This window comes from Cebidichthys violaceus, unplaced genomic scaffold (assembly GCF_023349555.1).
Source record: "Cebidichthys violaceus isolate CVI_PGR_0920_01 unplaced genomic scaffold, fCebVio1.0.p SCAF_22, whole genome shotgun sequence".
NCBI classification, from domain to species: Eukaryota; Metazoa; Chordata; class Actinopteri; order Perciformes; family Stichaeidae; genus Cebidichthys; species Cebidichthys violaceus.
Window position 1 is genome coordinate 11,484,161 of NW_027176395.1, and position 62,294 is coordinate 11,546,454.

General features: G+C 41.0%; 4 protein-coding genes across 9 annotated transcripts in view; 3 read left to right on the forward strand and 1 right to left on the reverse strand.

Annotated features, from left to right (window-relative positions):
• Positions 1-1,625, forward strand: part of LOC137877803 (transformer-2 protein homolog alpha-like) — a 5,622-nt gene extending 3,997 nt beyond the window's left edge. For both annotated transcript variants that reach the window (XM_068717937.1, XM_068717938.1), the window contains 4 exons: positions 22-137; positions 249-440; positions 538-608; positions 811-1,625. In XM_068717937.1, the coding sequence (XP_068574038.1) occupies positions 22-137; positions 249-440; positions 538-608; positions 811-821 (390 nt within the window). In that variant the 3' untranslated portion in view covers positions 822-1,625. The remainder of the gene's footprint in view (positions 1-21; positions 138-248; positions 441-537; positions 609-810) is intronic.
• A 966-nt stretch (positions 1,626-2,591) lies between these two features.
• Positions 2,592-10,045, forward strand: LOC137877805 (obg-like ATPase 1). The gene is made up of 11 exons (XM_068717944.1): positions 2,592-2,684; positions 3,052-3,149; positions 3,277-3,420; positions 3,520-3,647; positions 6,356-6,531; positions 6,643-6,723; positions 7,149-7,246; positions 7,347-7,487; positions 7,784-7,880; positions 8,357-8,479; positions 8,593-10,045. The coding sequence occupies exons 2-11, from the start codon at positions 3,052-3,054 to the stop codon at positions 8,695-8,697; spliced, it is 1,191 nt and encodes a 396-aa protein (XP_068574045.1). The 5' UTR covers positions 2,592-2,684; the 3' UTR covers positions 8,698-10,045.
• A 900-nt stretch (positions 10,046-10,945) lies between these two features.
• LOC137877804 (transcription factor Sp3-like) lies at positions 10,946-17,040 on the forward strand. 4 transcript variants are annotated; one of them, XM_068717940.1, is made up of 9 exons: positions 10,946-11,339; positions 11,628-11,727; positions 12,349-12,579; positions 12,660-13,238; positions 13,950-14,150; positions 14,302-14,506; positions 14,615-14,804; positions 15,396-15,592; positions 16,468-17,040. In XM_068717940.1, the coding sequence occupies exons 2-9, from the start codon at positions 11,659-11,661 to the stop codon at positions 16,716-16,718; spliced, it is 1,923 nt and encodes a 640-aa protein (XP_068574041.1). In that variant the 5' UTR covers positions 10,946-11,339; positions 11,628-11,658; the 3' UTR covers positions 16,719-17,040. The 4 variants fall into 4 exon arrangements, with proteins under 4 accessions (XP_068574041.1, XP_068574044.1, XP_068574042.1 ...); XM_068717943.1 differs by lacking the exon at positions 11,628-11,727 and having other exon boundaries at positions 10,946-11,299; XM_068717941.1 differs by having other exon boundaries at positions 10,947-11,727; positions 13,953-14,150.
• Positions 17,041-31,627: 14,587 nt separating this feature from the next.
• uggt1 (UDP-glucose glycoprotein glucosyltransferase 1) lies at positions 31,628-59,588 on the reverse strand. Of its 2 annotated transcripts, XM_068717945.1 has the most exons (41): positions 59,542-59,588; positions 57,534-57,672; positions 57,200-57,279; positions 56,735-56,865; positions 56,519-56,631; positions 56,257-56,431; positions 54,928-55,024; positions 54,687-54,765; positions 54,278-54,378; positions 51,752-51,851; positions 51,586-51,646; positions 50,128-50,219; positions 49,397-49,547; positions 48,117-48,236; positions 47,837-47,922; positions 47,267-47,402; positions 46,954-47,085; positions 46,209-46,373; positions 45,394-45,514; positions 45,069-45,167; positions 44,835-44,858; positions 44,218-44,312; positions 42,939-43,145; positions 42,614-42,745; positions 42,344-42,474; positions 42,143-42,238; positions 41,719-41,821; positions 41,519-41,598; positions 40,594-40,783; positions 39,735-39,893; positions 39,499-39,584; positions 39,287-39,371; positions 38,395-38,483; positions 37,246-37,350; positions 37,029-37,113; positions 35,678-35,860; positions 35,298-35,458; positions 34,774-34,888; positions 34,096-34,212; positions 33,047-33,191; positions 31,628-32,933 (listed from the first exon to the last, which is right to left on the reverse strand). In XM_068717945.1, exons 1-41 carry the CDS (start codon positions 59,570-59,572, stop codon positions 32,914-32,916), a joined length of 4,617 nt encoding a protein of 1,538 aa, XP_068574046.1. In that variant the 5' UTR covers positions 59,573-59,588; the 3' UTR covers positions 31,628-32,913. The 2 variants fall into 2 exon arrangements, with proteins under 2 accessions (XP_068574046.1, XP_068574047.1); XM_068717946.1 differs by lacking the exon at positions 44,835-44,858.
• Between the last annotated feature and the right edge of the window lie 2,706 nt (positions 59,589-62,294).

A 62,294-nucleotide genomic window follows, 5' to 3' on the forward strand; every position in this document is an offset into this window, starting at 1 on the left:
CTGTGTTGTTGTGGGTTTTAGGCCAAGGAGCGTGCTAATGGGATGGAGCTTGATGGGCGCAGGATCCGAGTGGATTTCTCCATCACAAAACGAGCCCATACACCCACTCCTGGAATCTACATGGGACGTCCCACATAGTGAGTGTTTCTTAACCCACGCAGCTTTGTTTTTAGGGAGATTTTCTAGAGGCTTGTGTGTCTGTGGTATTTTACAAGGTGTCACCAACATTTATTCTGTGTGTTTTACAGCGGCGGCGGCGGCGGCGGCGGTGGTGGTGGTGGGGGCGGCGGCGGCGGTGGTAGTGGCAGTGGTGGAAGCAGTAGTGGTAGTTCATCACGACGGGCCTCGAGAGACTGTGACCGGGGCTACGACAGAGGGTATGACCGGAGTTATGATCGTGACTATGATCGCTATGAAGACAGAGAGTACAGATCATACAGGTGAGTTGGTTTCCCTGTAGCCTGTTTGTCATAATAGTCTATGATTAAGGTTAACAGTCTAAAGGAAAGTGTTGCGGTTTTGTTTTCCCCCCTACAGACGCAGATCTCCGTCACCTTACTACAGCAGGGGGTACCGCTCACGATCCCGGTCCCGGTCCTACTCGCCACGTATGCTTAAACCATTTTTCTATCATTACACTGCTGGGCTATATTGACATATTTATAGTTTATATGAAATTCAGATATTTATGTAACCTTCACAAATACTTTGTCTCCAGAACAGTTCAGATTATCCACAAAAAAAAAAAAATTATGCTTGTATTCTTTTTGAGTCTGGCACTTAATCTCTTCCCTTGTCCTTTTTTCACAGGTCACTACTGAGCAGTTGGAGAAGAAGGCAACAGTTTCAGTGTTATTGTTCAGATGCTTTCTTTTTCCTGACTTTTTATGTTTTGTTTTGTTTTGTTTGCTTTGTTTTTAGATAATGTTTGTTATATGAATTCTGGATTTGTTTATGTATTGAAGGTCTAAAAAAAAAAATGATGCAATCTGTCACAAACTCAGTGGTGGATTTATCGTAACCAAATTTGTAGGCAAATTCGTGGAAAAACTAAAACCTAAAATTTCAGAAAATGGGTTCAAGTGAAAATGAGCAACGCTTCGGAATCTGCACCAAAAAAATCTGTGACATCATTTTTGGGTATCCTATCAGCTAAAACAGAAAAGTTTTGCGTTGCTAATTACACGAAGGGTTGGGTTGTTTATGCTCAGCTCAGACTTGTTTTTATTCAATAGGATTTTCTTTGGCAGTTATATTATAGTTTCTAACTTTGCTGTTTGTATGTAGCTGTCAAGATCCCAGTTTGCACGTATGTAATGTTTTAAATACCATCTCTTCTATTTATTTTTGTGTTTTTCCGATGGAAAGTTCTTTTTTTGGGGTGTTGTACATACGCGAAAAGATACTTTGGTCAGTTGTTCTGTTATCTAGTGACAGTTTGTAGTATACTGTGATGGCCGCATTGCCCCGTGGTTTTAGATGCAGGTATTGTACCATGAAGTCCCATCAAACAGTTTATTTGGTGTGTTTTTTTTCTTGACAGAAATAAAAAATATTCTGCTTAGACATTACGCATGCACCTTGATTCGAGTGATCTTCCATAATAAAGCCCTGTTTTGTCACAATTTGAGTTTTCTACAGAATTGGGTATTTTATCATTTTATGAAATGTATATTCAGGCTATCCTAAATACATAAAACAATATTGTTACATTACAAATACATTTTATTTTTTGTTAATATAGATACTGCATAAATCAGATGGTTCAATGACTACCTTCAGGCTGCCCATGTACCGTCTTTAATGCCCCAGAGGACATTTGCTTTCTGTTTTGGCTGCAGTGAGACAGTTTGAATTTTAGTTTTTTGCGACAGACTTAAATCAAATATAAAAAATGTGAGGCAATTATACGAAAGATCATTTACACTACACTCAATTGCAAATTGGCATAGTACTACAATATCAATGGAACTTGTGGGGAGAAACTTAAATTCTTAAAACATAGGCGAGAGGTTTGTAAAGTGCTCAGAGAACAAATATCCACGATAGCTGGTCAAGTACAGAAAAAGACATGTGAAACGATGAAAAGCTCCAGCGCAGCTTCATGGAATTTACAATATTTTGTCATAGACTGTTTCCAATATCAAGAATATACTTTCGTTCTGAAATGTTTATTTGTCTGAACACTAGCATATTATGTATTGGTTGTGTATGCATGTCCTCTAACATCTCCGTCACCACAGAAAGACCGGCAGAGAAGTAAACTGGAAAGATATAAACCTGACGATTCGCAAATGTGCGTAAGAACAGTACGATTTTACATATGTAATATGTTGTTTTTTTAAAGTTAAATATTTAGTATAAAAATTACGAACTTTTTTTTGTTGACAAGATGTAATTTAAATACTTGCATATAAAATATCTTTAAGGTTAAAAGAATAAACATAACTGGGGGCTTCAAAATAGCGAAATTTCAGGTCTGTCCAACGTAACTTTATGCAGTCTGTCAGCGCACTTCTCTTCTGACGTTGCATTCCAGCTCTTTCTCCGACCAATCACAGAGCACTTCCGTTTAAACACTTCCGGTTTGCTCCACCTCTTGCCTTTCCACCCAAGCGGCTGGTGTGTGCAGATATCAGAAGAGTGAATACCACGTAGACCACTGGCTAAAAATACACATTAAGGTACTAAAAGAGTAGTTTTTCCGCTAATTAGCTTTTAGTGCTATTTGTAAATACTGGAAAATGCAAACTGTAGTGTTTGTTTAGTCTAATATTCTGGCTAACAAGTAGCTAGGAGTGGTCTCAGGTAACCACTAGCTTACGTTAGCATGCTGTGTTTGAATGAGCATATGACTGGAGCCAGTCTGTGACTGGAGCCGCCTCAACACGCTTTAAGTGGAGCTAGTTGAACAGGAATGAGCGACTTGGTGATACATGTCCATACGTAACTTTTAGCAGTAGCGAGCTGTTGTTACGTTACAAATAAACCTGGCTTTAGTGAAGTATTTTGACATGAGGTAATGCTGTATCCAACTTGTGACTTTTGCAGATGCCACCAAAAAAGGCAGAAGCCCCCAAAGAGCCTACATTGATTGGACGATTTGGAACCTCACTGAAGATTGGAATTGTGGGATTACCTAATGTTGGGTATGTGCATGAAATAAGTAATGGATGTAAGCTAAGCAGTTTGTTATGTGAGTGAATGAACAGATTCATCATTTAGGGTTGATTATTGCACTGCTGTTGACACTCTCCTGACTCTCCGTCTGCGCAGGAAATCAACGTTTTTCAACGTGCTGACCAAAAGCCAAGCTGCTGCAGAGAACTTCCCATTCTGCACAATCGACCCAAATGAGAGCCGGGTACCTGTGCCCGATGAGCGCTTTGATTTCCTCTGCCAATACCACAAACCAGCCAGGTTTGTGTCATGTCCTTACAGCTGATTTTAAATTTTTTCGTCCATGGATTTCTGTCTCATCAACAATCCCTCCATGTCTGGCTGTTATTGTTTCTTTAGTAAGGTTCCAGCTTTTCTGAACGTCGTGGACATTGCTGGTCTAGTGAAGGGAGCTCACGCAGGACAGGGACTTGGAAACGCCTTTCTCTCCCACATCAGTGCCTGTGACGGCATCTTCCACATGACTCGTGAGTTGTCAATACTACCGCCTGCAGCTTCTGTCTAACAACTGAGGAGAGTGGACAGGTGTTAAGAGGGCGAGTAAAGATCATTTGTTATGTCTGTGGACCAGACAAGATGATATATTCTGTTCTATACCAAGTTTTCTAACCTTAATACACTGCTCAAAAGAATTAAAGGAACACTTTGAAAACACATCAGATCTCAATGTGAAAAAAAATTATGTTGCAGACTAGTCCATTTTGCCAAAATTCAATTTCAGCAACTCAAAATGCTTCTCAATATCTTGTGTGGCCCCCACGTGCTTGTATGCATGCTTGACAACGTCGCGGCATGCTCCTAATGAGATGACGGATGGTGTCTTGTGGGATGTCCTCCCAGGTCTGTCTATCTGGCATCAGTGAGCTCCTGTAAAGTCTGAGGAGCAACCTGGCGGCGTCTGATGGACCGAAACATAATGTCCCAGAGGTGTTCTATCGGGTTTAGGTCAGGAGATCGTGAGGGCCATTCAATTATATCAATTCCTTCATCCTCCAGGTACTGCCTGCATACTCTTGCCACGTAAGGCCGGGTATTGTCATGCATCAGGAGGAACCCAGGACCTACTGCACCAGCGTAGGGTCTGACCATGGGTTCAAGGATTTCATCCCAATACCTAATGGCAGTCAGACTGCCGTTCTCTAGCCTGTAGAGGTCTGTGCGTCGCTCCATGGATATGCCTCCCCAGACCATCACTGACCCACCACCAAACCGGTCATGCTGAACGATGTTGTATGAAGGTAGATTTGTGTCTTTATTACGCAAACAAAAAAATATGTTTTGAAAGCAAATTTCCCGCACTGCAATCAAAAATCAAGTTTGTAAGTGAAAATATATAAACTGAGAATAAATTATTTGTTAGTTTTGCTTATGAAACTATAATTTTTGGTTGCAAAACAAAAACCTTTGCTTTCAAAACGAAAAGCTACGGTTTCAAAACCAAAAGCTACGGTTTCAAAACCAAAACCAAAAGCTACGAGTTGCGTTTGGACGTAGTGGGCGGGGCATACGCTGCTGAATGAGCCAGGAGTTTCTATTGGTGGGTTCGACTTGGATCCCGGCATCCACTGTAGAGGTTACTGTGATGAGCGGCATGGAGGTAAGTTGACATTATATTGCTCTGTTAGCACTTCACTTTGTTTTCATGTTGTTAGTGTCGTAGAGTCTCTTTTTTTAAAGAACGACATGAGGTGTTGTTGACATGAAGCTTCACTTTCTGCGTGCATGTAACGTAAGTCGAACCCACCAATAGAAACTCCTGGCTCATTCAGCAGCGTATGCCCTGCCCACTACGTCCAAACTCAACTCGTAGTTTTGGTTTTGGTTTTGAAACCGTAGCTTTTCGTTTTGAAAGCAAAGGTTTTTGTTTTGCAACCAAAAATTATAGTTTCATAAGCAAAACTAACAAATAATTTATTCTCAGTTTATATATTTTCACTTACAAACTTGATTTTTGATTGCAGTGTGAGAAATTTGCTTTCAAAACATATTTTTTTGTTTGCGTAATAAAGACACAAATCTACCTTCATAGGTTGCAGGCAGCATAGCGTTCTCCTTGGCTTCTCCAGACCCTTTCACATCTATCACAGGTGCTCAGGGTGAACCTGCTCTCATCTGTGAAAAGCACAGGGCGCCAGTGGTGGACATGCCAATTCTGGTGTTCTATAGCAAATGTCAATCGAGCTCCACGGTGCTGGGCAGTGAGCACAGGGCACACTACAGGACGTCGTGCCCTGAGGCCACCCTCATGAAGTCTGTTTCTGATTGTTTGGGCAGAGACATTCACACCAGTGGCCTGCTGGAGGTCATTCTGCAGGGCTCGGGCAGTGCTCAACCTGTTCCTCTTTGCACAAAGCAGAAGATATCGGTCCTGCTGATGGGTTGAGGACCTTCTACGGCCCTGTCCAGCTCTCCTAGAGTAACTGCCTGTCTTCTGGAATCTCCTGGAGGAGTTGGACAATCTGTGCAACTTCTGTAGGGTTAAGAAATTGCCTCATGCTCCCAGTAGTGATAATGACTCTAGCTAAAACCAACACTAGTGGAAAACCAGTCAAACAGATCAAGAGGGAAACTTGAATTGGCCTCCACATGCAAAACCAGTCCTGTTTTGGGGGTCGTCTCATTGTTGCCCCTCTAGTGTGCCTGTTGTTAATTCCATCAACACCAATGCAGCTGAAACCAATTAACAACCCCCTCTGCTACTTACCTGACCACATCATTATCAGAGAAGTGCAATTGAATTCATGCCATACCCTGATAAAAGATTGTTCTTTTAATTTTTTTGAGCAGTTTACTTTATGGTACAGAGTATCTAAATATCAAGTATCAAAAGCTGGCATTGAATGTCTGGTGGAACTCGTAATTTGGCTTTTTTTTTATTGTCAGATCTAATAGTTCCTGTTATAATACAATTTCAGACAATTTTATTTAAGCAATGGGCTTTTTATGGCTGCTATTATTGAGACAACTTTTAACATTTGAGGACTAATGGAATGAATGGGTTGGTAATGTATAAAAGAAATATTGTTTTGGTTTCAGTTCAGAACATTTAAACAACATCCAGTCCAAGCTAGAATTTAGAGTGAACGCTTTTACATTTTTGATTTGCCTGGCATGTAAAATCTCATTCCATCACTCACTATTTGCAACAGGCTGACTCATCACTTGTGTTTTTTAGGTGCATTCGATGATGAGGATATCATCCACGTGGAGGGTAACGTTGACCCGGTGAGGGACATTGAGATCATCCACGAAGAGCTGCGACTAAAGGACGAGGAAATGATTCCTCCAATCCTTGACAAACTGGAGAAAATGGCCGTCAGAGGAGGTGACAAAAAACTCAAACCTGAATATGTAAGTATGTATATATGTTTGTGCGATGGATATGTTGCCCTGTGGGATAAAGTAGATGATAACCTGTACTCAGTCTGCAGACTTAAGTTAATCTGCTGCTTCTTGCTGCAGGATATCATGATTAAGGTAAAGAACTGGATAGTGGAGGAGAAGAAACACGTCCGATTTTACCCTGACTGGAATGACAAAGAGGTAAGTGTGTGTGTGTGTGTGTGTGTGTGTGTGTGTGTGTGTGTATTAGGGCTGTACCCAATGTTATTTTTTACATTCAAATCAATGAATGTCTCTGTCAATTTTAATGTTAATGTTATGAATGAAGCTTTGAAATATTCGGTACAGCCCTTTTGTGTGTGTGTGTGTGTGTGTGTGTGTGTGTGTGTGTGTGTGTGTGTGTGTGTGTGTGTGTGTGTGTGTGTGTGTGTGTGTGTGTGTGTGTGTGTGTGTGTGTGTTTTTTTTTATTGTTGTAACTTTGTGGTTGGCTTGTTATCCTGATGGACAAAGTAGTCTGACTGGTCATTGCTGCATCAGTAGGTTGTGAGACTCTCTGGGACGAGATGTACATGATGTCATTAGTAGGGTGTCACCTGAGCTGTACCCTTTACAATTCTCTCCACAGATTGAGGTGTTGAACAAATACCTGCTTCTGACATCCAAGCCCATGATCTACCTGGTTAATCTCTCGGAGAAGGATTACATCAGGAAAAAAAACAAGTGGTAGGTTTGCTTTCGCCTACTCGTTGTGCATGATTACATGTTGCATGTTGCATTCATTGTTTAAGTAGGCAGCCATTGTGAGAACACCTGTTCTTCTCAGGTTGGCAAAAATCAAGGAGTGGGTTGACGCTCATGACCCCGGTGCTCTGGTCATTCCCGTGAGTGGAGCTGTGGAGTCTAAAATGCAGGACATGGAGGAGGAGGAGAGGAATAAGTACTGCGAGGAAATGAAGACGCAGAGGTGAGACATAAACTCACGGTATATCGTAAACCAGGTGGAGAAATAGTCACTTAGGGCTTTGTTGATTGAATCTCTCAATTATTAGCATTATCAGTTGTTTTGCAGCTAATAAAATATTATTAATTACTCCGGTGTTTTCTTTGCTGTGAAAAATCAAAGTCTGCACCATTTTATAATTCAGTTTGGAGATACAATAACAGTAACTGAATCACAGATGTGATGCTTTTATTCATTGAATTTTTTTAGATACATGTCTGCTTGAACTGCTCCATCATGACTTCTCTCTGTGTTTCTAGTGTTCTGACCAAAATAATCAAAACGGGCTACGCAGCACTACAGCTGGAATACTTCTTCACAGCCGGACCAGACGAGGTGCGAGCCTGGACCATCAGAGTGAGTGCTGGGAAATAAATAACCCGTCTTTTAAGATCCTTATTACCGTATGTTCTCAAAAATCTGTGTTTATTTTAAAAATCCTCTTCATTGTTGTTTGATTGTATACAGTTGAAGAGATTTTCTGTAAAATGATAATTTTGTCAAAATAAAGTTATTGGCAAACAAATATATTAATTAACTTATTTCAAAAAGTAAGTGCCCCTGTTGTCAAATGGGAATATCCCATATTTATGAAGAGTTGTGGGACGAATAATTCTCATGTATTATATGTTTTCTCTCTTTCTTACTAATTTACAATGATTTGAGTATGTTACTACACATTAACAGCCTGGTGTGTAACATTGAGTGATATAAACATCTTGGAAATTCGCACCAGGTTTGCATTCTTATCTGTGATAAAATTCTTCACGATTGCAGTGTGTTGATATATTTTGAGTTAACCTCTAGTTATCTTCTTTTTTTTGCTGCAACAGAAAGGGACCAGGGCTCCTCAAGCTGCAGGAAAGATCCACACTGACTTTGAGAAAGGCTTCATCATGGCAGAGGTGATGAAGTACAATGACTTCAAAGAGGAGGGCAGTGAGAATGCAGCCAAGGTGTGTGTTTTTATAGAGCCTCATTTAAAGCTTGAACCGGCACTGAATTTCTGCCAATAACATTAAAAATAACCACTCTTGAATACAATTTTTAAATGTGTCCTCTCTTACAGGCAGCTGGAAAATACAGGCAACTGGGCAGGAACTACATGGTGGAGGACGGCGACATTATCTTTTTCAAATTCAACACACCCAATGCACCTAAAAAGAAGCCGTGAGACCACACAATCACCAGAGGGAGAACTCAGAATACTGCTCAGTTTTCAAAGAGCTACACTGTGCGCTGGTTTTCACATTTCTCTTTTGAATTCAGAGGATCAGCTCAGCAGTTATTTACTCAACTGGCCTCACAGGTCTGAATCTATTGGAATTTTTCAATATAATATTTCTATACAATCATAGCATACATCCCTGCCTATAATATTTGGCACATTCTGTACCAGTCAAATATTTTTGAAAACATTAGATTCTAGCTTTCATGGTCCCAATGAAGAACAGGTATAACTGAACTGAGAAATGTATCATTTCTGATTTTATAGGAAATAGCCAATTAAGAAACTGTAACGGAACATAAACTGTATATTGCTTTATGATTGATGCTGTCCATGTGTTTTTAATATGCATCAGAGGATCAGAGCGTGTCCCCTTTTCTAGACGCTTTTTTTAACATTTAAGCAAGAATCAAAGTCTTTTTTTTTTGTTGATATCTTTAAGAAGATATTTGATCCCTACAACAACAGTTTGCTTTTCTCTCATTATTTGACAATTACCGTCATGATGACTGCTAATTAATTGGCGAGCTCTCGCATCATATCAACACCCTTTATTTCAGCCTGGCGTGCTCAATCTGTAAATCAGCTCCTTTATCATACAAAAGTAATAAACAGTGCCACCATAAGTGATTGGTACAGGTGCCTAATCAACATTAATTAAGTAACGGCCATCTTAAATGAGTCTACAGTGTTTTTCCCTAGAATTAAAAGGACATGAGCTATTTTTTTAGTTAACCTATGCCCTTCCCCCATTGAACTTTCTGCTATTCATGATTAAGTCATAATTCCTTTTCCAACTATGCTCAAAATGATACATACGTTTGACTGGTCATGTGTTAACTATTAAGATAAAATGAAAGCCATCGCTCAGTGTGGCATTTCAGGACAGAACTGTGCTGTATTCTGAGGGGAAGGATATTATTATTTCAAAAAGAGCAAAGCAGGGGCATCCCTGACAATGCAGAATGAGACACCCGAATGGATAATTTTGTCATACACACTGCTTTTATTGACTTTGGTTTGGGCTGGTTAAAAAGAAAAAAAAGAAGTCCACCCTGTGTCAAGAGATGAGGCTTCAGTGTAAACCAGCTCTGTGGATCATCTGGGCTACACAGCTTCACAATGCTTCTTGTTTCACCTCTCTGCCACCACAGTGTGAATGCCTTTATTTTCAAGAGTCCCCTCATTTAACATCTTGTGGCTAGAAAATCCTAAAGGACCTAAGGGAGACAAGATACAATAAATATCATCCTCATCAATATGCATGTGTCAATAAAAGGAGATAAACCTGTCATTGCTTTGTGTCTTTCTACTTTTTCCTCATGTTGGAGGCTAAAGTCACAACATGAGGGAATGAATGGACTGTGCCACTGGAAAAACCATAGAAATGAAATGGTAATGTTAACAGTGTTTAATTACAATCACTTAATAAATTAATGTATTTAAACAAGCTGTGAACAATGAACAATTTGTCTTTACTGATGCATTAATTAGCTTCAAGTAAGAAAAATAATCCATCTGTTTTATGTAGTGATCACACATTTGCCAATTATATTTTCTTATTTAAATGTTAAATCAATTGCATTTTAAAATGGAATCGCAAAAGTAATTTTAAAAGGGGCATTATAATTTTCATTCTATCTACTTGTTTAAAACAATCTTGCCACAAAATCCACTCAGTCGCTATTCTGGAGCCTTTGATCATATCAGCAGATGGAAATGTAGATGTTAAAATGTGTGGCAATTCCATTTGTGGTTGATTTATAAATTATATTTGAGTCAAAACAATGAAATTGTGCTTCAGGTTAATCTGGAGTCTGTTGTTTGAAGGTTTAGGGTCCTTGGACAGAATGTTGAATGCTCTACAGATTGTAAAGCCCTCTAAGGCAAATTTGTAATATGTGATATTGGGCAATACAAATTTAATTGAATTTGACAATGTATGAGCTTCAAGTTGTCAGAACTGTGTGCATAATTTCATTTTTAGTGAAGTTTCATGTGATTGTTTGAATTCTAAAGTATTTACAATTTCATGAAATAACTTTTGAAAAATGCACGTTATGTGTAATGGCAAAAAGAACACAAACTGCATTGAAACAACGTCCAAAATGTAGAGTATACATCTTGATTTTACATTCAAATAATTTAAATAAATGGTGTAATTTCGACAGAAACGCGGCTGTTTAACAAGTATCTCAGTTGGGATTTTAACAACTGCATTCCTTCTCTTCACACGCTCAACAACAAACAGGAAACACAGGTCCTATAAAAAGTGATTGACGTTTCAGTTAGCCAATGCCGTCCACCGTACCCCTGGCTCAGCCAATCGCCTTAGAGAAGAAGGGTGGGACGTCCTGAAATATGATGCAAATTCGACCGTCAAGCCTGTTAGTCCCGCCCTTTTGTGTTTCCCGCACCGTCAATCAAAATAGAAAAAAATCGACCCGAATTCACCGATCAACACTAGCCCGCCTTTGATAAAATAATCATGTTTGGAGTTTAGTTTACCCGATAATCCTCCCGGTTACTACCACTCACGCTATGACCGGTACGTAAACGTTTACCGCATCGAAGCGTGCAACTAATCGGTGAGTTTGTGCAACCTACAGCGAAGCAAGCTGCGTCTTTTTTATCTTTTTGCTCTGCTGCTAACTAGCTAGATATGGTTAGCTAACGGAGCTAGCTGGCTAGCAACGAAGTTGACAAAGTAAACACGTCAATCTGGGCCGAAATTGCCACAGAATCTGCGCTGCGAAGTTGAATTTCACAGTCAGCTCCTTTCGGACTGGAGAGTGGGGATGCTTTGCGAGCTTTTCTGGCAGGCAGGAGTTGAAGATTACAGAGTTTCGCTGAGTTCCCCCCTGTCTCTCTGCTAGCGCCAGAGCAGCCTCTCTGAAACAAGGAGAAATGGCGTCCGCGGACGTGGACAGCAGTCAAAGCGAGTTTCTGCAACCCGGCGGCGCAGCGGAAACACAGGTATCCCGACATTTTCTAGCTCGTCTTACTCGCTCGCTTTCGATTGCTGGCTTGTGTTTTTGAGAGCATGAAGTTCACACGTTTTAAAATTTTGATGGCATGGGGTGAAAGCCGTACACTTCCTGTGTTCCCCTCAATAACGGCCACCCACTTTACCCCTGTAAAACCCGCCCATAGTGGGTAGGACACTGAAGTCAGTCACTTGGGTCGGCTCGCTGGAAGATAGCCGGTTTACCTTACCGGGGTGTGATAATACTGCAGGGAAAGCGTCCATAATCACAACAGTAGCGTTCAATTGTGTTGTAATAGCTGCCCATCCCCCACTCCCATGCACTCGGTCATTTCTGAGCCTGCTGTCTACACTCCGTGTGTTGGTTGCTTCTAGGTTGTGGCTGTTGCATCGTTTGCATCAGCACAAATCCTATATGATTCCCCCACCCAACTCACTATGATTTGCTCTCTGTGATGTAGCAGCACAATCTCTGAATCCACAACTGCTTTTTTAGAAAAAAAAAGCCAGACTGATTCTCCTTTCTTTTCCTGTGATCTAATCTAAAACTGAGTTGTCTTGTTGAAGTGTGATCTGTTCTTGTTAATCTTTGTGTACAATTTGACTTCCAGACTACAGATATGTCTGCCATTCAGCTGACGGGTTCAGACCGATGGGAGGTGTTAACGCCTGTCTCAACCGGGAAGGAAGATCAGGGAATTGTCCACATTCAAAACTCTGGGATTGTCACGTCTAACGGACAGTACATGCTTCCTATTGGGAGTCTGCCCAACCAGCCCATTTATGTCACAGCATCCGGGAATGAGGCTGCACACAATGGAGTGTCAGGCATTCAGTATCAGGTAAAAAAGATACAGAAACAACATGTAAGATGTTCTGTTACGGCAAAGAGCTTGATCACAACTATGGTTCATTCTTCCAGGTCATCCCCCAAATCCAAAATGCAGATGGGACCCTCGCAGGATTCACACAGGGACTGGACGATGGCACAGGGCAGATCCACCTCCTCCAAGATGGCGGCCAGGGCAGCATTGGAATCAGCTGTGCCACAACGTCGACCACAGACCTTCTGACGCAGGCGGGGCATGTACAGTCGATCCAAGGCGTCTCGCTGGCTGGGGGGTCGGCGTACACCGGCACAGTAGGGCTGCCCGGCAACATAACGTTCGTCCCTATAAACAGTGTGGATCTGGAGTCTCTGGGGCTGACCGGAGCGCAGTCGGTCCCCATCGCAACAGGGGTAACAGCTGAAGGGCAGCTGATCATGGGCGGCCAGACGCTCGACAGTCACGGCCAGGACACTGGCGTCAAGCAGGTGACAGTGAATGCCGCAAACCAAGAACTCTACGTGCCAACCACCACGTCCTCCTCTAACTCCTCCCATCTTCCGGAGACCATCGACGGTACCGGGGTCCTGACCCAAGCGACCGCCGTGTCTGCGGGAGTGTCCGACCCCTCCTCGGAGAACTTCAACTCCCACAACCACCTGCAGCAAATCCAGGTCAGAGTGTGTGTCTTTAACACCATGTTATGTGTATTTTTAGTCAGGTCTGTCTGCTTTAAGGCAGTGGTTCCAAGACTGGGATCAGCACTTTGTCCTTGGTAACAAATGGGCAGACATGGAGGTACCCGGGTTATCGGCTGATTAATCGGCTACCGTCTTTTTCCTATCATCATTATCATATCGGCTGCGCCATTGTATGATTCTGTTTGAAGACACAATAACAGAGAGACTGAATCATAGACGTGAGGCTTTTATCATTGAATGTACCTTTTTCTTTGTAAAGATACGCGTTTGCTTGAACTGCTCCATCATGGCTCGTCTGTGTGTAGTATAGTTATTATATCGTTATATGTATCCCAAGTTTCACATAATTATATGGCCGACCCACCTAGATTTGGCTCATAATAGGGATACTAATAACTACAATTGAAAGTTCAGACTGTACTTCTGTCATCATCAGATGTCAGCTTGTGAATGCATTGCTGTTGTGCAACCACCTCTCCAGTGTTTCGGAGCTCCCCTGCCCTGAGGCTCAACAGCCACAAATTAGTTTTTTTGCCCGAGGGGAAATGCTCCAGCTTGCAATTTCTGAACACGATTAAGACTTAACTATCCACTGTACCGTTGAACCAGAACCCCCTGCATTGAAAACATGACGTGAATGCTGCTCTCTTAGCCTTTTTGTGTCTAATTGTATTTTATTTTCAGCAGGTCTCATCCTCCAACGCCACCACTCTCTCGCAGCCCATCCTGCAGCTGTCTGGGGACAGTCAGGCGGTGGTTCAGGGTCAGGACCTGAATGCAGGAGGTCAGACTCTACAGAGTGTGCAGCTGGTCAACCCGGGGACCTTCCTCATCCAGGCCCAAACTGTCACCGCTACCGGACAGATCCAGTGGCAGACCTTCCAGGTAACCTATGTGGACCGTTTGGGAAGTGTCAAATCAACAAAGTTCTGTGAAAGATGTCAGATTACTAACACACATCTCCTCTCTCTGTCTGTCTGTCTGTCTGTCTGTCTGTCTGTCTCTCGCCCCCCCTCCACCACCACCACCACCGTAGGTTCAAGGTGTCCAGTCACTCCAGGGGCTTCAGCTGCCCCAGGGGCAGGGGCAGGCCCAGCAGCTGACCTTAGCTCCGGTCCACACCCTCCCTCTGGGCCAGACGGGCCAGGTCAGCCTGCCCAACCTCCAGACAGTCACGGTGAACTCTGTAGCACAAAGTGGAGTTCAGTACACACAGGGGGAGGATGCAAACAGTCCAGCTGGTATGGGGACACCTGCACATGCTGTACACTCACGCATAATGTATTCATTTGAATTATTGCATCGCTTAAAGAGGCCCTAAATCTTCACCTTCTTCTTCCCTGCTTCAGGCATCCAGATAAAGGAGGAACCGGACTCCGAGGAGTGGCAGCTGAGTGGGAACTCCACACTGAACCCCAGCGATCTGAACAACCTGCGCGTTCAGATCGGAGACGAGGACATGGACATGCAGGGCGGGGAGGGCAAGAGGCTCCGCAGGGTAGCCTGCACCTGCCCCAACTGCAAAGAGTCCGGAGGAAGGTGAGCATGTCGGAAAAACACACACACACACGTTACAGATACCAGGAGGGGCTGGTGTTCAGCTCACCTTTACTAATCACAACAGATGGAAAATAATCTCAGAGAAACTAAATGATGCTCTGAAACTTTATTAACATCATAATTATAATAATAAAGGTATCACAACCATATTATGCAGGGTAGTTCAGCGACACCCGGTTTTAACACAACCATAAAATTCATCACCTTTCAGTGATACACCCAGATGTTGTTAACTGCAGCAGCTGTACTAAACACTTGATGTCTCAAAACCTCAAATTTGCTTCTCCTTTTGAAGTTTAAGGATTTGTTTGCTCTGTTGTAGCCAGCTTTAGATTTCTGTATTGAAGCGGTTCAGCTGGTTTTATATTCTGTTCATGTGACAAAAAATTAAGATTTGCATGGAAAAAAATTCCTGCAAATTTAAGATTATTATTCTGTTGTTATTAAGCATCGTTGCGTCTTTTATTAAGATTTGTTTGTAGTTAAATTTTCTGCCTTTTGCGTTAATTTATTTCTCAGTATTTGCGTTTTGTACTCATTTTGCTTTTTTTTCCCCCCGGCCTTCCACAGAGGTTCGGGCACGGGGAAGAAGAAGCAGCACATCTGCCACATCGCCGGCTGTGGGAAGGTCTACGGGAAGACGTCTCATCTTCGAGCTCACCTGCGCTGGCACAGCGGAGAGAGACCCTTCGTCTGCAACTGGATGTTCTGCGGGAAGAGGTTCACCAGGAGCGACGAACTGCAGAGACACAGGAGGACACACACAGGTGAGACACTTTTAGGAATCGCCTCTTAACACGGTTATACAGTTTTATGTCTGGAGCTAGTTATAAGTGGTAAATGAGGAGCATGCATTCATGTTGGATGAGTGAAATCAAACCATTGAATTGTTGCTTTCTGTCCATGATACACATTTTAAAGGAACATATTTATTTTTTTTAGGAGATGTTCCTGTTGTAAGACTGCAGTTAAAACATAACAGATACCACAGTATTTCCATATTTGTCTGCAACTGTCTTCACCATTGTTTTTTGATTACACAATGTTCAGTGATGAGAGGTGTCGAGCATCATCTGTGAAGTGAGAAAATGAAAACTTGCTCTAATGCTGCCCAGGAAATCTGGAGCGCCGAACACTTCACTTCTTATATTTTTTTATGCACCAATATTTGGTGGAAGAGACCAAATAAATTAAGTCAGGTGGACTATGTGGGCTATCTCAATTCTTTTCATTTCCTCTCATCAGTTAAACAATATTTGGGGTAAAAGAGTTTAACGGTTCTCGTTTTATTTTATCTCATCAGTTGAACAAACGTTGGCTCATGACTTTCTGCATTTAGATACAACTAAATGTAATTGAGACTCTTTTTTTTTTTGTAATTTGGAATAAATACAATATTTTTGAGGAGGATTTTTAGAAATGCGGAGACTCTCTACAGTTAGACAACAAAAACAGCCGTGCTGTCTGGTGTCATCTTTTCTAAATGATCCCTCTGCAGATTTTGGGCTTTCCTGTACCTCCATTGATCGTTACTTATTGGCCAACATATGAACTAATTGAATTGACCAGCCCACTTATCAGTAGTTGTTAAACGATGTGTGTTATCTTGTCTGACGTTTTTTTGTTTCCGCTGCTCTCTCAGGAGAGAAGAAGTTTGTGTGCACAGAATGCTCCAAGAGGTTCATGCGGAGCGACCACCTGGCCAAGCACATAAAGACTCACCAGAATAAAAAAGGCATGGTTCCTTCCTCCACGTCTCCGCCCACCACTGACACCGTCATCACCGCCGATGGAACCACACTCATCCTCCAGACCGCCACCCACGACCTCCTAACCAATCAGGAGATCCCATTGCAGCTGGTCACTGTGGCGTCCGGTGAGGTCATGGAATGAGGGTGTGAATTTGGGTGGGTTTATTTTGAGAACTGGCCTATCACAGGGACCTCTTGGGCTTTTCTCTTTCCCCTCTAACCTTTTTTTTTGTTTGTTTTTTACATATGAATATATACGTAAATATATATGACAAATATATATATTTTAAGAGTTATCATGACTTTATGTTTGTTTTTTGCAGTCTTTTTATAGGCGGGCAAAAAGAATAACATTAAAATGTGGTTGCTATTTACACACGTACACACGCGCGCACACACACACACACACACACACACACACACACACACACACACACACACACACACACACACACACACAAACATGCATTAACACGTGACATGAATACTCAACACAATGAAATGCCTTATTTTGTATCATAATCTTGTATAAAATGCTGGAAGTGCATGTGTTTTTTAAGCTTTGCAGATGATGTAACTGTACCGGAGATAAATGTGTTTGTGAAATGATGATGATGATGATGATGATGAGGATGAGGAGGAGTTTGTGAAAGAGAGATAAGGAAGTAGTGAACCTCTCTGGCATGATTGAATTTTTGTCGCTGGAGAGTTCTGACAAAACCAGTGCTGCTTCCACGCTGAACTGTTGCACTGCTGTTGTCGCCATGACCTAAAAGTGGTAGTTTTTAAAGGAATAGTTCAAGATTTTTGGGATAAATAGTTTAAATGAGAAGATTGCCACCACTCTCCTGTTTGCATGGTAAATATGAAGCGACTGGAATTGGGAAATGGTTAGCCTGGCTGTCCAAAGGTGACAAAATCGGTCCGTCAGCACCTCTAAATGTCATAACTCAACACGTATCTTGTTTGACTAAAGGTACAATATGCAACGATTTCCTTTTAAAACAATGTATAGACTGGAGTGTGCAGTGGCGTCTGTCTGCAGAGACCCTGCCCTCGGCCTGTATTTTCTCTTTTTTTGGTGTCTGGACGGGTTCTCATTCCCCGGTCAAACACTGCCGCTATGTCGCGCACCGAGGTACACAGACAGACAGACAGACAGACAGACGGGTGCCTTGGTCTTCACGACATCTTCATACATAGCATACAGCCATGTGAGTGCTATTACTAGTATCATCTCGCTCTTCTCAAGAAAGCAAATAAGCGTATTTCCCCAAATTTTGAACTTTCACTTTGATAAACCCGCAGCAGGGCGCTGACACTGATGTCATAGTGTAGTATGTGCTGCTTCAGGCAGAGCAGGAGGTTCAGCTGGTGGTCAGAGTAGGAACTGATCAGAAGTTGTTTTCCACCTTGAGGAGGGGAAATAGATGCAAGCCGCTCTGAAAGTAATGGGCAACTTCTTCCAGCATCTGGTCAGTGTGAACAGAATGTCTCATCTTGTCTTCACGAGCACACCGTCCGCTGTGCTTGTCCACGTCAAAAAAAAAGTCTTTATTTTTCTTTCGTTTCATATTTTTGTTGTAAATTCACGTTGTATATCAGTTTCCTGTGTCTCTTCACCAATCTGCACGTCGTCTAAACCGATGCCACACGATGGTGACCACAGCGGGGCGGAGCGCTCGTCTCTGTACTCCTGCAGGGCTCTTCGTTGCCATTGTCGGCTGCACATGGCTGCAGGGGATGCACATGCACCAACGTTGCCGTGTGGCGAAAACAAATGCAACAAATCATAATGCCCCCGAGGGTGCGTTTGTCATCGAAACATTCCAGTTGGACACCAGATGATGTGGGATTAGTTTCGCAATAACGGCTCTGTTGGTAATTGTGGACGGATGTCACTCAAGTCAAAAGGAAAACAATCAATCATGCCATTGTTTGTTGTTTTTATTTTATTTTAATTAATGTAATCCCTTTCCTCTGTCTGTCCTTGTTTGTAGCATTCATTTACATGTATATTATCTTATTTTCACATTGTTTATAGAAGCCATTACTTAGTTAACTGAATTTGTTGTATCAAAACCTTATTTTAAGTGATTTTTTTTAAAGAATTGGTGTAAAAATTGAATGTTACCTTTTGTAAAACCTTTTTTCAAATGGATCACAATAAAAGTCTGAAACCTTCCAATAACGGGTTTTGTGCGAGTCAAGAAAAGCATTGAGGTACCTCCCACACACATGAATGAACCGAATCTATTCCACACAGAGAGGGCTACACTTTTAATATGTTTGCATTTAAAGCCGGAATCAAACTGCGATATGATATGCATCCTAACCGCTGAATCAACAGGACGCCGCTAGCGATGCATGTGTAGAAAAACACAGGTTCCTAACCTTTCAGGCGTATGTACAACATCAACAAAACGCAGCTTGTTCTGCATGTTTTAACTTGATTTTAAACTGGATAAAAAGGTTAAATTATGTGAAAGTATGTATTGTTATGAAGACAATAGACAGGACAGGATCATTATGCTAAACACTGCTGTGGCTGAATAGTGTCCTTATCGCCGATTCATTACATGCCTTAGTATTCAATTACTTTTTTGAGACTCACTATACCAGGGGTGTCAAACTCATTTTCACGCCGGGCCACATCAGCATCATGGTTGCCCTCAAAGGGCCGGTTGTAACTGTACTGGCAAAACTTGTAAATGTGCTGGTTCCTTTCACCCCCATGTGTTTGGCCCTATGGTTTTGCCACTATATGGAGTTCGGGTGCCTCACGTTAGACTCGCAGCCTTTCCTGAAATAAACTCCAGAGGATCCGATGGTTCAGTATTACTTGTATTTTATTGCAATGTAAAACAAAAAGGGAACATAAGATGCTGTTTGTTTGTCCTTTCAGCGTTTCTGATGCTTTTAATCAGCTGTTGCTGTCACAGGCTGAGGCCGAGGTCAAAAACGGTATTTGCCGTCACCCGCTTTCTCCACCTCCCTATGCGCCATAACCCTCCTCTTATAGGGTGCCCTCCTCTGGCTGTGGGCGGGACTTGCTTTCAACAAAAAGAAAAGAAAAAGATCAGAAATGAAAATACATAGACATCAACTTAAATGCGGCTCCTAGAGTAAGACTGTATAAATGTAACTACTCCCTAACATATTGTTAAATAACTGTCTCTGCATTTGATTATTGTTTATTCAAGTGTAACAATAGTGTACATGCAGTTATATCAATGTAAACATATATTTAAGCACATTTCTGTTATAACATCAATCCTTTTAATTTAGGGTTAAAAAACCCACATTACTCTAAGATCAAACTTTTAAAGAAAATAAAGACAAATATCATCAAACACAAGTTATTACATTAACTGTTCAAAGCTATTCTTGTCACCTCTCTGCATCACTAATGTCCCCGTCGTCGTCCCGTTCATGCAGCTACATCCAAGAGCTCCTCACTGACGGTCAGGTCTGCCTTCAGCCTCTTATAAACACTGATAGATGATAGATGATGTGTGATGAATGATGTATCCGTGTTGTCTGTGTTTTCATCAACAGCTAATGAAAAAGACAAGTAACTGCTCGTGTCTTCAGCTAGCTGTGTTGTTAGATTGCCTGCTAGTTCCTGAACTCGGTCTGCGATGTTGTTTCTTCACAAACTCACATTTGTAAAAGTCTAACTGGTCGGAGCTCACCTGCTCACATACCTTTTAGCATGCACTACTTCGAAAATACACCCATTTACCCATAGATTTCATCTGTTGTAAAGCCACGTTTAAAGTAGTCTTCAATGTACTTACAATCCATTTCTATGTCAAATGTAGGGTAACCTAAGTCAAAGTGCTGGTTCTATGGCTGTTGTGTTTAAGTATCTCATAATTTAATTTTATTTATGAGATATAAAGTCATAATTATGAGATAGAAAGTCAAAATGATCAGATACTTAAACACAACAGTCATAAAAGCAGCAGTTTGGCTCATCTTCACTCCATCTGTACACATACCAAACTTGCGTGAGAGACTGTTTGCTTGTGCATACATCATACGACATTGCCTAGAAATGTCCTTATCATCGGTCATGTGTTCTGTTATCTTAAATGACCAAGATATTTTACTTCATCACAGACACCAAGATTTTTGTCAGACAATTTGAAGTCAGGGACGTTTAAAAATTTGTCCTCTTTGGTTCGACAGATCAAGATAGCACTCTTACTGGCGTTGTTTTTGATGTCATGTTTGACACCATACACAGTACATATAGTAAGGAGCTGTTGAAGACCAGCGCTAGATGGACTAAAAATCACCAGATCAAGATGCCCCCTTGTCGGACACCATTGCTAACCCCAAATGGGGCTGAGACACTTTTACCCCATTTTACATGCATAGTCTGGTGAGCAGTACCAGTAAGCCAGAATACTCACAATGTATGTGGGGACACCTCTTTGGCTCAGTTTAAAAAACAACTTGCTATGATTAACACGATCAAAAGCTTTGGAGGCATCGATAAAACACATCAAAACTGATGAGTTTTGACCTCTGTATTTGTTGACAATTTCCTTTAAGGCATATATACACAAATCAGTACCATGTTTGGCTTTAAAGCCGAACTGGTTATCTGTGGAGGTGATAAAGTCATATATTCTGTCCAGCAGGATTCGTTCTAGGATTTTTGACAGTACGCTGGCCAAAGCAATGTGCCTGTAATTATCTAGGCTACATACTTTACCAGCTTTGTTTTTAATGACTGGCACTAAGAGAACAGACAGCATTGAGTCTGGTAACAAGCCGTGAATCATGAAGCCAGTAAAACAAATAGCAAGGAGAGGAGCTAACCTTGGACTAGCATATTTAAGGTGTTCAGCAGTAATATGGTCTAAACCACTGGCTTTGCCTTCAGACAGCTTATTTATTGCTTGGTACACCTCACATGACGTGATTGACATTGACTCATTACTCTCAAAATTGTCCACCTTATACAAATCACTTTTGATACAGTTGAATAAGGTGCTATAATGCTGTCGCCATAGCTCAGCAATGTTGTCTGTTCCTGAAATTCCATCAACAGTGCATGGTAAAGATGTTCTACAGTTAAGAGCTCTCACTTATTTCCAAAAATCAACAACGTTGTTGCTTAGCAGCTTCTTGGCCATGGAATCAGCCCTCATGAGTTGATAATTTTTGCAAATGAAGCGAATGGCATACTTATATCTAGCATTGGTGAGTTTCTTGTACTCAAGCACTGGCCCTTGTCTGGTTTGATGTTATGGGTCTTATTTTTATGCTTGTAGAAGGGCTTACTGTCTTTATACAGAGCACTTACTATATCATTGTACATGAAGCAGAGATCTCTCCTATGCGCCAGATCCTTACAGTTAACGTCAGTACACATAGCTGCATCTCTAGGTAGATGAATATTACCTAAGGATTGGTCTGTACGAGCAGAATAGCCTAAGACGTCTTTTTCAGTGAGAGTTGACCAGTCAAGTTTTTCTGTGTTGACACTATTTCCATTTCTAGATAGCGCCAGTAGATGTTCAACATTTATCGACATAGCAAAAGGTATATGATCAGTTGTTGCTGCTCCATAAAGAATGCCCATACATCCCAATGAAGCATGTGCATCAGCTGTACTAATACAATGGTCCAGCCATGACGTAGTGTGCCAGGCCTCACTAATGTATGTATAGCTATCTGTAGGCAAAAGCACTTCGCTTGACAATATAAAATGATTATCTTTACAGAACTGAGCCATGTGATTGGCAAATAATGAGCTTGTATCTGAGATATCTGCATTCATATCCCCAATGACATATATACTAGAAGTATTATCTTGAATAAAGGAATTGATGAGGGCAAGCCTATTTAGATATTCATCCTCATTGTGATTGCACTCATAGGTTATATAGTGTAATGTTCAGAAATTTCTCAAACAGAGGGGAAAAAGGCCATAGAGGAGAAGAAGGCCACTGAGGTCCAGGTCAAAATATATTAAATCTCAAAATAGCGCCGGACAAATGCCCCTTCTGGCCAGAGCTCCGGAATGTACATTTCATCAAACTCATTGCATTCAGCAGATACTTTAAATGAGCTGAATCTTCTGTGGACAGTGTCGATCTTTTGACAGTTGACCTCACGGCCAAGTTTTTCCTTAAGATACACAGATAAAGTTTCAGCGTTGAGATCTGGTGAGAACCTGGTAGCAAAGACACTCACCAGCTTGGTATTGACGGTTTTGATGGTGCCCACAGCTCCGGTCCCAACAACAGGCTTAACGTTGCCGGGTCTCTTTTTCCGTCCGGGGGCGACAGTGCGCGATCCTGACTGAGCAGCAGCATTTTCTGGAACATGTATTAGCCGTCGGCCTTTTTTCACGACATGACTTCATTTTGGGGAGCGTGACAAGGATATTAAACAATCGGAACTTCTCGCAGTCGCAGCCCTCTCTTCGTCCAGATCGCAGGGCCCCGCCTCAGCCCCTTCTCCGGCATCAAAGGCCGAGGCCTCCGCCAGGGTATGCCCAAGCCCTCCATCGTCAGAGTCAGTGGTCCCAGCCTTCGCGCATACAGTGCCTCCGTCCAGTGTCACTGACGCACCTGTTCCACGTCAGGTCAGTGGGACGCCCCAGTGCACACAGTCGGCGATCAATTTCCACAGTGATGGCTCGGAAATCTTCGCTTACATAAGCCTGTAGCTGCATTGACCGCTTCATTGAGCAGACCTCGGTGAACAGCTGCTCCATTCTCCCAAGTAGGCTTGAAATGTCCATGTTGGAAAAAGTCACCAGAGGCATTTCATCCAGGTAATGAGAGACAAATCTGGGAGTGTTCTCCCAGCACTCATTCAGTACTTTAAGGCAACTCTTAATGTTGTTTATGTCTTTTTGTGCCCCTTTATGGGACACGTACCGCTGTGTAGTAGGGCAGAGTTCAAACAAAACTTTTTTCGAGGACTCTATCCACTCGGAGTCAAACGAGTTTGCAGCCAACAGGACGACCTCATCCTGGCTTCTTAATTTTCACGGCGAGAAAGTTAAACAACTCATCCTCAACAATAACTTTGCCGTCAACAGTTTTGTAAACCTCAGGTTTCATTTGAGACCGGTTAAAAGTAGGAGCGACCGAGCCTCGACGTGCAACGTCCGCCATCACCCAGCCTCATAGGTTAGAATGGGGATAGGTTATAATGGGGATAGGTTAGAAGTGGGGATAGGGTAGAAGTAATGGGTGAGGAGCAGAGAAAGGATGTTGCTTCCCTCTCTTCTACTTCCTCTCCTTCTTTCTTTTCCCTCAACTCCTTTTCTTTCTTTTGTCCTTTCAGTTCCTCCTTTTCTCATCTTCTTTCCTCTCTTTCTTCAGTCTTTTCAATTCCTCCTTTTCTCTCTTCTCGCTCTCCTTCTCTTTCTTTTCCCTCTCCTCCTTCTTCAGTGTCTTTTCCACCTCCTTCTTTGCCTTCTTCTCCTCCTTTTTAAACTGTGCCTTCTCCTTGTCAGTTTTTTGGGCGAGCTCCTGAAGGCTGAGGTTATGAACCTGGAGGTCAGCGTTTTGCTGTGTCAGGAGCTTGATCTCTTCCTCCATGTGGTTGCGCCGCTCCTCCTCCATCACTCTGCTCTGTCTCTGCAGCTCCTGCTCTCTCTGGAAGCTCTCCTTCTTTGCAGCGAGCTCGCATCTCATCTGATCTTTCAGAGCCTTGAGTTTTATTTTCAACTCTGCCTGAGCTTTTATTTTCAACTCTGCCTCGCTCCGGATGAGCTCGCTCTCTTTCTCTTTCCGCATGGCGTAGTTCTGCAGGTCCAGGACGAGCTGCTTAAGAGAGCTGATCACTTCGTCCAACTCCATCTCCCTTAAGATCTCTTTCTGACTGTAGATCGTTCGTTATTTTTTGATTCTCCTGCTCAAAACCGAGTTCTTTTGCGGCCATTTGCTCCTTCAAAGCAGCATTTTCTGATGCCAGCTGGTTGTCTGGTTTTCGTGTTCTGCACCTCTTCGGTTGGGCTGTCCTGGTTTGGACTTTGACGAAGAGAGCTGATCACTTCGTCCAGCTCCATCTCTCAGATTTTCTTGTCCGCCTGTGCTTGTTTCCTAAGCTGTCTCTCTGAATGTGAGCCTTCAATATTTTTTGTTTCTCCTGCTCAAAACCGAGTTCTTTGGCGGCCATTTGCTCCTTCATGGCAGCAATTTCTGATACCGGGCTGTTTTTACACAGTGGTAATTGATGTTTGAGTACTCACGATTTTTGTACTAGTTGTGTAGTGGTTTGAGAAGTTGTCGCTTTGTTCACACAAGACATTTCTCTGATGAATGTAAGATTGTACTTGTACTTACTAAAGTTCCCCAGAGGACATACCTATAGTTAAACCAGATCAAATGACTTAACTATATCAAAACCCATCTCCAGACTAAAAACAACTGCAATGTCATCATCGAAGGCTGTACACTGTAAAATGTATTAAATTAATTTTGTCTTCTGAAGAATATTAAGGTAAGTTATCAAGCAAACAGCAACTGTGTGTAAAATGTTTGTTTCTGACTGCTGCCAATGTTAGCTAGCTCGAGCTAACGCTTGCTAATCGTTAACTAGTCGACGTTAGCTGACTTAGCTAACACTTGCTGCACATTCGTTTATTAGCTAAACTTGTTCAGGCATGTTTTGGCGGTAGCCTAAAGACTAGCTTTTCCCACCACTGCTCCAGGTTCGCCTGAAAACATATTTTAATTGTTCCATAACGAAAGTGGAATGTCCGATGTACATTTTAAATGTTCGGTTTTCTTCGAGTTGATACAGCCAACACGACATTTACAACTTAGAAATTCCGAGTTACAAGTGAATGCAGCATGAACCGTGCTTTGGGCAGAGGCGACGTTAAACACGGTGTTGTTGAAACGTGCGGTTTGCAGCTGCGTTAGGTGGACAATTATGAGACTATTTAACAGTACTGTTTGTTTCGTTAGCGGTGGAGTTATATTATTTTACGTTACGTGATGGGTGTATGACGTTAGCGGACATGTTTTTATATATCATGCAAAGCGTAGTTGAAGGAAACAATAATATCACGGTAGTGAACGCAACAGTTAGGGTAGGCGGATCTATGCTACGTCTGTGTATTTAGTGACTCCAGTGCAGTTGTAGCAGTCTTTCCAACACACTGTCATGGTTTATTTCACATGGACGCGAGTAGCCACCGGCTTCATTCACAACGTTAATTAAATTCCAGTGAAAGTGCCCTTAAAAGCTGCAGTTGCGCTTGCACGCCGCTCTTTAGCCTCACTGAATGCGCAAATTAACGACCTGTCCTTGCCCCTCTCGAGCTGTCAGCCACGTTAAGCCACCTGTGACAGATGATGAAGAAGAAATCATCTCAATCTCCATTTTATGGTAACGCTAGACAAGGGGTAAAAGGAAAAAAATCCCACAATTATATCGAGGAGGATTGTATAACGTTACGACCCCGTCATTTTAATATATGAGTGGTCGTAGCTAGCTTCTTTGACCTGTATAAACTCCTCAGGAAGCATGACAAAAGATTAGTTTAACAAAATCAAATGTTTATTTCACATTGGCTTATACATTTATTGTTATATTTGTTGTTGTGTTGGCACACTACTGCTAAATTAATACTGAGGAAATGCTACTTTTGAATTGTTTTATGAATGAGGCCTCAGATACAGTATGTATTTATGTAAATTAATTTACATTCATATCAATAGTGTGTGTATCAGTAACGTGCGGTAAAGATCGTGACTGGTGAGGCACTGACTCAGATTTACAAATATATGAACCCAATAGAGAAGCTTAAATCACCATTCAATTGGCAGCTTGCACATTGACTACTGGTTGTTACATATTTCATATCAGCATTATTTACACACACACACACACACACACACACACACACACACACACACACACACACACACACACACACACACATAGGTAAGGTACATATTTGATTCCACCGGGAGCGTGTGCTCCGCCATCTGCCCCACCGATCTGCCCCACCGGGAGCGTTTCAGAAGCGGAGCGCTCACAAACCCGCGAAAATCGTGAGATTCCGCGATAATCTGTGTAACAACCACGGATGTATAAAGAGAACAACAAACACATAAAAGGTTACTTTACCTGTCCGACGTTGAATTGCTGTTGATTTTGTCATATTTCCTTGTTTTTTTAGACATTTTTAAGCTTGGATATATAATCTTACATTTTTGTGGTCAAAGCAAAATATAGGAAGAAGAAAAGTGTAGAAGAAGAGCAACGACAGAACAAGCATAAACCCGACCCGTGGGCTCTCGCACGCCCTCTTCTTTGAGGCAGAGTAGTGTTTGCCTCCCCTGTGTGCTTTTTCACTGCGGTTTAATGTCAGATCAGCAACAATAAATATGTTCAACACATATGTTAAATACACAGGGACGTGCGGTCATCATGAAAAGTAAAAACCAAATAATGCTAAAATAAATAAAATATTAATATTTCTCTACTGATCTGTGCTATAAATGTAATTTATGTATGATTCCAATCATTTCAAGCATTTTTATAATCAAAATCGCTGAATTAGCGCTTGTCCTGTTCAAACACAGGAGACACGTGAGGTGAGGCAGCGACGAGCTGTGCCTCACCTCAGATTGCGCAATCCCTCACAAACTGGGTTGAGTGCGTGCCTTTTGCTTTCTCATTGTTTGTCACCACTGCAGTATTTGTAGACACTGTTATTATATGTCCTTTCTTTCCATATAATAGGTACTGTATTTCACGCATGTGTCAAACATATCTTGTGTTGCTGATCTGACATTAAACCGCAGTGAAAAAGCACAGACGGGAGGCAAACACTACTCTGCCTCAAAGAAGAGGGCGAGCGAGAGCCCACGGGTCGGGTTTATGCTTGTTCTGTCGTTGCTCTTCTTCTACACTTCTCTTCTTCTTATATTTTGCTTTGACCACAAAAATGTAAGACTCTATATCCAAGCTTAAACACGTCTCAAAAAACAAGGAAATATGACCAAATCAACAGCAATTCAACGTCGGACAGGTAAAGTAACATTTTAAGTGTTTGTTGTTCTCTTTATACATCCGTGGTTGTTACACAGATTTTCGCGGAATCTCACGATTTTCGCGGGTGGTGCCCGCGAGCGCTCCGCTTCTGAAACGCTCCCGGTGGGGCAGATCGCAGATCGCGGCGCACACGCTCCCGGTGGAATCAAATATGTACCTTACCTATGTGTGTGTGTAAATAATGCTGATATGAAAAACAACCAGTAGTCAATGTGCAAGCTGCCAATTGAATGGTGATTTAAGCTACTCTATTGGGTTCCTATATTTGTAAATCTGACTTATGTAGTGTCAGTGTCTCACCAGCCACGAACCTCACCGCACGTCACTGTAAATTCAGTACCTATTCTATGTAAAGAAAGGACATACAATAAAAGTGTCTACAGATATTACAGTGGTGACAAACAATGAGAAAGCAAAAGACACGCGCTCAACCCAGTTTGTCAGGGATTGCGCAATCTGCGCAACACCTCCCATGTCTCCTGTGTTTGAACAGGACATGCGCTAATTCAGCGATTTTGATTATAAAAATACTTGAAATGATTGGAATCATACAGAAATTACATTAATAGCACAGATCATTATAGAAATATTAATATTAATTTATTTTAGCATTATTTGTTTTTTACTTTTCATGAACCTGCCTCCCCTGACCGCACGTCCCTGGTATACACATTCTTTGTCTTTTTCAGAAAAAGTGCTCATGGCATCTGCCTGAGGGCTCTTGAAGAGCTGCTTCGTCAACACGGGATGCCAGTTCACTAAAGGTGAGATGCTAGTAGCCTATCATTTGGAGGATATTTAAGCTTAAGGAGTTATAATCAGCGGTAGAGCAGTTTTTGACAAAGCATTTACAATGCTACAATTGTATTAGAATTAATAGACTAGCTAGCTGTAGCAAAAGTTAAATCAATTTTCAATCAATACGTTGTCCTCAGCCTGGTGACTAAATACTAAATAGCAGTATGCTATTGATTCAATTTGGCTATTGCAGTGATGTCAACAGTTGTGACGGTGTTTTTGTTTTCAAAAATGTCCACATTGGTCCAAGCCGATTTATTATTATTTCACTGTATGTTTTTTTCTGTGTTCTAGGTGTTTGCAGAGTTTAACTGGAGCCACCACAAACCTGCAGAATTACTTTTTTGATGCACTTTGTCACAATCTTGAAGTCCAAGAAAGGAAGTGTTGGAGAGACATTTGCTGAGTTTGTGCAGAAATTGATTCACGGGTGAGTCGGTACTGTCAAACAAAGATTCTGGTGACACTTTCATTGTGACATTGACAAACCTATTTGTACTGTCAGATTTAAATGTTGCATAATCTTGAACTCTTTTTGTTAATTATCCACATCTAGATACCAGATGTGACAGCAATGTGCACCCTCATACTCAGAGGCCTCCCTGTTCTACTTGGTGATGACCCCAGTCACTTCTACCACACTTGCTTTGTAAGTTCTCATAGTTGCATCTTATCCTAGACATTTGTGTGAAATTGTCATAATCAGCATATGAATTCTTGAGTTATGGCCAGAAACGCGTTTTGTGAGGTCACGGTGACCTGTGATCTTTGACCACCAAATTTCGACTGTGAGTCCAAGTGGACCTTTGTTCCACATTTGAAGAAATTCCCTCAAGGTGATCCTGAGATAATAATAATGACGGACAACCCAAAAACATAATGCCTCAAGCCAAAGCTGATGCCAGCGTGGAAGCATAAAGAAGGTCTGAGATTCAAATGTAGAGGCGTATCACAGCAAGGCTGAGTCCCAACCACAGCGGCCAGAGGTTGATTTGGACGGAGCCCTTTGCTGCAGGTCATCGCCTCTCTCATCGCTGCCTTTTCTGTCTCTCTACTGTTACCATCGAATAATGCAGAAATGCCCCCCAAAAATTGTTGCAATTTTTTAGATGGAGATGGATAAAGGTGTATTTTCCTGGCTTCACATGAGCTAAGCTTGTAGCATCACTCCAGCAGCCATATGTTGAACTAACTCCGTGCGCAGTCCATGTCACCGGGTTGCACTGCTGAGCTCAGCTCAACGGTGTTAAGCCTGTTTGCCATCTCCGGTTGTGTATAATGCACAAGAGGTAGATCATATCTCTCCCTCGAATACACTATCTAGTACAATCTAACGAGGATGGCAAATAAAATTGAAAGTGAGGAAGACTTCAATACTTCATTTCTTTCATCTTCTTTACTGGACATCTGTAAACTGGTCAAAACTGTTTTAGGCCCACTAATGTGGATACAACTAGTGTGTGCGTGTGCGTAAAACGTTTTGGGCAAAGCTGGAAGGCAGCGTAGGCAGGAGACACAGTGACAATTTATATTTCCTTGTTGTAATGTTGTTTTCGTTTGGTCTTACACAGGATTCTGACAGTGATGATGCCTGGGCACAAGTATCTTTTGGGGTGCTGACGAACATCAGTGAAGATGTCCTTCTCTCCAAATCAACTCCACCTTGACCCAGTGTCTACTTCCATCATTGTTGAGGAAGGTATTGTAATGGATGATCTCCTGAACCTACCTCAAGCATGTTGCCTCTTGTTTGACCAGCCAGCGTTTCTCAGATTGGAGTGAGACAAGGAGTAAAGGTGATGTCGTGATCTTCGCAACAAAACATCTTTGATGTGACGTGTCGAGTCTTGGCCAATCAGCGTTAGGATGTCTACACGTCGTCATTTCCCTCCGTTAAAGTTTAAGTTACGTTATGTTAATTATAACGTCCACTGCATGCAGAACTTTGTCGACTGTTAACGTTCGTCATGATCATGAATTAGGAGGAAAGAAACGTAACGTGATGAAACATGCAGCCCCCCCCCCGTGTTCCGGTTCAGTTCATGCGGTCACTCATTAACGTTAAACCGGAACACCGGCAGATCTGGCCCAGATTCTGATAAGATGATGTGATCAAAGAGCTTAAGAAAGAGGAGGCTGTTTGTGTAGCGCAGCTTGACGCAGGGCTGAGATGTGAGTGGAGCTGGGCCTGGATAAAGGTGTTGTAATGACCACAGCCAGTGTACTAACAGCTATTATTTTACTCTTGATAAAAGTCTGAGTAGATTATCATTTTAATTTAAATAATTGACCTGGATTGAATACATATTAATTGCCTTTAAGTCACCTTTTTCACCTCTTATGAGTTTGCAGGTATACATACTACACTTTGACTTTTATGATATTTTGGAGGACATACTACACTGTGACTTTTTATATTTTTCATGCCATACTATACTATGACTTTTTATGATATTTTGGTGGACATACTATACTAGGATTGTTTAAGAAAATGTTCTGATTTTGTGACTTAATTCATGAAATGACATAATATTCGATTACTTATTTTTTTGACATTTTTGATGCCTTAAAATACTATGATTTTTTATCAATTTTTAATGAAACCTTTTATGACATACTATGCTTTAACTTTGTATGACTTTTTTATGACATTTTATACAGACTTCTTTATGACATTTTAAAATCTCTTGCATTCATCTTTCCATTTATTATTGTTTATAGTTGGCTAACTATTTCAACCTCTTATCAATTATCTTTTTACCATATATCAACAGTTAGCCTTTACCTTTAAGTTAGGCTAATTTATTCAATCTGTCATTCATTACACTAAGCTCATTTCAACTGTTTATCCAATACTTATAGTTATATATTACAGCCATTTAGCCACTACTTTTAGCTAACCATTTCAATTGACCCATCATCTTTAGCTAACTATTTGAACTGTTTATCCATCACTGTTAGCTGGTAATTTCTCTGCTGTTTTCTCATACTTTCACATGCAACACATGGTGTTCAGGTGTTACAGCCTGTTTGAATTAATTGTGTCTGTCCAGTTTTACCATGTACTCTGTGGCACTGCAGTACCTCGCTGGGGTACTTACCCCAGCGTAGTTTGCACATGCATACATATTAAGTACCAAAATATCTTAAGCCAATTACTATTTAGGCAAATACCGTAAAACATGCATGAATTGGTGACACACTGGATCACTTCTTAATTGGGCATCTTTATTTAACAACAAGTGAAACAGGATGATCCTGACAAATCCACGGATGTGTAACCAGCTCAACACTAACATCATGACTACTCCTCCCTTACAGTACCACAACCACTCCCATGTCTTCTCATTTGTATTTTATGCTGCAACCCACACAAGCTTCAAACATCTTTCCCTGAGAGTCACAGTGACATTTATTATCCAAAATAAACTGGGGATTCAATCGAGCCTGCTGGTTTTGTACTTCATTTTCATGTCAAATACCAGATGATGAGTGTAAATATAACCAACAGTGATTCCACTCATTTCTAAGTTCCATACACATTCCCTTTAAGTGTTGTATTGTGGAGTTTAGGTTGGGCACTAACCATCTCCTACAGTATGAGGTGATTCTTAAAAAGATGACTAGTGGATCCACCCCTGTACATAATCATGTATACTGTATATGATCATATGACCTCAATTTTCAAGACTTACCTATTATTTCAGCATTTTATGGGCAAATATTACAAAAATGTAATATTTTACAAAATGCTGCTTCCCAATTAATTCATGGTAAACTACAATACAATTGAGATTATCCTGATGTGATGAATAACAGGGGATCATTCCCTGCATTGGACACACTTTTGATTAAAAGTGATTTTGCATTAATTTGCTATGCGGATATAAACCCCCCAACTTATTAATGTCATGATATTGACTTCAAACATATTGCCCAGCTCTAGTATTAAGGTGTGAGAATGTATTGAAGGTGAACTATCAATGATTGTTCACCTTCATATGAACTCAGTCTAATTGTACCCGTAACCAATTTAGAGGAAGGCCTAATAGCTTTATTTTTTTCCCGTGAGTGAACAGAAATCCCTCCCAACGATATATGTTTCAGAACAAAACCCAAGTTAACCAGCAGTGAGATTTTCTAAGGTCCTTCTCCCTTTGTGCTTTAACCACGGGCCACACCAGAATCCCAATCAGTACCAACGTACAGACTGACATCAAAAAAACTATACCGAAAAAATATTCATGATTCGCTTCACAAAATACATTCTCACCACTTGCACACACACACACACGTACAGAACAATCTCTTAAACCTGACCACCTTAACTCCTCTTCACACATTATGAAAAGAACAAAAAACAAAACCGTCTGAACCATTTAGCACTGGTTTGTGGTCAGTCCGTCAGCAGTCTGCCAAGGCAGGAGAGGAACCTCTTTAAACTCTTTAAACAGAGTCCAGTTCACCACCTCATCACAGCCACTGCAGGATCCTCACAACTCTGTGTGAACATCTGACAGAGAGACAAAGAAAGACGTGTCAAGTGGATGAATGTGTTTGGGTTAGAACAGATGTGTTCTTTCTGTTGAAGCCCATATTTACTGGACTGTTGTGAGTGTTCAGTACCTGTGTCTTGTGGGTTTTTTGTGTGGTTTATTTTCTCCTTGACTCTGGTCTGCAGACGTTTAATCTCCTGGTCATAGTCGGTCCACTCAGCCACGATCCTCACCGCAGCATGCAGTTTGGGCTCCTTGGTCATGGGGTTGTTACACTGAAATTAGGAAAATTGAGCCATGTTACTACTTGAGTTGGTAATCTCTCAACAGGTGACAAGAACAGGCTGCATCTTGTTAAAGTGGTCCCTTAAAGAGATCATTGTTGTTTTTTGTGACCGTGTGTGGTGGATTTTAGCATTTGTTTTACACATCTTAAAAGAATTAAGTTTATGTTGACAGTTTTGTTTTCTCTGGACAGTTCGCTTGTTGCTTTTAATTCAGTCTGAAGTGTTGATTCATGTTTCTTGAGTGAACGCAGCAGATTTATACGATTTCCCCTAAATGGGTTGCAAATAATCTTAAAAATGTAACACTTTTCAGACTAACAAACACTAGTTAGCATCTATCCCAAATTTAAACCCTAAACATATGATCATATTTTTCAATTAAAGATTGCTGTTTTTGTATCTGAATCACTTGATTTTTGAACTCATCCACACACTCAGTACTCAATAACTTCCTCTCAGTTGGCCTGTCTGCCCTCTAGTGGCTGTTAGGAGGCATGACAATCTCTTCACTCAATAACACTGCTGAACTGTGCAGGGAGCTACAGATTACATTACATTACGGTCATTTAGCTTTTATCCAAAGCGACTTACAATTCAGTATCTAAATACACACCGTAGACGCAGCTACGGGAGCAATTTTGGGGTTAAGTGTCTTAATGTCAAGTGTCTTGACATTGACATAAGTGTCTTAATGTCAATGTCAAAACACATTGACATGAGACTAGTAGAGCAGCAGGGATCGAACCGCCGACCCTCTGATTGAAAGGCGGCCCTGCTCTCCACTTAGCCACGGTCACCCCACAGATCTATGACATTGTGTCTTCTGGCTGTTATTTGAGCATTTTGTCCTGATCATATCGCTGACGTCTCCAGACAGACAAACTGTTGTTACCAGGTCTATCGTCTTGGCGGTCCTCTTGGTGCTGTCATCACACCAGGTCTCACACCACAGCCACTCCTGAGGCAAAGACTTGATGGGCACCTGGTGGATCATGTTGTTGGGCAGATCCTGAAAAAAAAAAAAAAAGAAAGAAAAAAAGACAGACAATGAGACTAATGATGGTGGCAGGGACGGGAACTCTTGCAGAGAATTTACTTTTTAAGGAAACAGTTGTTACAGTAATCTCTTTGTTTAAATCAAACCAGGAAACAGCATGTTAAAGCTTTAGATTAATTTACATGATATGAACATGATATCAAGGTTGATCTATAATGTGCAGACAAACATTGGAAAAAAAGCATTTGCTTAATTGACACGCCCCACTCTCATTCTGCTGCCCTGATATAAATACATTTAATAATAATAATGTATAGGACATTAGAGACTGAGGTGCGAAAGTCAGCTGCTGTACGATGCATTCACGTTATGTTGTCATAAAATCATAAGCAGAGGCAAAACAAACTTCCTTGAACACACAGGTGAAGGTTTTCACTACAGTGCCTTCTCAAAGCCACACATAAAAAGGTTAAAGGCAACAACATTGTCCTTTAAAAACAGCCTCATTCTTTACAATCAGATCCCAAATGCACAGTAAAATGACAAATGTGGACAGCGAATGAAAAGACAGACCTGGTCGAGGTTTGAAAGGCTGTTGGGGTCCTGGCTGAGCCCCTGGTACTGTCCTCTAAGTCGATCTCCTGCAGCTATTTTCCTGAACTTCTTCAGGTCGACCACGTACAGGGCACTGCAGAGAATAAACAACGGGAGCACGTGGAATAAGCATGAAAGTAAAAGTAAAAAGAGAGTAAAGGCTGTTTTTCATTAGGGGCGATTTTTTTTTAACTGTTGATTTTGTCATGAATACTGTCACACAGAACACAAATATTACAAGGTCAATTTTTCCAGAGCTTTCACATCTACCAATCACTTTGTGCGGAACGGGGGACAAAGTCAGCAGAGACATAATCCACTCCTACCGTTGTTACCTTTCACAATAAAAGCCCTAGACAATATTTGCAGGCAAGTATTTTGCACTGAAATGTTGTTTATTTTGACATGCGCTCGTTGTAACAGCCTTAAAAGCGTGTCTGCGTATACGAGTGTGTTTCAGGGCAACTATTAGAACTAAGCTGAGCTATCGGAGTTGTATGTACCTGATGTGGTATCTGCGTCCAGCGAGGTGGCTCGCCCAGTAGCCGGACTTCCAGAAGCGGTAGCCGTCCATCTCCCTCCGGCTCTCACAGAACGGAGTGTAACCGTACGGAGCTCCCTCTAGGTCGAAGTCACGCAGCTCCTTCAGGTCTGTTCGCACAATCTGAAGAAGAGAGAAGGATGGAGAGTGAACAAAAGAGATGGATCACATTAGAATATTTGATAATGAAAAGTGTCACCGCTCTCTCAGTTATATTCTTGAGTAATTTTTGTCGACGATAGCAAAAGTTGACGTCTTAAAATTGCATATTTTGTCAGTTCTTGTGAAAAAAAGAAATATTTGGACGGATGAAAAACTTTGTTCGTCTTTGTGTGAGCTAACCTGGTCAGCATCCACAAACAGGAACTTGTTGACAGCGAGAGGAAACAGCACATCCAGGAACAGGATCTTGTAGCCCCAGATGATCCTCTGCTTCTCGGTCTGTTGGTGTAACCAGCGAGGCCACTTGTACTGGACCAGCTCGTACTGGAAACCATACTGCTTTGCCATGTGGGGGATGAACTCCTGCAAAATGGTCACACAACAAAATAGGACTTTTAACGTGTACTACGAAGTACTCGAGGCAATATACAAAGATACATAATTGGCTAAAAGACATAGTCTGCTACAACATAGACATAGATTGTCTGTGACAATGTTAGTACAAATAAAGGTGTACAAAAACAAAAAGTGTTATAACCATACAAAAGGTTTAACAAATCTGAAAACACCACAATCTACAGTAGAAATAATACTGAAACAATTTAAAAAGAATTTGGACGGATAACAGAAGGCACAACCGTCTGTAGATTATATTATAATATACTGTAAATATAAAAATGAAGAGCAATCCTTTATACTGCAATAATGGAGCAAGGTTAAAATAGTTTTGAATTTTCAATCAGTTTATATTTGTTTTTAAATGTAATTTTAGTTTAGCTTTAATACGTTTTCAGAGTGCGTTTGCTCGTTTTAGTTTAGTTTCACTTTTTTTGTTTTTACATATTTAGTTTTAGTTTGTTTTTGTTAGGGCCAGCTATAATGTCTCAGAAGTATTTAGCTACATATACATGCAAAATACATGGTTGGAGAAATGTAAAGGAATGTCCATAATCTTTTGATTTGGGAATCAACTTGAGTGCTCTTTCACCAACACACTCAGAAGAAAACTTGTCACCTGTAATTTCATCCCGACCCCAACATCAGCTTGGTTTAATGGCAATTGATCTACTACAACATTTAAATAATGTTGTTTTTATTATTGTTATTATCAGTATTATCCCCGCCTGGAAGATCAGGCTAATGGCTTACCTTACACAATGATTTGAGCTGATTACCTGCATTGATTGAACTAGAGCTATTAAGGAGTTCACTATAGAAATGGGCTGAGTGGGAATCTGAGATATAAAACAATCTGTGACTTTAACAAATAAAAAGCCAGAAAGCTTAAAACAGTCAAAAAACAGGGGTGATAATGATAAGTGAGCCAAGAAAAGCCCTGAAGTCTTCTCATTCATCAGGAGATTTCCTTCTAAATCTAATCCCTGCTTCAAGTTTCACCTTGATTTTCAGATCTTCTGTTTGAAGCTCACATCACTGACGGACTGAGAAAAAAAAGCTGCGGCCGTCAGAGAAAATCTCCTCATAAATGATAATATGCCAGCTCATTTTTTTTTCCAAGTAAAAATCCTACCTTAAACGTCGGGGACAGGTAGTTCTTGAGGAACCAGAACTTGACGGGAGTTTTGGTGTTTTTCAGAACTGACAGCATCATAATCCTGAGAGGAAAGGAAGAATACAAATACTGGTGGCAACAGAACGGGGAGAACAAAGGCACTCAAATAGAGCTCAACTTTCATCTATTTTGGTTGATACAACAACCCTCCTTTCCTCACATCTCTGACGCTCACCTGAGGAAGCGCTCATAGAGATGCCCCGAGGCCACAGAGAAGATGTTGATCACGTCGTCCTTCTCCGGCTTCAACTCCTCTGTCTTTACTCCACCTGTGAAGCCTCTGAAAGACAAAATGTTATAGTTTTAACACACAAAATAGATTCAATCTTTAAATCAAAAGCCTAAATAGTTTTGTTATTCAGTCATCCAGGGCCCTGTTACAGAGAGCAGGTTTACTGAAACTAGGAGTTAGTTAACCCTGAGATGAGATGAGGGAAACGGAAAGAAACCAAAATCTAAAGTTCCTGCGGTTTTTTTGCCCTCACATTCAACAATTACATCAGAGTCAAATCACCCTCGGCTCAGAATAAAATCTCTGCACGTCCTTTTTTGCGAGTGGGGAGTTTTCTTTTTATGTACAAATGTATAACGCTGTGACTCTTAACACACAGATGACTTCAGCGGTCAGTGGTCGAACATAATCCCTATAATATTGGAGATTATACGTTAATATTTCTCAGTGAGCAGGTGCGTGGTGCAGCTGTAGAATGTAGTCTGACATTTAAAATCCTCTGTATTTTACCCTTTTAAAATCATCCAAAACATTATTACTGGATCAAATTGTGAGTTTACAATCACATCCCTCATGTCTATTAATAAATCTATGTATATTTGAAATCTTCAACTATATTTTTCATTTTATTTTCAGTTGCTGCTGCTGCTGCTGCTGCTGCTGCCCCCCCCCCCCCCCCATCACATTAAAGCTGAACAAACATCTTTAAAATGTAATGTCTAGCCTAAGACATTGTCAGATTCCACCACTTCATAATCTGGTAAATAATGAATTAATAAACAATACTGAATAAAACGGAATTGTGTTAATTTATGAACACGTCCCCCCTCTCTGACTCTTTTAAAAGATAGTTGTGCACATATATGCACTCAATGCATTAATATCTCTGCGTCCACTGGATTAAAATGTAGCCTCTGACTTTTATTTACATACATTTATTGAACAACATAAAATGCATGAACAAATCATCAAATTTGAGAAGCTAGAAGAAAAGAATGTTTGACATTTGCTTAATAAAGGACTTAAAGAATTGCAGATCCATCGATGAATGATCTACTTATAGTAACTAGTCCTTTTGAATCAAAGCCGTACCTGGTCAGAGATTTCCAGAAGCCGGTGTCATTTTCCTCGGTCACATCACTCAGCAGCTCCTCATTAAACTTGTCGGGTTTCTTCTGGACCTGATCAGCAAACAATTGTAACCCCAATTAGTTGAACAACCAATGTTAAAAGTGTAATTAATCCATGTGATGTAGCAATTAAATAATATCTTATCTAGCTCAGATTCTATGGAGAACCAAAACTGTGTTGTATGAAAGATACAAAATAAACAAAAATATCTAGAAATTAGACTAGAAATAAGTAAAGACCTTCTAGTAAACATGAAAGTAAGCAATACAAGTTTCAGGCTTTTAAGAAAAATCAGCTTTGCGAGGAACGGAATTAATTCAAAATGTTTGTTAGACTTCTAGGATAATGTAAAGAATGTAAACAAACTTTCTTGACAAGAAAACTTCACAGGACCCCTTTAATTTTGAGGCGAGTTGGAAGGCAAAAATATGTGGATTTAAGTTTCACCTTACTTTTTTTCCTTCATCTATTCATGAAATTGTTTCCAAATTTGTTTTAATCATTTTATTTTAGATTTTCTGTGTCCTTATTTACTTCCAATAACTCTGATGTAGCCCTCCATATCCTGGAAATGTAGTTTTGTTCATGGTTCAAAAAGTGAAATGTCCCCGTGAAATGTATAATTTTACACATGTAATTTATGTACATATTGTATGTGTTCTGCATGACTATAAAAAACTGACTACAGCTTCTTCTAAATTCATGAGAATGTTGGGAAACTGGAAATGTTGTGACTAACCGTCCTGGATTTGGTTTCATTTATTTGGGGACAAACATGAAATCTAACAGACTGAAGGGGCACATTCCTATCACTGTTTCCGTGCTATTGTACCAGACAGTCAGGTAAACGCACCTTGACTTTTATGATTCTGCTCTTGAAGTTGTTCAGTACGACTACAATGTCATCGGACTCAGCTGGAGAGTCCGTGCCGTCATGGCTGCAACAGAAGAAAGAAAAGGATAGGACAACAGAAAGTTAACACCTAGTTTGTCGATCAAAGAGACTTAAAAACTATGGCATTGTAACTCTCTGAAAACAATATAGCCAATTTTCCATGTTCTCACCTATAAATCTTGTAGATTTCATCAGAGCGTCCTTTCCTCATCTTCAGGATCCAGGCGCCTGGGTTTGCCTTCAGCTGAAAGTAACCCTACAGAGCAGAACACAAGAGATTAACAGTGTTTGTGACTATAATAATAAATCTACGAAATAAACTGTGTTCCATCTAGGAAAGCATAAAAACTGAAAAAAATCAGCCGCTTTCAGCTCTGAAGTGTTCTGAGACTCATCGGTAACTCACCAGGTTCGCCATGACTATTGTATCCATGATGACGGGCTCGGAGGCGGTTCCCAGGGTGAACTGGAGGCCTCGTGGCGGCTGGCCGGAGCTGACGTCAAAACAATGGCCTTCCAACAAAAGGTGCTCCAACTCGTACTCTGCAGCTACAATGTTCTCCACCTGCAGGCACATAGAGTCCAGACAAGTAAAGTTTATTTCTTGCAGCCCGATAACAGAGTCCAAGGGTTCTACAGAGACACATTAGTAATGGTTCCCAAATAAAACCAAGGTCTTTAAGAAGAGAGAGAGAAGAAACCCTCATTAGAAAAAATGGAAGGAATCTGAGAATTCAACCCCTCTTTGGACAAGTGAGGGTGCAAGATATAAAATAAATGAAGTTCAAACAGGATTACAATGAGGAAAAAAACCCAAAATGATTGGGGTGCCCTTTCACCTTGTGAAGGCCCTCAACATGTCAACATGTTATAACAGTGTTAAATTTTTTAATCATGTACCCTAATTTAAATCTTAATACACACATTAATAAAACCCTGATACAGATACACAACCGTTCTCCTCTTCATATGACCTATGATGCAAGCGAAAATTGTCATTTTGATGCAATTATATACTATACTTCAAAGAAATACATAAGCAAAACATACATTTAGGAAAATAAAAAAGTCTCTGTATAGTCGAAGTAGAACAATATCAGTTAAACCCACTGACTGATGACTGATGACACATTAAAACACAAACCATTGGACCAGTGGTAAAACATTCGTTCAAAGAGCAGGATAGAGCGGGGACATAACTTCAGACTTTTAAATATTTCACAAATGTAGATCCTGATGGGACCCAGACAGACTCATTGCTTTACCTCCTCCAGGTAGATGTTGTCCAGGTCGTAGCGGGTGTGCACTGACTCCACCATCCAGCTCTCGGGAGTGTTGATGTTCAGCGTGAAGAGAGGAGACTGAGGCATGTCCAGGAACTTGGCCAGAGGGCCGGCAGAGAAACTACCGTCGGCCTGAAACGCCACCTCCGGTTCCAACACGTGACGGTAAAAACTGGAAGAATGTTTACACTCAATGTTACCCACTAAAACACACCTGAGGTCTACGAAATGATTTGTGAACAATTCCTTCCTCATACAACAATTGAAAAGCCTAAGTATTTCAAATTTCAACTCCAAAAAGATGTGTTCATGTGTTTGAAAACTCAAACACAAAGACTTTCGTGAAAATGGTTTTAAATGGTTTTCACGAAAATCTGGTTTTGTTTCCCCACTAGAGCTGCAAAGATTAGTCAATCAATTATTAAATCGATAGAAATATAATCTCCAGTTTTTTTGATAATCTACAAAGTAATTTTTAATCCCAAAATGGTAGAAAATTATGCTTTTCTCAGTTCTAGATCATATCAAACAGAATATCTGACAAAACAAGACATTTGAAGACCTCTCGTTGGACCTTGAGAAACTGGGATGGACATTTTACATTATTTAATTCTAAAAAATGTTTAAACCAAATAATGAATTGATCAATCTAGAAAATATAATCCGGACTATAAATGCATTTTTGGATTTTCCGAAAAAGAACTGAAGCCCTCAGCATACAGTGCTTAAAGATCTGTAATATGGTTGACAGTCCTTACACTGGCACATAGATATACAGTATGATGATATTTTAAGGGTTCAGTGCCTCATTTAAAGGAAAACAGAAAATAAGCCTTTAGCCAGAGAAAGCAGGGAGAGTATATTGGACCATTACTGACAATACTCGGAAAAAAGGTTCAGTTCTCACCTCTTGAGCGGCATTTCCGACAGTTTGGATTGGCAGTTCATAAAGACCCGTAAGTTGACGTTTACCAGCTGCGTCAGAACCTGCAGGGGGAGAAATGTCCAAGAGGACAAGAAGGTCAGGTGAGACATAACATTTGGACAGGGTCGAATAAATCCACTGGACCAATCAGTAAGAAAGACTTGGGACAAGATTCAACCCACCAACAGTAGAGGAGCTAGTTTCTGTGCGTCTCTGGTTACAGGATCTACCACGGCGACGACATCAAAGTACACGTCTCCCTCCTTAGGGCGGATCTTCACAGCACTGCCAACAATCAGCAAATCAATGGTGAAGTGAAGCAAACACAAACTTCAGATTGTTAATGCTGTTGCTGGCTGCAGAGGACAAACTGATTTAAACTAACTAAAATTTATTCTGCATTTACAAAAAATGTGAAGCTACAAATAGAGCATTTGCCTATTTATTTAATAATTATTTACCTAGTATGTATTATAGTAATTTTTTTTAAAGAAAAACAACACAGCAAATTACATTAAAAACCACATGACCCTGGGGCAAAACAGGGTCTCCCCTCAGGCAAGAAGGCTTGCTTGTAATAATTATGCGCATGTAATGCAACTTCACCTGTATCGGTCATTGGCAAAGTCATATTCTACCCGGGCCTCTCCTTTAGGCTGAGAGGAGAGCAGAGAGTCCACCTTCATCACGAGGTCGCTGGCCCTTAAAGAAACTCTGCATTAAAATTCATTAACACGCCACAAGAATCTAAAAAGTCAAGAATCAACCTTGTGAAAAACTACAGATGCATTAAGGTAAACAAAATACCTGTCTTCCTCGATCCCAAATTGTTGGACTTTGCTTTTGATTCGCTCTCCAGATGTTTTCAGGATGATGCTCTCCAGAAGCAGGAAGTCATCCTGGTTGAACACCTCGTCTTCCTCCAGTGGGCCGATAATCTGTAAATAAGAAACAAAAGTGTTGATTGGACTGCTACAGTGACTGTGGTAAAAAAGGCAGATTTGATCCATAAATACAAACGATATTTGTTCAAGATGTGACCGTATTTTCAGTGCAAGAAAGGAGACTGTGACTCACTCTTCCGTTGCTGATAACTGCATTTTGTCCTTTCTTTAGTTTGAGCACGTCTCGGCAGTAGGCCGCGTGGGAGCGCAGGAAGTCAAATTTGGGACCCTCGTATGCATCCTTGAACAATGACACGTCCATACCCTGAAGGGGAAAAAAACACAAAAAGAAAAACTTGTAAGCAGCAGATAAAATTAAAAATAAGGGATAAATGTTGTTAATTAAGTCATGAAGCCAGACGAGGGCGAAGGGTTTCAACAGAGACAACAGAATGAAACATGATCATTTTGATTCATGATCCTGAATAGATAAATGAAGCTGTGCGCCTCTCTCTCACCCCGACAGCGAACTCCCCGACGTCGACTCCCTTCTCCAGGGCGGCGGCGGTCTCGTCTTTAGCCAGCTTGGTGATGAAGTTCTTGGCGTTGTTGGCAGACTGTGTCTGCATGGCGGCCCAGATCGCTCGGGCCACGCGGCTCGTCTCGGCAGACGGAGCGGCGGACGGGTTGTTGATCATCCCCAGTCGGACGTTGTTGCTGGTTTTCTGTTGTGGAGCGAGTGTTAGTGAATGATTTGTCACTACTTTTGAGAGCAGAATAACAAAACAGCTGATCTTTCCAAACACATGATGACACTGAGATATTCTGGTCAAGGTTGATTCTGCTTCTCATTTTTAAAAGGCCCTTCACAACCTCGCCCCCTTGGCATCTTTCTGAACTTCTTCATGGGTGCACTTTCAGATCCTCTTGTGCTACTCACCACACCATCTGTTCACTCGACCACCATGGAGACTAGAGCCTTCAGCTGTTCTGCTCCTCGTCTTTGGAGCTCTCACCCATCAGACATTCACAATATTGACTCTCTCTCCACCTTCAAATCATGTTTTAAAACACACCTTTTCAAACGGAGATATTCAGTCTGATTTTGACTCTAGCGACTACAACTACATTGAGTTTTGCACTGGTGATGATTTCACAGTATTAACTTATTATTTTAACTGTACCTGTAAGGTATTCTTATCATCATCAAGGTGTTCCTTATTTAATTACACTATACACAGACACTGTCACAGCTTAAATTCTACAGTTTATTATTCATTATTAAGGCAAATGTATCTACGTCACATAGTTTATTAATCAATCCTTTGATTATTTTCTATTTTCCATGGCTTTGTGTTACATTAGATAAATTCTTCATTTGTGTGTTTAATCTGTACAAAAACTGAAGTGTAAGAACAACACATTGTGGTTTTACGGAGAAGGGGTGTTATTAGCAAGACTCTTTTGGCCCATTGCAAAACTTCAGCTGAAGTCTTCCTTGTCGTCACACTGAGGTCAGAGACTCTAGGAACCAGAACTTTACATTGTTACTGTTCAGTTTTTGACAGAGAAATTGTGCTGCTTTAATGACATAAGTCCGCGCTGCCTACTAACCCAGAGGTTAAGGCTTTCCTCCGATCCCGGATTTCCCACGCTGCAGGTTTTTTTTCTTTTGTTTAAAATCATTAATTTGGAAAAGAATATTTCAGAGAGAAATATGTTCATTGTCTCGACAATAAAACTACAACATTAAACCAAGGTCCAGCCTAAAGAGATAGTATAAAAAGATTGTTGTACCATGTGTCTGATGGCGTCATAAAGGAGCTGGCGTCCTGAGGGCTTGTCAAAGTCTCCGACCACCCAGAAGGTCACAGGGCGGACGTAGCCATCATCTGACAACCACAGAGGAATAAACAGAGGCGGTCAGAATGAATGAATGAGGTGTTGCGACACATGAGGCAAAGGAGATGAGCCACAATGTTTTGCTGGAGATAAAGTCTCATAGCATACTGGGCTGAAAGAATAAAACATGGAATAGTATCTATATTCTTGATATAATCTACTCCCAAAATCTTCACACTTGAATTTGTTCATATCTTTCTCATTCTCCATGCAGCTAGAACAAAATGACACATGCTCTTCTAAAAATGAAGAAAAAACTATGTTAGAACTTAGTGAGCAGTTATGTAAACACATTTTGTGGTACTTATATTTATACCTAATACACAATCATCACATGCTTGATTAGTAATTTGTTTCCTTTGAGAAATGAAACACAGATGGAAGAGTGGTGGCGGATTCACAAACCCATCTAAACACTGCCAGCAGTGTAGTTCACAGAAAACAGAAGAAAAAAAAAAAAAAAAGAGCAAGTGAGGAGGAGCAGGAGTAATGCGGAGGAAAAGTGTGATTACCATGCCTGTTGGTGGTGGTCATCCCTGATGTAGGGACATTTTTAAATCACATGAACAGGAGGAAGAGGAGGAGGAGAGGACAGAAGGAGAATACACGAAGATAGATTTTAGACTTGAAGGTGACTAAATTATCTTCACTAGAAACAACAACAAAAAAACTGCACAAGCATTCTCATTCAGAGCTTGTTTGTTATACAACCAGCTGTCTTGCGAGACCGTCTTGTACACCTTTACCTTTCTTAGTCATGTAGTTCATGCTGTTGGCCACAGCGGTGCTCTTCTCTTTGGTGTCGAGAGTCGAGAAGCGAGCGTAATCATCTACAAAGTAATTGTCTGCAAGAAGAGAAAAATGGGATTAACTGTAACTCATGTAGCAAAAAAGAGACTGCAAAGATGTACACGTGTGAATGTGTACTAGGGGTGTAACGCAAAGCTACTACCTGTATATGTTTGTGTCTATTCAATATCTGATCATTAGGTAAAGATAATGGCTGAACAACATTAGTACATATAGATGTATGTATGTATGTATATATACATAGTACATATGTGTACTTACTGGTATCAGACAGATCCAGGTATGTTCTGCTGGTGGACAGCACTCTGGGGTTGATGCGAGGAACAACGTTGGGCTGATTCATGATATAGTCCACGACGTCATGATCTGTGGCCAGCTCCCCCTGCGAGCCACATGAGCATCAGGATGTTAAAGGAATACAGACCTAAACGTCATACAGGAAGTACTGCATCCAACCTTTTAGGCACAGTTAAGACAGCCATCTCAAGATTGAATATCTTTTCTATTACTGATGCTTGTCTATCTGCTGAAAAGTTTTCCTCCAAAAAGTTTGGATTAAACATTAAAAATGAGCAAAACCAGACTGAACATGTTCACCACTTGAACTGGTACGGCGACTGAATTAAACTCTGCCGCTGTAACTGTGCTTTAAGACCTCACAAAACAGAAGGCTTTTGAAGTAACAACAATTCAAACATTTGGCTCAGAGTGCTGGACTGGCATTAAAACAGGAAATCATGGCAGATGGCATTCTGACAGAGATCTAGCTAAACAGAAAAATGATCAATCCCTAGAATCCACGAGAGTGTACTTGTAAAAAATGAACTCTCTCCCCAAACAAATCATCTGGAGTTATTCTACTAATTTCATTTTTCTTTCAATTAAACTACTTTGTTGCAAATTAAAAAACAAATGTGCACATACAGCCACTGGTATCATCACTCTCAGCTCACTCTCAGTCAACACACAAGTTGTTCCTTGTTCTTAAGTAATTTGCTGATGAGAGTTAAACCATTTTTAATGTTAAATCAGGTGATAATGAAACTGTATAACAGTGTGTGTGCGCTCTAACTGACCAGATAGACGGCTCTCTGGTAGAGGGAGGTGGTCTCCAGGATCTTCTGCATGGTGACCGTCTCCAGTTCGTCTGGGTCCAGCTGCTCCCGCTGGTAAGGTATGCCGTTGTACATGACCACGGGCAGCGGGCCCACCCCCGTCTGCTGGTAGTACGCACCCGCTTCCTGAAAGAGGAGAAACGACAAGGTGTTAGGAACATTACACCTGTTCTCAAGTCTCTTCATTGGCTCCAAGTCCGAAAACTAATTTAAAATGATACTGTACTAGGACCAACAGCTCTTATCTGACTTGTGTCTGCAGTTCAAAACACAGGGAAGATGCATTTTGTTACTACACATACTTCCTCCTAGATGATCTTAGGTGCCTCCAACTAACCTTAAAATATTTACCTAAAGATTTGTCCACTGTTGCCTGTAAAAAATGTGTCCACTTATTTGTTTTGTTAATTTATTGCTCTCATTTTAAAAAGAACAGTTTGACATTTTGGACATGCATTTCCCTTTCTGGCGTAGAATTACATCGGAAGATCGATACCACTCATCTCTGTGCAGTAAATATGAAGCTAAATCAAGCAGGCATAACGACTGGAACCAGGGGGAAACACCTCAATTAACACCATTTAAGGTTAAAACCTCTGAAGCTCACTAATTAACACATCATAACACGCATCATTAATGTGTCCACGAACAAAAATGTAACCACAAATGCATCCAGCAGAGCGACATCGCATTCAGCCCGTCTCACCTTCCTGTTGCTGTCGTAGCTTGAATCGGCTCCCAGGACGCTGCTGACTTCCACATAGGGGAACCTCTTCTCCAGCACTTTCACCACATCCCCAACACTCAACTTTCCACCGATAGCCACCCGGTTAAACATCTGGAAGGACATGAGAAAATAGGAACGGAAGGAATAGAGGAGGGTGCAGAAAAAAAGTAGGGAGAGCAGTTATGAGTTAGACAAAAGTAACACAACTTTACCATTTCTTAGAGTAAAACTTTAAGTTATAGTAGGCGTTTTAATAAGACCCAGTTCTTCATCAGTGTTCAGGTCGACTCACCGAGATGACAGCTTCAAAGGCACTCTGACTGTCCACCTCGTCGCTGATGTAGTTGTAGGCTCGGACCAGCGCCACACCTGCATCCTGCATACCGTCTATGTCATCTTCATCCGACACCACAAACACCAGCCCGATCCTAAAACACACAACAAATAAAGTTTCTAAAAACAGGCATGTGTGTGTTTATTGGACAGTTAAAATGCAGAGTGTGTGCCGTCTGCTTCATCAGCATTTCAAACAAGCTGACCATCCCAAGACGCCACATGCGGGGAGGTATCAAAGGTCTCCTCACACCTGCCTGACGAAACTCCTAAATTAAAATGATTTTAACAACCCGCATGACTGCAACTGCTCTGCAGCATCTTTTTAGAATGTTCTGCTTTTTGCATTACTGTAAAGCAATTAAAAAAGTGCTTTCTTGAATATCCTTACACTGATGTGACTCACATTTACAAGAAAATACTTAAAATGTCCAACATGTAATGGAATCTATTCTAAAAGCCACTAAAATATCCACGTCTAATCTCCTGATAGTTTACAGCTCACCACATCCCGATGACACCAACAAACCTGAGTGGGATGTTGTTTGCGTAAAACATCTCTGCAACACTCAGCAGCTCAACAGCGTTCTCCTGAGTTGGGTCCAGAATGATCACCTGCCACACACACACACACACACACACACACACACACACACACACACACACACACACACACACACACACACACACACACACACACACACACACACACACACACACACACACACACACACACACACAGATTATTTTCACAATGATTCAGATCCATTTGGATTCACAAGGGGTTGATTATTTGGGTCTGGACGGACCAGATTGTGGAAATTCTTGCGGATCTGCCTGATGACTCCGGGGAAGGTCGGTCGGAGCAGCTCCTGCACGTTGTAAGGCCACGAGCTGTACCTGTGGTCCGTTTCCAAGTTGTTAATCCACTAAAAAGGGAAAAAAAAAAAATAAGAGGAAATGTTTGAAAGCAGCACCATGAGCCCAACAGCAGATCAGTGTCAATAAGAAATTACATTTTACTGCAGGTAGCTAAAAACTAGAGCTGCAATTAATGACAGTTTTCACTGTCTATTAATCTTTCTTATACCATTTTCAATTCAGTGATTTATTTTTGAATCTATTTAATGTCTTCAAATGACTTTTTTTGTCCAAACAACAGCCTAAAATACAAAAGTATTCAGTTAACGGACTGGGACCAGAGAATATTTGGTACTTTTGCTTCATGAATGACCTAAACAATGAACTGATTATCCAGTGGTGGAAAGTAACTAAGTACGTTGAAGTACTACTTGTTGAAGTAGAGTACGTAAGCACAACTTTGAGGAATTTGAGTATTTCTGTTTTCTTCTACCTCATGCTTCTAATCCACTATAACTCAGTGGGAAACGTACTTAATGATCTCAAAGGGGAAAGGCACAAGCTACCCAGCAGTATATAAAGTGGTTAAGATCAGCTCCACTTTTCCACCTGCAAAATTAAAGTGATGCGCACATTAATGCATCAATAACCCAATCGCATAATACCGTGTATATTATTCTAAGATGAGTCATTCTGCACAATGACAACTTTTACTGGATTGTTCTGATGCCAATACTTATGTATGTTGACTTAAAATTTACTTTAAGTGCATTTTAAAAGGCAGGGTGAATGACAGAGTATATCTACACTGTTGTATTGATTCTTTTACACCAGTAAAAGATCTGAGTACTTCCACCACAGCGATAATAAAAACTGTTGATCGACTCATCTTTTTATCGGCTTATAATTTCAGGACTGCTGAAACTCACAACAATCAAGCCATTCAGACTTAATCACTAAGCAGAGCAGTTATGTGAGCTCAATAAAACATAATTTAGAGTGCTTGAAACGGCACCAAATTTGTTCAGATAGCACCCTGATTGTAGTTTTGCTGCACAATCAAAATGTGTCGAGAAGCAACCTATTTTTTTCCCATTTCCACAGCTAAAGAGCTATATTACAGAATTCCAGCAGTTTAAGGATTTCCAGAACTGACACAGTAAAACACAACAGTGTTTAATTAAGGGTGCTAATTTTTGTCGGAGCGGGTTTTGCCGATGTTTCTCACACTGATGGCGGGGTTACGGATGTCGACAGCGTAGTCAGAGTCAGAGGGCTGGACGTTGAGCTTCAGGATGTCGTGGATGTAGGGCGTGTCGATGTGCAGGGAGCGCAGACCCTCCATCACCCTCGCCTCACTGCGCAGCACCTCGAACACACTGCAGGGGACAGAGTGTGGTCATCTACAGTTAGTGTGTGTGTGTTTATGTTCATGACTGAATACGAGAATGAAAGTACCACCACTACCACTGACATCTGACAATGTCAGCAAGAGATGTACACCTAGGGCTCATTGTTAAAAGAAATATAATACAAGTAAAAATATGATTAGAGAAACCCAGCTGCAAATCAGATCACAACTAACAAACATGAACATCACGCAATATAATTGGTCGAATCTGAACTGCTGTTTAAAAAACTAAATCTAGGTATTTTTTGTTTAAAATCAGTAAAAACTCATAACGCTTAAAACCTTATGTACACCTAATGTTTAATTATCGGCTGTTGATGTGTTTGCATGCACATGTATTTCATTTAAGTATTTCATTTCTAACGGGATCTAAAATAGTGAGTTTGAATGTGACTGAATAGAAATGTTTGATTTCATAAGTTGCAAAACATGATGAATATGGGTTAGTTAGAAACGAAGCAAAAGCGATGTTACACAGCCAATTAACAGTTTATAATATACTGTATGTTAATATTTGATAATGATTGTGTGCATGTGTGTGTGTGTACCTGAAGATGTCTTGTGTGTCCAGATCTATATGCAGCCCGTTGAGGAACAGGGCTGAATCCCCCGGCTGCAGGCCCAGAGTTCCTTTGAAAAACTACAGAGACAGAAATGTCAACATTACTAAACATCCTGTTGACATCAAACCCTTAAACTCCCCACTCAACTCCTGCTGAGCAGATCGCCACGCTGTGTAGCAGGTACCGTCAAAGCCTGCCATCACAAAGTCAATTACATTGTAAAACCAGAAGCAACAGTCAACACAAAGCCGTAATAAGGAAAGCCTACAGCTCCAAACAAGCACTGACAGCCCTGTTTAAAGTCAGTCTGTTTAGAGCAATCAAACCCCACACTAAACAAATCTAATTATTAGAGAAAGAACGTGTGCATGATCCAGGGAAGTTGTGTGTGAGTGTTTGTGTTTCTGCACATGCCAAAGGAAACCTCAAAGTTGTTCTGGCGCAGTCAAATCTCATTACAGAAAGACAAAGACATCAGATTATTCATACTCCAGACACTGCAATTACAACGAGACATGATTAACACAAATACCGTGCATCCCAGTGTGTGTGTGTGTGTGTGTGTGTGTGTGTGTGTGTGTGTGTGTGTGTGTGTGTGTGTGTGTGTGTGTGTGTGTGAGAGAGAGAGAGAAACGTCTGCATGCAAGTGCATGTGTCCAAACTACTTCAATCAATAATCATTTTGCGCTGCAGGACTCAGTGCGCCTGCTGAATGAATCACCGATTCAGTAATTAGGACGTTTGGTGCTCACCCCCACCGCCCGCCCAAACTCCTGTCTGCACACCAAGATAATGTGAGCACAGCTTGGGGGGGGGGGTGAAAAAGTATTTGACAAGAAACGGAGTGATTACTTATTCCATTAGCAGGGCAAAGCCAAACACATTGTCAGAAACTGAATGCTTTTCAAGTCAGATGATGTTTACAATTTATCACATAATAAAAAGGTGAGAGGAACAAAAAGGAAAACAGGACGGGCAGTTCTCATTTTGAGATATTTCCCTAAAGGCTATGAGGCGGAGGGTGTGTGGGTGAGGCTGTATGCAATAACGCTATCTAGTGCTTTTCTTTATTTTCCCTCTTTATTGGATTAGATTGGGAAACAGCTAAACCTAAATTATCCGTGACCACCGGACAACACAATCAGCAGGAGGGGAAAAAGGAAAAGCACCAGCATGTTGCATAAAGACAAGACAGAGGAAGGAAAGAGGACGACAAGTCACTCTCCAGGTTTCCATTGACAACAATTTAAACTAATTTATAGAAAAGCAGCAATTACTATTACTATTTATTCTTGTTTAAGTGATCTCTGGTGAAAAAGTTGTTATTTGTTGAAAATAAGACAAATACAGAGAAAAAAAAGTCAGGCTTATACCGCTATGATCATCTGTTTGGTGTTTTCAGAAGGATAGCTTAAGAGGAATGATCGACAAACAAACATGTACCTTTTGGTTATCGCCAATCTCTTTGCGGATCTCAGAGTGGACCACTGTTTTAGTGATGGACCTGTGAGGGGAAAAGGGCAGACAAAACTGTAGACTGCAGACATGTCGATATCTGTGCAAACCAAAAGTTCTTAGTAAAGCTACTGTGTGAGTGTTTCTTCTTTACCTGGCTTTGGTGGGGAAGTTCTGACTGAGGTCTTTCATAACGGTGAGGGCATCAACAGCGGGAGCAGCAAGAATGCGAGCTGCTGTCTGGAAACTCAGATCTATGAAAGAAAGGGTGGGTGGACAGGTAGGGAGGCAAGGAGGGCAAAAAAACAAAAAGCGATGAGTGGACAAAAGCAGAGAGGAGATGAGGAAACACACGAGGGTAGAGAGACAGAGAAGCACAGAAAAGGAGAGAGTTTTGACAAAATAAAAGCAGTATGAGCAGTCTGTACTCTGAATAAACTCACAAAGAGTGGACGCTCAAGTTTCCGAAGCATTACGTTTATTACATGTCGTCCTAAAGAGGGACATGAAAGTCTAAGAATCACCGAAGTCATCAGGGCACATGGTCTGGTCGCCATGATTGTGTGTAGAAAATGTCATGGCACGCCATCTAATTGTTGTTATTTCATTCTGGACCAAAATGGCGCATCTACCGACCGATGGACGTTTCCACCCCCCCGGAGCCACGTTGTTAACACGGTAAAAAAAAGTCATCAGTTAAGCTAATTAACATATTAATTAGCAGATAATTCCATGTTAACTTGATCGTCTGTGCATCCAAGGCATTAATTACTCCCTCAACTATCTCAAAAGGTTTTAAGGCAGGATTAAGACCATAGAGTAGAACATATCGACACGTGTAGAAGTGTAGAGAAGATAATGTGTAGGAGCAAACAGAGCTTTTGCTTACAAGGAGATGAAAAGCGCAGTGAGGACTATTTTAATGCAGTGAGCATCACCGTAATGGTGTTGTAGCCCGTGTGATTATTAGCCCCTGGAGGTCTCCCTCTCTTTCTAAACAGGCTGAGATAACGAGCCCCAGTGGGGTAGAAGATAAAGACAAATGCCCACATGGCATGTTCGACAGCGGAGTTCGACCGACTCTCTCTTCCGCTCGCGTCCTTTATTCACCACAGTCAAAGCGGCCTCACGCCGACGCCCTGCGACAAACATTTGCATGCAAAAGCACATAAACCAGGAATAAAATGTATAAGATTTACATCTGCGAAAGTGTGTTTAAAAACGTAATCCAATAGATGATGTCACCCCAATCAATAATGCTTTTATGCTGCAGCAGACAATGCACTCGTGTCTTCAAGGTATTATGTATATTAATGTATGAAGAGGATGCTGATCGACCGCGGCCATTGATTACAGAAAGAGACAGATGAATTTTCCGCGTGTTTGGTTCACTGATGGTACGCTCTCACTGTTAAAAGCAACAGAAGCCTTTATTAAGTTCTGTTTGTTCATTCATGATCAGTGCATAAGTAGAATAAATCAAACTAATGAAACAAGCAACGGCACATCAACAACTGGGATGCAACTTCTCACAATGTAATTAGTTATAACTTCAAATGCTTTTTGTGCATCATGGAATGATTACAAGAAAGATTTAAAACAGTTCTTATATAGTATAACAATTTAGTTTCATTTATGCATTTAAATCCACAGAAAACTAAATCAAAATGTTGCTCTCATTTTACATTAAGGGGATCACTTTCTGCTCCATTTAATTAGTGAGTTATTCCACACTGTGTGACAGTATCAAACAGGTCTACACATGCTGCATAGGACTGTTGCAGGTTTGTGAGCTCTGTGATGTTTACGCTGAGTGACATATTCAATGTCTTGTGCATCATATTTTAACACTTTGAAGATATTGAAGTATTCAGATCCTTTACTTAGAGCGAGGCAATCAAACGTTTGAAAGAAGAAATAAGATGTTCTTTATCCTACAAATGAAAATGTATTTCATAATAACCTTTGCAACATTCACTATACTTAGGGGTCCTGCCTTTTACGTTGTACTCGGGTAAAAATACAGCAGTATTATGAGCAAAATATTCTTCAAATATTAAATCAGTTATGCCGAAACATGTGTATTGTATTACATAAAGTAGCAATAATGTAAGAATAGGTGGAGCTGTTTAAAAAGTTCTTTGGATTTAAAAAAAAAAATAGTTTGGCTGCAAAGTCTGACATTATAATAAATGTAGATTCGGGGTTTAAAGCAGAGAATCTGTAAAAACTTTCCAAAAGATTTCTATGAAATTCTAAGGAGAGACAGACCTCTAGAAGAAAATGATCATATTTTGATGGGGATGGGATTTCTGCTATTAGAAATAATTATCTCTTGTCAACTGTGGCTATGAAACCAATGGACACAGAGCTCCGTCCAAGTCCTGAGGGCGCATTTACAAGATCATAAAATTGATTGGCTCAAAACGTAAGTGACAGGAATAATGCCTGCCAGTGTTAACAGTAAGCTGAGGAAGTGTTTAGCTTTGGTGCTTAGAGGGCCTCGCATTAATTCATTGGCTCCGTTAGTTTTACATATTTCTTTAAATTTATAACGGATGTAATGCTGAGATTTCTGACATGGACTGTTTGTATCTACATATCCAATAATGTTACACAGCAGGAAGCGGAATAAAAACAGAAACTTTGCAGGAGAATATGATTTGGAGAAGAGACCCACCTTGCATTTGCCAGACTTTCAAAGGTGCCATGTCATTGGTGCTTTCGACCAAATGTTTCCTCAGCTCCTTCAACTGCTCTTTAAGCTCTGGGTAAACTGTCCTGGTGAGAGAACAAAAGACAAAGCAGACGGTGGGTGGGAGTGGGAGAGAGAGAGAGAGAGATGCCCTGCTCTGCTAAATGCCCTAATTGCTTAGTTCGAGTGAGTTGTCAGATTTACATATTGATTTGTTTATTTTCAGGTTAGTTAATCAGACATAAAGGGTTTACGGTCAGCACTTTGAGGGAAGAAATTGTAGAAGGAAAAAGGGGGAAGAAAAGTGCTTGACTGGTGTGGAGCGTGGTGCTCTCTTCCTGGAGCTAATCCAAGCTTTGAGTTGTTAACCATGGGCTGACGCAGAGACACTCACTTCAGTTTGCCAAAAAGGAATCCCTGGACCTCGTCCACTGGATCGTTCTCTCCGATCACTGTAGCGTTCACCTCCACCCCTGAAACCACAATCAATGAATCGTTATTCACATGAAGACTCCTCCAGGGTTACACCATCGTGGGCATCGATAGTGTGTGTGTGTGTGTGTGTGTGTGTGTGTGTGTGTGTGTGTGTGTGTGTGTGTGTGTGTGTGCGTGCGTGCGTGCGTGCGTGCGTGTACCTTGGACTTGTGTGTCGTCCTTTGCCTTGTACTCCTGGCTTTTGATGGCCAGCTCCACTCCGTACCCCGACAGATAGACTTTCTTTTCACTTGGATTCTGGAGGGAAAGGAGGAAGCATTGTAAAAAAGATGAAAGGGAGAATTCGTCCTTATCTCTGTCACAGGTGCATCAGATTCCTTGATGTGCCTTTATTCGGCGAGAGATCAATGCATGTGATTATGAAATAAAAAGTTACTAACGGTAGTATTTAATTGCAGCTACACTCGTGGTGAACTTAACGTTTTCGGTCTATATTTGCCCGAGTGGCTTCTGCTGTTGTAAAGGGTCTGTAAACTTCTTTGAATACATCTTCTTCTTTGTTGTAAAAAAAATAAATAAAAAAATGCATCTCACTTGCATCACAAACAAACGTGCTTGCACACTACGTTGACAGCTTTCAAGTGCAGACAACCAGCTGTTGCTTGCTAAGTGCTGAAGACATTAACTGTAACCCTGATTGGCCCTGAAGCGTTGAAGTAAAAAGAAAAAGCGCAAAGTGTTACAACCTCTTTCGTGCACAGGACTTCGTGCCTAACAGACAGATGGTAAGAATAATTTAGCATAATTACAGGGGGAAAGCAAACTTGTCGGCTTTATTTGCATGTGAGGGAAGAAGCAATCAAACCTCAACCTGACATAATGAATTGAAGAAGCACTTCTCATCTCAGGTGAAAAAGAGAAGCCTAAATAAACGGCAGAGTTTTTTTATAAAGATAAAGACAAATAAAAGCACAAGTGCAGCCTGCTTCACGCTCACTAACAGTTACAATCAGTATTTTTGGTTGTGGGGGCTGTGCAATACTTCTACACACCAAAAAGAAACTTTGGGATTTAACCTGACAACATCTCTGGTCACAAGGACAACACTAACAAAAGTCACATTGATACCCACAATGTAATTTGGTAAGTAATCTTTTGGTATTTCTGAGTAAGTGCAAATGAGGAAACAGCCCAAAAATATTTAGATGTAATGCGTATGCAGACAAGCATTCATCTAATGGGTGTGTGTGTGATTGTGGGGAGATTTATTTGTATCTTTCACACTCAAATTGTTTATTTTTTTTCCCTACTCCTCTTCATCAGATGCTGTTAACTGTATCTAGTGTAACGTCCTCATCTAACACTGCACCGAAGCAACATTAGTCGTTCAACACTTCTCCTTCTTCAACCAAAATGAAATGCAATGCTGCTTGCACACAGACTGTATATATGATATACTGCTAGATTGTTACTGCAGTTGTGTCATTGTGTACTGTGAACCTTGTCATAAGAGTGTGAGAAACACCTACAGCTAGGTAATGGCGGAGCACATAAGTCGCCAGGCCTTCGTGGACTTTGGACGATATGACTTCATGAAGCCTCTGGAAATCCTCTTTCCCAATCTCGGCGTACAGAATGACAACAGGAGCTTCTGGATTTGATCCTGGGTATTTGTGATCGCCTTTGAAAAGGAATGGTTTTGGCCTGAAAGAGAGATGGTGAAGTCAGTTATAAGTTATTGTTTTACTGGTTTATCTCCCCCGTGTCTGAATTGAATGCGTCTGTAATTACCTCGAAAGTGCGGTTTTCAGCAATGCTCCTAAACCTTCTTCATCACACGTCTTTTCTCCATGGACGCTGAAAAATGCTGAGCAGCCAGCGGGAGGAGGCTCATTGGACGCGATCTAAAAAAATAAATTAAAAAAAAAGCAGGATCTTTCACTCACATTCATTCTTCACATGCATGCACAGAACTTCAAACAGAAAATCAAAGCATCCTCCTGTTACCTGTTGGAGGGAGTGTACTGTTGAAGAGTAGGCTCTCAGGGAGAGGGCGAACTTGAGCATGTTCACCTGGACGGAGCTGAGCAAGGCACCAGCTTTCCTTATGATCAGGTCATAGTAGGCCTGATCTGTGTCTGCATGAGGACAATAACCACAAACAGAAGTAATGTGTCAACATTGTGTTCGGTCAGTTTCGCACTCTGTTTAACTGTTTCACATTCTTTAAATCTCTCACAGGAGTTACGGTTTAACTGGTTTGACACGGGGCAGAGACACAAATAAACAGAATAAAAATACAGTTTGCAGCTTTCTTCCATCATGTTGCTACTCGCATAAGCGTTTGGCCAAAACACTGACACTGCAATTGCTTCCCAAGAGGCTTTCATACACATCATTAATTCAGCTGCTCCCGGCACAGAGACTGAAAGTGGAAACTGGTCAAGAGTGGCTGAAGCAGCTTTACTTTACCATCGTGCTCTCCTTCTATGTTCTGATTGGCCTCCACAAAGTCCCAGAACTTCTCCTGGCTCTCCTCTGCCAGAAACTCGCTGAGGAAGAGGAAGGTGGCAATTTAATAAGCTGTGCACAATTACTGTCTGTATGTTGTTAACAGCAACAATTAAATGAATAATAAAAATATACTTTTTTGTTTTGTTTGCTCGCCAAAGTCAGGACATCCTCAGTAATCACCCCCACATGCTCTCAGGACATTGATTAATTCATTTATTATCTGCTTCCCAAATGTAACGTAAGATGTAATGTGGCCAAATGGCTGCTACTGCTGAGCGGTGCGGTATCGTACCTGGCCTCCAGCAGCAGAGGGGTATCTTCCCATTTGGTTGTGAGGGTGGTGGTGACAGCCTTGGAGTCTGCACCCGCAGATACTGCAGACAGCAGTGACAGCAGCAGGACCCAGAGAAGCCACATCTTCAAGCCTCCGCCTGAGAGAAGAGTGTGGGGGGGTGGGGGGGGTGGGGGGGGTGGTGGTAAATGAGTTGGAGAGTCATAGAACTGACAGGATAATGAGAGCAAGAATGTGTGTTACACAGCCAGGGAGGAAAGCTCCATCCTGCTTAGATATGGCAAAAAAAAAGGCATCTTGGGTGACACATGGACATCTGAAATATGTGCGACTGCACACTGAGGGTGCACAGGGATCCAGTGAATCAGTCCACATGTGAAACACTTGTGTACTCCTGAGCACATTGTCAGATCAACTGTTCATCTTTGATGTGTGGGTACCTGGGCTGGGCAACAATTGATTATTACCATTTATTAACTTTTAGCAGAATTTAAAATGGTAGTCAATTATTGAAGTTTTTGTTTGATTTGGAGTGTCATATGATTACTGACAGTGGGTTACATTTCACTGCTTCAAACATCAGTAGGATTCATAGACTGTATATAAGCGGGCTCAGTCGTCATGACCTCACCTATTAGTTAGTGGGCTGCTGTTTCTGAAGCCACGAAGTTCCCCGTTTTGGCCGTCGCCATGTTGGCTTTTAGGATTGGCGTAGAGATGCTGTATACGATAAGTTGCAACCTGTCACAGCGTAGCCCGCCCTAAAGTATACTCCGCTTTATGGTATATTTTACTCTAATCGGGACCATAATTTACTAAATGAACATCATGCTGTATTGGAGAAGACTTGAAACTAGTGATTGAGACCATAAACCAATGTTTACTGAGGTAATACATCAAGTGAGAAGTAGGGTCATTTCTTTCATGAACTTCCATACAATCTGACTTCTTTTTGCAACCAGAGTGGTCGCCCCTTGCTGGAGTTTACCTTTACGTTTTGGCATGATTGTATGGAATATATTATATTATGACTTCGAGCCCATTTCTTACATGATTGTTTTATTCACACCTGGCTGAGATCTGCACTCCACTGAACACATTAGGATACTACACATTTATCATCATGAGCATGAAGGGGTATGCTCAGCAGTGGTCATAGTTTACCAACAGTTACAGTGACAGTGAGATACGAGAGGGAGGCAACATCTGGTCATAGGTGGTCACTGGAGATAGTTTTGACATGCTACAGATGTTTTACACCACAAGTAAAATATCAATAAGTGTGGGCATTGTTCCAATAAGCCACAGCCCAGTCCCAAGACTCTAAGACCCTTACTTGTTTCAGTTAATATCGTGCTTACATTGTGCATATTCCTAAATCACTGTTAACTATATGATGCAGAGTGAACCTGGGGCTAGGTAGAGCCAGAGTGAAGACATTAAATGTCTTTACTAAATTTGTCAAACAGACCAAAGTTAATCCGTATTTAATAATGTTTAGACGAGGAAAAGCTACAAGTTCGATGAAGTAATTGAGTAATCTTTGCAGCTCTATAGTTGTACTACTATTACTAAAATTGTAAACAAAAAGCTGAATGAATCTCTGACCAATAGGAAAGTTTAGCGTGGCTCCTGCGTCCAATGAACGCACAGTTCGTACATCCGGATTGTTTCAATGACAATCCTCAGAGCTGTTAAAACAGCATCACTGTGTTTCTAATATATGTTTAAGTGACCTGCACTAATGTCGGTTACAGCTCCATCCAGAACTCGTAAACCGTTGGTGAATCACGGCGAACTTAAAGCTTCCTGTAAATTGACGTTAGCCCACAAAGACGCAGTAAGCTAGCTAACTCCTGCTACACAACAAGGAAAACCACACGATTTTGACTTGTTTCGGTTTACTCGCTGTCAGCTAATGCTATACTCTATAAAAAACAATAACAATCAGATTCGGATACAGTCGCTTATAGCGTCATCACATAAGAAGTGAACGATATATTCTCACCGAAGCCGGCTCCGTAGCTTCCTGCAGTCATGATGCACTGAGGAGTGAGTGGGTCCTCCAGATAGAATAGGTAACCACAATGTTGCCTGTTCAAAATTACCGAATCCTCCCATACAGGAGGGAGTCATGAATCCTCCGAGCATTAAACTATTTAACAACAACGTGACTTGAACACAAAATAGTCCATTTCAGTCAGAAATAATTAAAGACTGAAGTATGAGGAAACTGAACCTAATCTACTAATTAACATTACCGCCTAAGCCATGCCTCCCCCCAAATAACATAACGTTACTTAAATATAATATCTTTTTTATATGCCCAATTCCAAAAACAATTATTTAAGAGAATAATAATACTAACAATAAACATTTGGAGAAAAAATAACATGTTTGCAGCCAACATTTATTTAAAAAAAATGTTAGACTGATAAATCATAAAACTATGTTATCCCTGCTAGAAATGAGACATTTGCTGTATTTAAGAATATAGATGTAAGTGGCTGGAAAGACATGATCCATGACAACAGATCTAATTACTGGATTGTGATACATCAAATATAAAATGTATGCTTAGCTGTGGTCAGTGGTTATTTGTATCAGTTAAATGAAAAACCCCACCCTAAACATAATTTACATTGTGCCATTCCAGTGATTTTGGACAGTAAAATCAATATTTACCAACATACACAACTGTCTCTCCAGCTACAAATCAGGGCAGGTGTCACTTTTATCGAGCTGGTCATTTCGACACTTCATTAGTGGCAAGCTCTATGGTTTCCTGGAAATTTGTTTACAGCCCTTACAGATGTGAAACAAATAATGTCTCCATGATGCTGTTTTTACTGTCTATGGTGCAAATTTACAGGATCATTAGAGTCACATGGCTGCCATAAACCCAAGTATGTTCAAACACACATCTTATGTTTATCATTTTTAAAGAGAAGTGTCTATAGAAAGCAGCACAGTAATCATTTACACATTACATATTTTTTGTATTGAATCATGTAACAAAATTAACACAATATACATAACTCATATTAAAGCTGAGCTGTATAACATAATATATGTAATTATATGAATACAATTTTAGGATGGATTTGACATTTAAATGGAGAAAGATTACAGATGATGGGTTGTGTATAACTGTGTGCATGTAGATATGTTTACTGCTCCCACACAAATTTTTCACCACACGCTGTTAAGGTGATCTAGATATATTTGAGACCTGATTTTAGAAAACAGCACATATCAATTTGATAAATGGAAATTAACGTTGCTGTATGCATGGTGTGATAGCCATGGGAAATAAATCCTGTATTTAGAATAAGCCAAATCTGTCCCTTTGGTCAACAGTATTTGTTATGTGGTAATGAAAAAGTAGAGAAACTGAAATCCCTCTCATTTTTGCAAAAGGCACCTGGGATTCCTAGGGGCCATTTTGTAAAGCCTTACCTGTTTGTATGATAGGTTGTATCTTTTTTCCTTCGGGGCAGGTTGGTAAGAAAAAGTGTCACCTGTTGTGTGGTCTTGATAAAAGAAGATGAAAGGTACAGGAGACTCTGTCCCAGGGTGTGGCGACATGGGTCTTGCTTTTTTCATTTACTCGCTCTGCAGCCTAAATTAAATTGGACAGCTGATCCTCCAGAGGGAGTAGTTCCAGGGTTTGATTTAACATTATATAAAAAGCAGCGACATTAATTATCCTGCTGGATTTGACCTTCACTTTGAAGTGCACCCGCACACTACACTTCACACATGTAGATGCATGCACACATACACACAGACACACACACAACGTAACACAAAAACCAGCTGCATCCCTGTGAAGACAGGCCAAAACGTCCTCGCTAGACAGTCCTTGCAAGTATAGCTAAACCTAGCCTCACGCACGCACACACTGTGCCCACAGGGCCTGCTCATCTGTCAAAGAGGTGACATCTTCAGATGAATTATGGGAGATGGTTGTCATCTTCTCCGGGGGTCACATATGAAATGGCGAACCCGGGCTGTGGGCTCCCTCTCCTCACACTATCACACGTCAGCCATTTTAGAGGTTGAAAGCCTCAACGGGGGACCAAAACGACCTCAATTAAACCTCCATTAATATTAATACATTTTGTCGTTTCACGTGAGTTGCCGCTAATTAAATGTGTCCCTGACTGTATAATGGGGGTCAGCCGGGGTCTCCCACATGAAGGTAATTCACCACATTACAGCCACCAAACACTGGGTCGGTCTGGGCTCAAATCATAAATACACAGAGCAGAGCGCAGTCTTGAGTACCTCAGTGTTGGTAACAGTTAACACTTATTCAGCAAAGGAAAGCTTTTTTTTTAATTGGGATCAGCCAAATTTTTTTTTTTTTTGCACAGTAAGATTTATGATTTTCATTTGTGTGCTCTGTTATGTGTGCATGTGTTGCTGCATGTGTATAAAGGAAATGTATCAACGCTGGAACAGCCTCGAGTTTGGCACTGACCCAGTGTTTGTATCCCGCTACATTTCTCCAACATCAACATATATAATACTTTTATGTAGAGGTTAATAAGTTTGCTGCGGATCAGCTCTTTATGAGCTCCTGGGCCACACAGCTCCATGCACACACACACAAACGTAATAAACACACTATAATGGGATTGTGGGATTCCTCAGATTGTACTCCCACTGGTGTCAGTCCGTACAAGCTCCAGAGCTGGGTGCTGCCTGGGAGGTTGGATTCTTCTGTTCAATCCTTTAATATCATGAGAGATGATT

Coding starts and splice junctions, on each gene's coding strand:
- LOC137877805 (XM_068717944.1), top strand. CDS start 3,052: ATGCCACCAAAAAAGGCAGAAGCCCCCAAAGAGCCTACATTGATTGGA. Junction 3,150..3,276: donor GTGGGATTACCTAATGTTGG/GTATGTGCATGA, acceptor CCGTCTGCGCAG/GAAATCAACGTTTTTCAACG. Junction 6,724..7,148: donor CTGACTGGAATGACAAAGAG/GTAAGTGTGTGT, acceptor TTCTCTCCACAG/ATTGAGGTGTTGAACAAATA.
- LOC137877804 (XM_068717940.1), top strand. CDS start 11,659: ATGGCGTCCGCGGACGTGGACAGCAGTCAAAGCGAGTTTCTGCAACCC. Junction 12,580..12,659: donor TGTCAGGCATTCAGTATCAG/GTAAAAAAGATA, acceptor TCATTCTTCCAG/GTCATCCCCCAAATCCAAAA. Junction 15,593..16,467: donor ACACAGGAGGACACACACAG/GTGAGACACTTT, acceptor CTGCTCTCTCAG/GAGAGAAGAAGTTTGTGTGC.
- uggt1 (XM_068717945.1), bottom strand. CDS start 59,572: ATGACTGCAGGAAGCTACGGAGCCGGCTTCG. Junction 46,374..46,953: donor GCTACGACAGCAACAGGAAG/GTGAGACGGGCT, acceptor CTCCTCTTTCAG/GAAGCGGGTGCGTACTACCA. Junction 38,484..39,286: donor GCAGAATCATAAAAGTCAAG/GTGCGTTTACCT, acceptor TTTGCTGATCAG/GTCCAGAAGAAACCCGACAA.